General features: G+C 52.6%; 2 protein-coding genes across 2 annotated transcripts in view; one reads left to right on the top strand and one right to left on the bottom strand.

The window, feature by feature from the left end:
• The first annotated feature begins 5,496 nt into the window (after nucleotides 1–5,496).
• On the top strand, nucleotides 5,497–31,133 carry LOC133346736 (glycine amidinotransferase, mitochondrial-like). Its single transcript, XM_061558573.1, has 9 exons — nucleotides 5,497–5,733; nucleotides 22,164–22,379; nucleotides 23,546–23,741; nucleotides 25,718–25,908; nucleotides 26,363–26,500; nucleotides 27,111–27,275; nucleotides 27,588–27,651; nucleotides 28,801–28,917; nucleotides 30,074–31,133. Exons 1-9 carry the CDS (start codon nucleotides 5,665–5,667, stop codon nucleotides 30,184–30,186), a joined length of 1,269 nt encoding a protein of 422 aa, XP_061414557.1. The 5' UTR covers nucleotides 5,497–5,664; the 3' UTR covers nucleotides 30,187–31,133.
• Nucleotides 31,134–43,987: 12,854 nt separating this feature from the next.
• LOC133346725 (uncharacterized) overlaps nucleotides 43,988–57,612 on the bottom strand; it is a 23,654-nt gene continuing 10,029 nt past the window's right edge. Inside the window, exons 2-7 of the mRNA XM_061558540.1 lie at nucleotides 49,870–51,538; nucleotides 49,173–49,561; nucleotides 48,320–48,408; nucleotides 47,843–48,069; nucleotides 45,720–45,768; nucleotides 43,988–45,194 (exon numbers count right to left, since the gene is read on the bottom strand). Of these exons, the coding sequence (XP_061414524.1) occupies nucleotides 44,948–45,194; nucleotides 45,720–45,768; nucleotides 47,843–48,069; nucleotides 48,320–48,408; nucleotides 49,173–49,561; nucleotides 49,870–51,538 (2,670 nt within the window). The 3' untranslated portion in view covers nucleotides 43,988–44,947. The remainder of the gene's footprint in view (nucleotides 45,195–45,719; nucleotides 45,769–47,842; nucleotides 48,070–48,319; nucleotides 48,409–49,172; nucleotides 49,562–49,869; nucleotides 51,539–57,612) is intronic.

The following is a 57,612-nucleotide window of genomic DNA, read 5'->3' as shown; positions in this document are numbered from 1 at the left end:
CCGTGTAAACATGGCCACGAGGTCGGGAGACAAAAGCGTTCGGGTGTGCTGATACCCGCACCAACCCTTCATAGGTGCTAGCTAACATCACTCTGCTCCAACAGTCCGTGAAGATGGGGGGTAAGGAGGTCGGGAATCTTCTTCGTCTTTCTGTTTGTGTGTGGCCCACTGTGACCCTGCGTGTCAATATCGCGTAGCGCAGATCGGCACCCCTACGCCGTCTCGCAGCCCGTGTCACCGCGTGTCACTGTCCCGGGTTGACTCCTAGCACCCCAGCAGTGTCAACACGGCCTGGACACGTGCCTCGCTGCCTTGCCACGCTCTCTCTCTCGTGTCCCGGCACAGCGCGTGACGCAGCGAGCGCGATCCCACCCGCCGCTGCCACGAATCGTTGCTGGCTTTCATTCTATTGGGAGGGGGGAGGGGAGAGAGGAAAAAATAAGAGCGACCAATTTCGCCTTTTGGAAATTGGGATTTGAACCTAATTTCTTTCGAACTAATTTTTGTGTTTCGTTTGTTGTCCTTCCCCCGCAACTCCATTTATTGCGGTTGGCTACGTACGGTGCGAACGATGTTCAATATACAAACACGTGTAGTGACATGGAATGGGTCATTATGGAGCACAGCGCTGGTTGCTGGCAGGGAAAGGGATCTGCAGTTGCAGCAGCCCTGTCTGTCAGCAGGTCACGCGATAAGCAGGGAGAGGGATGTAGGGCAAAGGTGATGAGGGGTCACGTGAGGCAAGCCCGGAAACCCGCGAGTAGGTTCTAGAAGGGGGCGTGGCCGGGGGCGGATCCAGGCCACGCCGGGAGGATAAAAGGGGACCCCGGGCGAAGGCTCGGGGCTGTTGCTTGGGGTGGAATCGGGCTGCTGGAGTCTTCGTCACCGTCTTCACCTTCTCGGCGTTGTCAGTCAGCCAGTCTGTTGGCTGTCCTGACTGAAGTGTGGTTACCCCTTGTACCCTGTGAAGGCTGTAATAAATAGAGTGCCTCCTACTCCTAGTGTCTCTGAGTGGATCACCACACATGCATCAGTCCACTTGCTCTACTGCTTTCTGGCGAGCCAGGATATGACATCTCGACGCCAACGGGAAGGGAATTTCACGACACTTGTTCGATCCACCAACCCTCTCCTCCACAGTGCTGGTTTACAGACGCGGTATTGGCTATGCGCACCGATTCTATCACGTTGTGTTCTGTCCTGTTCTGTGTCGTCTGTGCATGCCGTCTGTCTCGTCTGTCTCGGCCTTCTCTAAATCAGCTCAAGCCTCCAGTCAATCACGTGACTTCTATATGGCCTCGCCTTTGTGTGGCCTCTTCCTCCCGATCCTCATCTCTCCTGGCCCCGTTTCTCCGTTCCACCCTGATCCTTTTATTTCGCATTCTTTCTCTTCTCTCTTCCCATTTCCGCTCCTTTTCCTTATGTAGTAACATCGCGGATGTCACTGTGTAATGCCGGCCCTAGAGGGGCTCGGTGAGCACTGACTGACAGCGCTGGATGGCACCACGCTCTGCGTGCAGTGCCGACCCCTACAGGATAAGGTGTGAGAGTGCCGGCCACGGGAATGGGGTTACTATAGGCCGTGGCACTCTGGTTGACCCCAGAGGACACGTGACCGGTTAAGTCTATACAGGGGCCCCAAGTGAGGGCTAGGGGTGGTCACGTGTCAGGGTCGAGATCCTGCTCGAGTATTCTAGAAGGTGGTCGTGGCCAAGGGTGGGGCCAGCCCCGCCACAGGAGATATCCGCCGAGTCCCTGAGAAAGGCCGGCTGCTGTTGTTCATCCTGAAAAATCTACGTTCTACATTCCAAGTCCTACAGAGTCTCCAACACGTGGACCTGGACCCAAGCTGGGGTCCGGTCCGTTGTAGCTAGTTTCGGTGGCATTAGTGCAGTTCGCCTGGTGGTCCACCACCACAGGTTGTTATCTTGTTAAGGGGCAGTTACCGCGTGTGCTGTTGGTATTAATAAATGTGTTGCTTCCAAGAAGTGCGTCTGTGACTCGCCTGTCAAAACAGACACCGCTCCTCCGTGCAGCAGCAGCAGCAGCGCCTTTGTGTGGCCTCTTCCTCCCGATCCTCATCTCTCCTGCCTCCGTTTCTCCGTTTCACCCTGATCCTTTTACTTCGCATTCTTTCTCTTCTCTCTTCCCATTTCCGCTCCTTTTCCTTAGAAATCCCTGTCCATAACTTCCCTTCGCGAGGTATGTGACGGGTTAAACAAAAACAACAAAGAGTTGCAAGTTCTGTCTCTCGCTCATTCGTTCCGTCTCCTTTGTTCCATTGTTCTGCCCCGTCATGTTTGTACAGACTCTCTCGGACCGGTCTATATGTCCTCCCCATCTCACCCGCGTGCTGTCATCTAGTTTGTACTGCCTCCTGTATTCCAAACGTCTCGTCCGTCCAGCCATCAGTAATGGAACATTCAGCTGATCTAAAATTACGACATGAGGCCTGAACAATCTACGCTCGCATCGTGAACGCAATGATCGATTTGCCAAAAATTCTTCTAAGCGGCCACCAGCAACCCCACCCCGATGATACCGCTTACGTAACGCTTACAGAATGAATGTAACACATTTCGCTTGCAATTATTTCCCACATTCAATCACACTAAGCAATTACTCACAGCAGAAACCTGTTCGGCGGCGCCTAATCCCGTACAGTATTTCAAAGTCTTCGGTGGAAATTCCACGTTCCCGTGACGGGGACCAGTATGCCCGTTATCAAGTAACACGACGGCATTGGCTTTGAGTCAAGAGGCCCTCGATGGCGAAAGGGGTAAAAGTGCAGTTGCCTCGCGAGGTGCGGCACACGGGACGGCGTGGGACACGTGGTCGTGGTGCGTACAGAAAGATAAACCTGAGGTCACTGACTCCCTCGGGAGAGGGCCCCTTTCTAATCTAGCAGCAGCAGCAACAACAGCAACAACAACAGTAGTAGCAGCAATAGTAGCAGCAGCAGTACCAGTAACAACAGCAGTAGTAACAGCAACAACAGCAGTAGCAACAGCAGTAGTAGCAACAGTTTCAAACAGTCGCTGGCAATTGGACACGTAGGCTTTCGCGACCAATATTATCTCGAATTGTAAAAATGTTGTGGATTTACTCTACAACACACCGGTGTGCTGAAGTAGTTGCTAATTGGATCTTTTTTTGACGTGGCAAACTTCACTAATTGGCTGTGTCGAGAAGTGGCGGGTTTCATATTTACGCGATCTAACCCCACATTGTTTTTTTATTATGGATTCGTTGACAGCAGTAGCAGCAATGGCAGGAGCATGAGGAGCAGCATAAGCAGAATCATTATCAGTAATAATCGTTGCAGTAGTAGGAGTGGCAATAGGAGCATTCGTAGCAGCATAAGCAGCAACATTAGCAGTGGTAGCAGTAGTAGTATCAGCAGCATTTGTGGCAATGGCAGGAGTATTAGTAGCAGCAGCAGAAGCAGGAGAAACGTTATTAGCAGTTGCAGCAGTAGCGAGGTGTGCATTACGGGTTCTGTCAAAATAGACGTGAGGGTGTAACGCTGGGTGGTTTTACTTACCGGGCTAAAGTAGGACATTTCTAATTAGGGTAGCGAAGCCGCCGATACATCGCAGCGGTTCAAAGTCTCGGATTCCTCGTGTTGTGCACTGCCATACAATATACCATCGCCATCACCTATCTCCGAAATCTGATAAGTCAACCCCCTCCCCCCCGTGAGGCTGCACAACTGAATGAATGGGCCACTGGCATAAGAACGCGGAATGTTCACTCCCTGGCAAATGTGCGTTGAAGAATTGGGAGAAAAATGTTTTGTGATACAAGAAAAACATCAGTGGTTCCCTGGGAGGAGCTCATCGACTCTTTGCATCCCTGTGCTATTGGTGGAAATTCCACATTCATATGGTGGGGTTCAGTTCATTCACGAGAGGCAACGAGAGGAAATTCCACATTCCCGCGACGAGGCATAGTTTGACCGAGAGAGTGGTGACCATGAGAAGTAAATAAATATACACGTTCACAGCGAGTCGCTAATTCCTTGCAAGTGGTATGACGGATGATTACCTTTCTGTGAAAGATAGTAGTAGGAGGATGATAATGACAGAAATATTTGTGGCGCTTAAGTCTCTTGTCCGCTTTGCCAGGCTCACCTTTATCGGCGCCACTGTTATATTTTCGGTCAGCCAGGTCACTGCCCTGTATATTGTGGGTCGAGTCCAGCGAGAGCAATCAAGACCACGTGCCCGAGGCGATTCAATAGGGTTGATATTCTTAGGTTTTTTCGGTAAAGTCACGTAGGTAAAACATCAAAATTAATAAAAATAAATAAAATAAAATAAATTTGTTTTATTTTATTTATTTTTTATTAATTTTGATGTTTTACCTACGTGACTTTACCGAAAAAACCCAAGAATATGAATCCTTGCAGTCACGAAAGCTTCAAATCTAGAATCAATAGGGTTGCTCTGTCTTTCACTTTTTGCCAAGCCACCCTGCCAGTTTTCACGCAGTAGCGTATCTCTTGGGGACCACGGTGTGCTCACAACTTGTTTTACAGGATGACCCCATTAACCCGACACTCACACCTAAGCCTGCGCGTTCCCGAACACTCACACACCCTTAAATAAGGCACTTTTAGCCTGAGAGATGGCGTCTGCATTCCCAAACAACCCCGACTCCAGGGTGAGGCTGGACTCCGCGAGTCGTGGGCCTCCACCACCAACACTGGGCAGGCCGGACACCGTCACCAGAGCAGAGTAAGCGAGCCGGCCTTTCTGACTGCTTCCCACCACAGGGCTGGCGTCAGAGGCAGACTCCTTCTGCTCCACTTCCCTCCCCTTCTGCCGAAACTCGTTTTCCCTCCCCTGCTCTCCACTGGCTGTCCACTGAAAAAGAAAATCACACGGGGACTGTTAGTTGCAGAGACCCATGGTGCATTACAGAAATATCCTTCTTCGAATACCCGCGCTCTAACCGCACAGTCCTGCCGAGCCGCTACGGAGAGCTACTTTAAGCCCGCAGCTTAGCCGGTTCTTTAGACCCCTCCCGTTCACTGCTGGCTGGAGCTCGAGAGCAGAGACGCTTGTGGCTGGGCTCTTTCTCCTTTCACTCTCCCCTATTGTGTGGTGGGGTGGTCCCTATTTATGGGAAGCTGGGCACACTCAATTGCGATTCACACTTTGTTTGCCGCATGCTGCTATAATGTTCAGTGACTTTACAGGTGGACGGACCACCACCACCCCCCCATTGGATGTTCCCTTCTTACTTGCTTGTACCATGTGACAAAGATGATGACGGTAAAAAATATTGATACGAAGTTACTGATAACCGAGTGAGCGTGAACGCTGCCTAAGCTTAGGTATCCGTGCCTATAAATCTATCTCTGCTTGGGGGAGTCGCTGACGGAAGGAATTCCCACCACCCCTTCTATGCAGGGTCCCCCCCACCCCGGCACCCTTCACCGCCCCCAACCTCCCCTCCACCCCCCACTCCTTATTAAGGTCGCCGTTCCCCACCCCGCACCCTCACTTCGGTTCACTCAGCGTCTCTCAACTCACCGTTTCTCTCTCTCTCTCCCACTCTCATCGCTCTCTCGCTCTCTCGCTCTCTCCACACGGCGCACCGCTCCCCAGAACCCTCGCTCCAGCATCGGCCCCGGGTCGATCTCCATCCTGCCTCGAGATGCTCAGAGTCAGATGCCTCCGTGGAGGTAGCAGAGGTGCCGAGGCAGCGCATTGCATAGGAACCATGGTAAGAGCAGACGGGGATTCTGGGATAGCGGGGACACAAGGGGGTAGGGGGCACGAGGGGATGTGGGGCACACAGGGATAGGGGGACGCGGTGCGATAGGGGACGCGTGGGGATGTGGAATGATGAGGGGGTAGGGGACACGAGGGGTTAGCGGGCCACACAAGGAGAGTGAACGCATGAGGATGAGAAACTTGGATTTTAATTCAGCAGCATCCCGTGTATGGCAGGCATGGTCAATATGTGATGCGTAGCATGAAAGTGACATTTGCATGACATATTCATATACGGGCTCGCTGTCAATCTACAGCCGGATGAAGGCCTCCCCGTGCCACGTCGGTCATAAGGGGCTTTTGTTTGACCATACTTCACCACGCTGGTGAGTGCCGGGGTGGTGAAAAGCGACCCCAGCACCGGGTTCAGATATCCGCCGCCAGTGATGTTAGCCGCGGCTGGGAGTCGAACTTGGTGCAGCTGAGTCGAGGGCGCAGTGCGCTCATCAAACACCGACGTTTCGGTTTGCCTGCGTGAGGTATGAACGTATGATGGATGTCTGTGCTTCGTTCCTGGCATGGTCTTCACGTGGGACCGGCGTGATCTGGATGTCGGTGGCATGTGCATCCAGTAAGCCGTATGTGTACGATGGTCGATGCCATCCAGCGTGGCAAATATTAGCAATGATTTTCATCATATTGTTTTTATCTCTACATCACACCGATGGGTGATAGCAAGCTCAGCGTGGTAGCTTTTTTTAAGAGATAATGTTTCGTTAAATAGGAATCGATAGAGAATATCGCTTTGGGGAAAAAGCCAGCGAGATGAAACATCTACAGGTATATGAGCATACATAAGAAGTGTGTGTGTGTCTCTGAAACATACGGTGCATGTCCTTGGCTGTCTGCCCATGGTGGACACTCTCCACGAGAAACACTGTTAGAAATGTCCACCCCGCGTGGTGCCGACCATTGGCTCATGGGCTGTGTGGCATCGTGGCCATTAGATACGACGGAAATGGCAGGAATATTGGTAGGATGTGCATGGTAGGGTAGTGGGGTCGTTGACTGGGGCGTGCGTGGTATGGTCATTATATGACCAGTGCATGGCAGAATCATCGAGTGGGACGTTTCTAAGCAGTCGGTACTGAGCAGCCGTGCATTGGGGAATATTACAGAAGCGCATGATTGTTGTGGCATTATTATTATTATTATTCAATGTTGCATTTCGCGCTCAGGAGTCACGTCGTGATGGCAAGTGTGCGTACTCTTGCCAGTCGCGTATGGAATCGCAAGTTGTGGCTGTTTAACGAGACCGGCACTGCCGGTGAGACGCGGAGAGTCGCAAGCCATCCTGCACACTCTGATCGCGTGAGGGAAATGCTGTTGGATAACATCGATGCGGTACTTCACTTGGATGCGTGGTTGTGAGTCCGCTGTCCTTGATCCGTACATGATTCAGTCACCGTGCGAGCCATGCACAGCAGACTCGCGTACATGGCTGGGTACATCGCTACAGATGGGGTTTGACTTTCAACTCATAGAAGGGGAGCGGTGCCACGTTGGTTCGCACACTCCACGGTGAACTCAGTGAGTCGAGTTCGACTCCCGGCCGCGGCTGACATCAACGGCGCGTAAAATGCGAACCGATCCTGTAGCCCGCCCCTTCAACGAACCCCCAATTTGACCAGCGTGGTGAAGTATGGTTGAAACGACTGGCAGAGTAGATTGACAAATAGGGCTGCGCGTGTCACACGAGGCGAAGCTTCTGCTGTGTATAATCCCAATTGAGTCATTTGCAGTGTACTTTTTTCATATTTGGCAAATCTGGACGGTGACGTCGGCATACACTGGCCTACTCTTGCGAATAACGTCAGGGGATCTTTAACGTCCACTCCGAAGCCCACGGCGCGGACTTATCGAGGTGGTTATGACACCACCGCAGTGTTATTCAGGGCGCCCGCCAGATTCGAACCGCGAGCCTCTGCAAGAAGCGGCGGCGAGCGCGCGACCGCTGAGGCCACGACGTCAAATTAGAAACACTCCGCCTGTCTCTTTCTTGAGCGTGCACCCTGCGCGTATGTAGAGCACGTCCGTGTGGGTACCTGCGTACAGCGTGCGTGGGAGCGGTGTGGAGGCTATACGGGAAAATCTGTGCGCGTGTGCGGAGAGCGGTGGGGCAGCTACTGGCGCATTGCGCTGCGAACCCGGCGACCCTGGCTCCTTTCCCAGCCACGGCGGACATCTGTGGCAAGTTGGATCAGAACCGGTCCAGGCCTTCTTCCCTAGGTTTGATCAGCCCCAAATGAGTACCTGACGCGGTGTGTAAAAGAACAGCACTGGGAAGACAAAGGTAGCCGAGCGTGGTGCTGGAACTTGCTGCCTCTTCGCGGTTCCCAACTTAATAGGTGCTCGCAATCAGTTCATGCCCCGACAGTCGATACAGTCGGAGTGGGTAGGGTGGATGGGGTATTTGAGAAGATTCCACTTTCGACACCGCACATTTATCACTTGGCCCAAGTGATAAATGTGTGGTGGTTGATAGTGGGCACAGAATAGCGGCCCAAGGAGGGGAACGCGCCAACAGTCTGTCCAATGATTGAGCGACGAAGCGAGCTCATGGGCGAGGAAGAAACCCGTGGATCTTTGGATCGCACGACCGTGAGAGATGGCGACGGCCTGGGGAGGCCATCATCCAGCAGTGGATTGATCCCGTCCGATCCGATGATGACCGTCGTCTTGTAGTCGCGTAGACACACGAACACGCACGCACGCACGCGTGTGTGTGTACACGCACACACGCGTGTGCACGTGTAACTGGAGCGCGCACGTGTGCAACGCATTGCGCTGAGAATTCCGTGAGCAGAGCGCGTCTTGAGTATCTGCATCGGCCGCATTCCATCCCCTACAGCGACCCCCCCCCCACACACAAACCGCGTGCTCCCGTTGTGAGAGTCGTTTATTTATCTACCCCCCCCCCCCCGCTACTTGTTTCTACTTTGATGTCGAACGGTGGTGGTGGTGGTGGCCGGGAGGAAGATGAGGAGGGGAGGCGGAGGGGGAGATCGGGAGGCTGCATATACGTGGGTGGGGGCCTCCTGCCCATTCATCAAACCTCTCACCCCCTATCTCTCCTGCTGCTGCTGCTGCCAGTACAACCCCGTTGGAGAGTTTTCTCGCGTGCGTGGATTTTTGTCCGGGCGCTTGGGGTTCCCCCGCCACAGGCGGTGACAGTGGGGTTAGTGGGTGGTGAGTGAATGGCCGAGTGTGTGCTTGAGAGGACGTGTGTGCTTCAGTGAGTGGGATAGTGAATGGGTGCATTGGTGAGTGGGGGGAGGTGTGTGAGTCCCAGTGAGTGGGTGGGTAGCTTTGTGAGTGGGTGGTTGGGTGGGTGGTTGAGAGGCCGAGTAAGTGATTGGTTGGGTCCGTGGGTGTGTGACTTGCTGAGCAGCGAGTGGCTTTGTGGTTGTATGAGTGGCTGAGTACATGCATTGGCTGGGTGATAGTTGGGTGATTGAAATGGGGAGTGCATAGGGACACGGACATGTTTGAGTAACCTGGGGTAAGCCACGGTCTACGAATTCACTGTTCAAACAGGCGCAACGCATGTTCGGGGTGAGAAGGGGGCCAGCGAGATAGGGTAGAGAGAGTGGCCAGAAAGGGGTGGGAGTTGGGGAGTGTGGGAGAGAAGAATTTGTGAAAGTTGTGGGAGAGAGGGAGAGAGGCAGGACAATGGCTTAACTTCTCATTGTCTCCCTGAACCCCAGTCTCCTTATCTCCCCGTGGTCCTGAACCCCGTCTCCCTGAACCCCGTCTCCCTGAACCCCAGTCTCCCTATCCCCCCGTCTCCATGTACGATCTGTCTCCCTGCACTCTCAAAAGTTCGATCTCCGTGTCCCAGTGTCTCCGTTCACTCTTCACTTCGCTGCCCCCACACCCTGCCAACCCTCCGCTACTTCACCGCCCCCCGCTGTGCCTCTGCCCGCGCTGCCTGTTCCCAGCCATCATCGCAGTCGAGGCACAGCTGTCGATCTTCTTCCAAATATGGGGAGAAACTTTCACGGGTTCCCTGCACTCGCCTCCTCCTCCTGCTGCAGCATCATCAATCACCCCCCATTCCTCACCACCTCACACCACCTCCTGCCCCTCTCTCCGTCCTCACCCCCTCCCCCTCACTATACTCCATCTCCTCCCCTCCGCTGCACCTCCCTCCACCTCCCTCTACCTCGTATACTCCCCTACACATCTCTCCTCTCCATCCCCAACCTCCCACCTCGATCTCCCCCTCCCGCATCCTCCTCCACCCCGTCTCCTCTGCACCTTCCACCGGCTCCCACCGTTCTTGCCATCCCCTCTGTCTACGCCTCCCATCTCCTCCATCCCCCCAGTCGCGCGCCTCCCTCTTGAGTCCGTGGTCCCAGCGCGGCGCTCAAATCTCGGTCAAATGTCCGTGGTCGCCCCCCCGGCATCCCCGGATTTTTAATTTGAACCCGCTGGGGTGAGGCCGAGTGGCGCAGTGGGCAGAGCAAGTGTGCATGGCTGTTGGGTGCGCAGGCGGTGCAACTGCACAGGGTCCCTCCGATCGGCGGGCCGGTCGGGTCCAGTCGCGGAAATTTGGTTAAAAGGAGGGGGGAGTGGGGAGGGGGGTAATTGTATTCCTCGCACGAGGGCCCCGTGCCAAGGTCGTGAGTTTAAATTGTGGCTTGGGGGAGGGAGGGGTCGATAACCCATCATTCTTCCAGGGTGAATAAAATCGTTACCACTTTGCGGCAAGTCAACAGTAGAGAGAGTCGCGGTGCAAGGATACAGGTTGTCCACGCGAAGATTGCTGACCCGCCCATGCTGGACATGTGTGAAAAAGGGCTTCATAGCTCATCGGATTCCTCCTGCAGTTGAAATAAAGATGCTGATTCTGATGCCAGACCAAGTTGGCTTGAGAGGTGCCACTGCGCGCTGTTGAGCTCTCCGCTGCGTGTTCGGGCCGCACCGCGCGTTGCTCGGCACGATGATGTCCGACGTTTCGCTTCGCGTGCTGGGAGCTTGAATATGCGTCCCTCTGCTGGTACAGCAGAGTATATCATGAACGGTTGGCTAAGCACGGTGCGAAAGAAGTTCAACGCACATACACGCGTGACGGTATCGGTGTTTAGCGTGCATTTGAAACCGTTTCAGATGATTGATTAATTGTGCGATAGATGGAATCTTCATCGAAATAGATTCACGACCGCCTACAATTGGGGTACCACGGTGGCTAGGAGATGTTAACTACTTCGCCTGGTATACAGGAGGTCGTGGGTTCGATCCCGACCCTGACGCCTGCTGTATATTTGGAGTTTGCATATTCTCTCCATGGTCGCGTGAATTTTTCTTTGGGTCCACATTTATAAACATGCGTTCAGAGTATTTGGCTGCTATACATTTCCAGATGACAAGCCACTTCATTGGGCTATCATTGGTGGCCAGGTCGCTTCTGAAAAAGGTATATATAGCTCAGTGGGTCCTTACCTGGTAAAATAAGAATACATTATAGTTAAAAAGGTAGTTAGTAGTTTTAGTTTTAAATAGCGTATTTACTGTAAACATCTGTTACAGTCCACGTGTGCATCATGTGAAGTAGATTTGAACATTAAATCTGATGTATGGATGCTCCGTAATAAATATTGATTTAAAAGATCAGAGTGATTTCCTGCCTATATGTGCATTGAGGCCGTGCCCAGCTCCTGCTGGCAGCCCTGGGACGGCGGTGGAAACTCCACATTAGTATGGCGGTGCGCTAATTGTTGTATCCTAACCCTTCTTCCATAATTGAGATTAATAATATTTGATGATTTTTATATATTATCTTTTTACTTGTTTTTTTTTAATGAGTGAAACACACCAAAGCGCACCAAACTGCAAAACACCAGGTGTTGTTAAGTAATGAACGAGAGGAGGGCTAGGATGACAGAATTGCAACCTTGCTTCAAGGCAAAGGCAGTGAAAGGAAGCAGAGGCGCCCTTGTCTAAGTCATAACCACAGAAAGCCAGGAATCATCACTGATTGTGTGTTAGGGATTCCGAGCTAATTAGAACACGTGCACACAGAAAGGGAGGTAGAAGCACGCCTTGTTCTCCTGCAGCTGAGGAAACATAGATAAACCCAAGAAGGCCTTGGACCTGAAATTAAGAATAACATTCCCAGAGCAGAAGGTTGGAGGGCCACAGGGAGCTGATTTAAAAGAGTGTTGTATATCTCTCAAGGCGAGCAAGACCCAGCTGTATAACAAGGCTGCGGGGGTCACCAGAAGTTCGCATTCGCCTAGTTAAGACAAAAAGCTCAATTATTCTGTATTGCTATTAAAGTAACGTTAAAGTCGGAATTTAACAACAGGGTAGGCTAAAGTTATTGATATTCACACCCACTCCAATTAAACCAGGCCACAAGTTACGCCTACTGAACCATCACCATCATTAAGTCAAATGAAATGTTATTTCCATACTTTAATGCTTTCTATACAACTCGACCCGAAGCATATGCATGAAAAGACAAAAGTAAAACTTATGAAAAGCCAGGATAACGGGATGAATCACCACCAGGTCGAATATAAATACATAATAAAAAACGATGTGAAACCCAGGGTCGGAGAGAAAGGGAGATCCCGGCCGTCTTTGTATCCCCGCAGCGCGGGATAGGAGTGTGTATACACTCGGGGAAACACCTACACTTGAGTCAAGCACCACGATGGGAAACGACAGACCTTAGGTTACATACAGAATCATAACTGTGAAATAGTAAGGGACAAATGTTAACTTAAAACTTTTTAACCATTTCTTTGTGCGCCGGGTCGGAGAGAGTGTTGCCCCTCCCTCCAGGTTGTGCAACACGAACAAAGACGCCTATGAGACATTTGTAACGTCTGTGTTTTGGGTTCATGAAGAAGGCCAGACAAGAGATAATATTGCACCCAGACAGAGAGACGACCTCGAGGCAATTTGTAACATCTGATTGTTTGCTCGTGGGTTTATGGAGGGAGTGTGACAACGAATATACCGTCAGTGATGCACACAAGGACACACGGACATACGGACAGACACATGGACACACCTGCCTACGGACAGATCCTGACACAGCAAAAATCGGAAGAAGCCCCGCCTTGTGGGCGGGATCCAGGGGGATTTTTCGGCATAAAGTAAAGGATCCTGAGCATTGGAAGTCAGTGCGACGGGAGGGTCCACTCAGGAGTGCGACGGGAGGGTCCACTCAGAAGCTCGACCGGGAGGGTCGACTCAGGAACGAGTGCGACGAGAGGGTCCACTCAGGAGCGCGACCGGGAGAGTCGGCTCAGGAGGAGTGCGACCAGTGGGTCCACTCAGGAGTGCGACGGGAGGGTCCACTCAGAAGCTCGACCGGGAGGGTCGACTCAGGAGTGCGACCAGCGGGTCCACTCAGGAGTGCGACCAGAGGGTCGACTCAGGAGCGAGGGCGACCAGCGGGTCGACCCAGGAGCGAGCTCGACCGGGAGGGTTCGACTCAGGAGCGAGCTGCGACCAGCGGGTCGGCTCGACTCATCTTCAGCTCGTCAACCTCTGCCGAGCCGGAGATCTCTGCTGCCGCCGGAGTGGTGAGCATCGCAGTTTGGCGACGACCCAGAGCTGCGAGCTGCGAGCGAGTTGTGGGCACCACCTACCGACCGGGTTCCGAACTGCGACAGCGTATCAACAGCCATCCGAACCAATTCGCCACGGGATCGACTGATACGTATGACGCGCACCGCCCCCTCACCACACGACCACCAGGCGTCTGTTTGACCTAAAGAATCGACTCCGAACACTGACTATTCAAGACAACTCTTACCACTCAAAAACACTCGAACCCATAAGCCATCCGTGGCTGGAAAGCATCACAACGAGACCGAGGGATGGCCCTCCGTCGTTTATAAGAGTATTCTTAATTTTTATCTTTAATATTTAGTGGGCTGTACTCTTAATCGCATAAATTCCCAACAGATCCATCAATACGAACTGATTCTTGGCACCTCCTTCCGCCGAGCCACGCTCACGTGGGGAGTGGTGGCCCACCGGATCCTTATCAGGTGATCTGGTCCCCAATTAGTAAACTTGGTATAAGATAACGATCTTCGGAAAAGGAGCACCGTCGCAGGCCCTTACTCCGAGCCGTTCTGAGATAACCTGCCGATGTATCTGTTGAGATTGGTGCCTTTAAGAATAATAACTGTTTTCGATTGTGTTTTTTTATCGCCGTATAATCTTTCAAGTATCTTTCAGTCATAATCGCCGCACGTACTCGCATCCTCTACAGAATATTCAACTGTTCCGTGACCCAAGGTGTTAACAACGTGATAAGGGTTGCGTATGATCAATAAGGAGTGCGGTACTGCGTGAACAATATTGAGTATAATCATTCATTAACGTTAAGGTTTTCTTAGCATAATATTTGCATGTTTTAACGACTCTCTCTCTCACTAAGAACCATCGCGTTATGCGGGATCCATGTGCCGTTGTCAAAGTGAAATCAGACAATCGTTGATGATACTGTATTGATGCCGTATTGACGTTCCGGGATTGAGAGTTCGCATACTATATCATAGTTAAGGTTGAATTAGTAATAAATTGATCAATACAGAAGTGGTTGTGTGATTCTTTCCTGAAATCTATGCATAAGATCTGCTTCTGCGTTGAGATTTGAACTTGGTGACCTTAATAAACACACTAATACATACTCAGTAAATGTTAAAGCGATAACGGGGTGAACCGGGGTCTGGTTATCATAACGACTTGCGTTATCATAATTACACCCACTCGCATAATTAATACGATTACCTCTCGAATTGGCATAATTAAAATGTGCGTAATTACATAAATTAACATATTTCCGGATAATTACACATTTGGCCAAATTTCATTTAATTATTATTATTTTCACTGAATATTCATAACCCACATATACAACATAATAATTTCACCCACGCACGCATACAACATAACAAATTTTCTTAACCCAACATATACAACATAATGGGGGCTCGTCTTCCGGGATCTCTCGCAGACAGTTTATGCATGAATTCAGGAACGAATCACTGATGTGTTAATCAAAGTGTTGTGAACTAACGTTGCCTTGTGATTGTAAACGGGGGTATACAAACAAAACGCGCTCTGAAGGGAAATACCAGAGTAGCAGAGTATAACAAAGACAGCTGGGCTGAGATTATTTGCTCGAGTTGAACTGACGCATCCTGTGATACAATTGTTTATATGCACTCTGAAAAGAAATATTAAGGTAACTCTTGCCATACTTAAGATGCTAGGATTAAGAATAATATTTGAATGGGTTACGGGATACGGGGAGGTCGTATTTAAACGTACCGACCAATCTGTTACAAAGCAGTACAGTCAGAGAGACATATGGGAAGGGAGCTGTATCGATAACACGAACACACCTCGGGGGAAACTAATTGACTGGATAAAAAGTAACGAAGGCAAACACGATGCAAAAACTGCAGAGAAGGCAGGACAGGACTCATACCTTCTCACACAGGCGTACAGACAGGGATTGTGGAATGAGGGAAAATTTGGAAAGGAAACGGGAGAGAAATCGTCTCTAATAAACGACGAGAAATGTCCTCACACCCTCGAGAGGGAGGAGAAATCAAAGCTCGCGACACCAGCGAAACTCACAGACGTTGAGCCACAGAATAAATATGGAAGTAACATCAAATCACTCTCTTGGGTACGTGGACAGAGTCCAGGGATTGATCGCACAAAAGTTAAAGTAAAATCGCCAGGACATGGTACACTAAGGGCAGAGGCAAAAACTGAAGGGAAATGGCAACACGAGCGACACGGCCCTGGGCGCGCACACAAAAAATGCACACCACTTAAACACAGGGGACACAGCACAGACCAAAGTGACAGATTGCCTGATGATAACTTGTTTGATGATGACGCTGTCAGCAATCAACTTTCGGAATACCTGTTCACCAGTAAAACCCTTAAGTTGATGGACAAGGCTCTAGTCAGAATTCCCGATTTTGACCCCCACAATAAGACTATGGATATCCACACACATATCGCGACAGTGGAAGAGGAGGCAATGATTAGAGGGCTGAGGAGACGGGATGAAAAAGCGAGTTTGTTGAAACGGACCTTACATAAAGAATCTATTCCATGGGTAAAGTCACTACCACACAAGGTTAGAAATGATTTTAAACAATTGAGCCTGGCAGTGATTCGGAAGTTTGGAGAATATTCGACACTCACTGAGGGGTTTTATGCTGTAAAATCGATGACCCAGGGCATGGACCAAGATCCACGTGACTACCTCGTCCAATTTAAAAGAGCGTATTACGCAGGCGATGTGAATCAATACCACGAAGGGGATAAAATGTTCAAAATTATGTTTTTTGAATCCTTGAGCCCAGAGATTACAGAAAGGGTGAGAATGGTTTTGAATCCAGAAACCGCATCCTTACGCCGCATAGAGAGCAAGGCGTACATGGCATGGTTATACAGAGCTAAGAATCATAATTCGGATCCAGAACACAGGGAGAGGGATGAGGAACCCAGCCTCTCAGAGAGGAATAAAAATCACCGAGCAGTCCCACCATGCAGAGAGCAGCAGAAACGCACGCACACATGGCAAAATAACCCAGAGAGAGGTTGGCACGAGAATGAGAGCGGCACAAAGCCGAACATTCAGGAGAATCGCAGGAGGGGGAGGTTCAGAATAGAACCATACCAACACCCCATGCCCCGACATGCGCAAGGTCAAGATTACCCACAGGGATGGCGAAGTAACAATCCAGGAAAAATTTGGCACCCAAATGGGAAAAACACTGGGCCAAGGGTGCAGGAGAATCGTAGGAGGGAGAGGTTCAGAGCAGAACCATATCAACACCCCATCCCACGACACACGCAAGGTTCAAATTACGCACAGAGATGGGAAGATAACCACCTAGCGGGAAGGTGTTACACATACCGCGGAGGTATGGATGCGAACATTCACGAGAATCGCAGGATGGGAGGTCAAACACAATCGATCCAATTCCGACCAATTCCTCCACCGGCTATACCAGGAGGGAATAGAGGAATAACACAGAATACGGTCCAAATACGTGATGAACCATCCACAGTGATTGAGAGCGGGCAGCCCATACGCGCCACACCCGCCGAGGTGTTAAACCCGGCGCTCAATGTGAAATACAGGCAGGCTGCAAGTGACAGGGCGGGCAAAAACGTGGACAGTGCTCCCGTAAATGACGCGCGGATCGAATACAAGGACAGGGTTGCATTGAAGCGTGATCGGACAGTACAAAAACAGACAGCAGGGACACGCCCTGAGGAGCGCAGGCATGAGCCTTTGAATGGAAAATATCCAAGGGAAACCAAAAATTATGTGGATCGGAGTGCTAAAATGGAGACGAATGTCCATGACGTACCGGGAATGGTGTTGAAATCCAACACACTAGTAAAAACAAAGAGGGCAACATTACGAGGGACAGAATTAAATCGACACACTGACTCGGCAAATGTGCATGTAATCGCAGAGAGAGCGAATGCCTCGAACCAAGTGTCAAAGTGGGTCGTGTGCGCGAATTCTGGTTATGTGCAGCACAATTTTTCACCACACACTCCCACGACACAGAGAGTCAGAGAGAAAACTACAAAAACGAACCCGAAAACCGTGATCGAATTATCGAAGTGATAAGTGGTGAACGAGGCAACATGAGGAAGGTAACGCATAAATGCGTTCGAAACCGCTACCTAGCGTTTCCCAGGATTTAACAAAAACAAAAATGAATATTCGTCGGAGTCATGATGTATCAGAACCGATGTAACGCAATATCGATGTTTAACGCTTGTTTAATTTTCTTTGCTCAATTCAAATTTAACCATGTTAAGTTGTGACACGTACGCACGCGTTGTAAGGAATAGCAGCAAAACTTGAGGACAATCGATGGTTCATGATGGAAGAAGGGTATACATATTTTTTTTAAAAATAACCCGTGGCCATTTGACCACTGGTCATTTTTAAAAGGGCGGTATGTTGTATCCTAACCCTTCTTCCATAATTGAGATTAATAATATTTGATGATTTTTATATATTATCTTTTTACTTGTTTTTTTTAATGAGTGAAACACACCAAAGCGCACCAAACTGCAAAACACCAGGTGTTGTTAAGTAATGAACGAGAGGAGGGCTAGGATGACAGAATTGCAACCTTGCTTCAAGGCAAAGGCAGTGAAAGGAAGCAGAGGCGCCCTTGTCTAAGTCATAACCACAGAAAGCCAGGAATCATCACTGATTGTGTGTTAGGGATTCCGAGCTAATTAGAACACGTGCACACAGAAAGGGAGGTAGAAGCACGCCTTGTTCTCCTGCAGCTGAGGAAACATAGATAAACCCAAGAAGGCCTTGGACCTGAAATTAAGAATAACATTCCCAGAGCAGAAGGTTGGAGGGCCACAGGGAGCTGATTTAAAAGAGTGTTGTATATCTCTCAAGGCGAGCAAGACCCAGCTGTATAACAAGGCTGCGGGGGTCACCAGAAGTTCGCATTCGCCTAGTTAAGACAAAAAGCTCAATTATTCTGTATTGCTATTAAAGTAACGTTAAAGTCGGAATTTAACAACAGGGTAGGCTAAAGTTATTGATATTCACACCCACTCCAATTAAACCAGGCCACAAGTTACGCCTACTGAACCATCACCATCATTAAGTCAAATGAAATGTTATTTCCATACTTTAATGCTTTCTATACAACTCGACCCGAAGCATATGCATGAAAAGACAAAAGTAAAACTTATGAAAAGCCAGGATAACGGGATGAATCACCACCAGGTCGAATATAAATACATAATAAAAAACGATGTGAAACCCAGGGTCGGAGAGAAAGGGAGATCCCGGCCGTCTTTGTATCCCCGCAGCGCGGGATAGGAGTGTGTATACACTCGGGGAAACACCTACACTTGAGTCAAGCACCACGATGGGAAACGACAGACCTTAGGTTACATACAGAATCATAACTGTGAAATAGTAAGGGACAAATGTTAACTTAAAACTTTTTAACCATTTCTTTGTGCGCCGGGTCGGAGAGAGTGTTGCCCCTCCCTCCAGGTTGTGCAACACGAACAAAGACGCCTATGAGACATTTGTAACGTCTGTGTTTTGGGTTCATGAAGAAGGCCAGACAAGAGATAATATTGCACCCAGACAGAGAGACGACCTCGAGGCAATTTGTAACATCTGATTGTTTGCTCGTGGGTTTATGGAGGGAGTGTGACAACGAATATACCGTCAGTGATGCACACAAGGACACACGGACATACGGACAGACACATGGACACACCTGCCTACGGACAGATCCTGACACAGCAAAAATCGGAAGAAGCCCCGCCTTGTGGGCGGGATCCAGGGGGATTTTTCGGCATAAAGTAAAGGATCCTGAGCATTGGAAGTCAGTGCGACGGGAGGGTCCACTCAGGAGTGCGACGGGAGGGTCCACTCAGAAGCTCGACCGGGAGGGTCGACTCAGGAACGAGTGCGACGAGAGGGTCCACTCAGGAGCGCGACCGGGAGAGTCGGCTCAGGAGGAGTGCGACCAGTGGGTCCACTCAGGAGTGCGACGGGAGGGTCCACTCAGAAGCTCGACCGGGAGGGTCGACTCAGGAGTGCGACCAGCGGGTCCACTCAGGAGTGCGACCAGAGGGTCGACTCAGGAGCGAGGGCGACCAGCGGGTCGACCCAGGAGCGAGCTCGACCGGGAGGGTTCGACTCAGGAGCGAGCTGCGACCAGCGGGTCGGCTCGACTCATCTTCAGCTCGTCAACCTCTGCCGAGCCGGAGATCTCTGCTGCCGCCGGAGTGGTGAGCATCGCAGTTTGGCGACGACCCAGAGCTGCGAGCTGCGAGCGAGTTGTGGGCACCACCTACCGACCGGGTTCCGAACTGCGACAGCGTATCAACAGCCATCCGAACCAATTCGCCACGGGATCGACTGATACGTATGACGCGCACCGCCCCCTCACCACACGACCACCAGGCGTCTGTTTGACCTAAAGAATCGACTCCGAACACTGACTATTCAAGACAACTCTTACCACTCAAAAACACTCGAACCCATAAGCCATCCGTGGCTGGAAAGCATCACAACGAGACCGAGGGATGGCCCTCCGTCGTTTATAAGAGTATTCTTAATTTTTATCTTTAATATTTAGTGGGCTGTACTCTTAATCGCATAAATTCCCAACAGATCCATCAATACGAACTGATTCTTGGCACCTCCTTCCGCCGAGCCACGCTCACGTGGGGAGTGGTGGCCCACCGGATCCTTATCAGGTGATCTGGTCCCCAATTAGTAAACTTGGTATAAGATAACGATCTTCGGAAAAGGAGCACCGTCGCAGGCCCTTACTCCGAGCCGTTCTGAGATAACCTGCCGATGTATCTGTTGAGATTGGTGCCTTTAAGAATAATAACTGTTTTCGATTGTGTTTTTTTATCGCCGTATAATCTTTCAAGTATCTTTCAGTCATAATCGCCGCACGTACTCGCATCCTCTACAGAATATTCAACTGTTCCGTGACCCAAGGTGTTAACAACGTGATAAGGGTTGCGTATGATCAATAAGGAGTGCGGTACTGCGTGAACAATATTGAGTATAATCATTCATTAACGTTAAGGTTTTCTTAGCATAATATTTGCATGTTTTAACGACTCTCTCTCTCACTAAGAACCATCGCGTTATGCGGGATCCATGTGCCGTTGTCAAAGTGAAATCAGACAATCGTTGATGATACTGTATTGATGCCGTATTGACGTTCCGGGATTGAGAGTTCGCATACTATATCATAGTTAAGGTTGAATTAGTAATAAATTGATCAATACAGAAGTGGTTGTGTGATTCTTTCCTGAAATCTATGCATAAGATCTGCTTCTGCGTTGAGATTTGAACTTGGTGACCTTAATAAACACACTAATACATACTCAGTAAATGTTAAAGCGATAACGGGGTGAACCGGGGTCTGGTTATCATAACGACTTGCGTTATCATAATTACACCCACTCGCATAATTAATACGATTACCTCTCGAATTGGCATAATTAAAATGTGCGTAATTACATAAATTAACATATTTCCGGATAATTACACATTTGGCCAAATTTCATTTAATTATTATTATTTTCACTGAATATTCATAACCCACATATACAACATAATAATTTCACCCACGCACGCATACAACATAACAAATTTTCTTAACCCAACATATACAACATAATGTTCTCATTGGACTTCCTCACAACCCCAGACAGGCTGAGTCAACCCCCAACCAGGGGTTGAACCTGCAACTTTCTGATTGCGAGCCGTTCGCTTTACCATTGAACCACCCGGCCAAAATATTGATTACCCATGAGAAAGCCACCATATCCGATGGGATAACATTAAACCATCCGGAGAGACCTACTTGCTGTACTGCCATCATCTGGCCACTTTGCAGTCCAGCGGGTTTGGAGTTTGACAGCACACGATGGTTGCCGCTTGATCCATCAAGCCTCCCCCCTCACCCACCCTCCACATATGCAGTCCAGCAACCTGGATATGGGGTTGGTAGTTCACGCAAGGATGAAGCTATTTTAATGTGAGAGATGCGCCCCCCCCACGGCAAAAGGGAAGCAATACGATGACATGGAGACTGACGACCCTTCTGTGAGGGTGATTTCCACATCATAATTAAAATCAATTGGTCAAACATAGTCTTAGGTTTTATTCGGTAAAGTCACGTAGTTTAAAAAATTAAAATTAAAAAAGTTAAATAAAAATAAAATAAAATCAAACATCCCAATGCAGGACCCTCAGAAAAGAGAGTCTTACGATTCCGTGAGATTCTGCTGGATAAATAAAGGTCGTTCACTTTCAGGGATTGACTTCTCACCGAGTGCGTTTCTCCGTGTCACTGGCGGCACGTGTCTCGTAGCCACTGGCGGCACGTGTCTCGTAGCCACTGGCGGCACGTGTCTCGTAGTCACTGGCGGCACGTGTCTCGTAGTCACTGGCGGCACGTGTCTCGTAGCCACGGCCAGAGTCGAGGGGCATCCCTCGACGTGGTGTGCTCGGGGTCGGAAATATTCTGTGTCACTGATCTAGACAGATCCGGCTGAAATTAATATCTAATTATTATTTGCATTATTCGTAATTGACCATTCATCACCGCGTTCGTCTCGCCGGTCTGACTTCAAGGATTCCCACCGTTCTGCGACCCACAACCCCCACACAACGGAAGCCGCTCGATTTACGCTCACGAGGTTGGTGTCACCATGGCCCCGTCGCCACGTCTGGCCAGGAGGGAAATTGAACTTGGTTCGTTTTTAGCGCAAAGTTTGTGCGGCCAACTCGTGCGCTCGTGTCCCCCCCCCCCCACCAACACCACCCCTCCCTGCCAGGCGCGCAGGGCGCTGGCCGGCTGGGTGCCGCGAGCCCTGCAGAGCACCCAGGTGGCGCCGTCTCCCACGCTGGCGACGCAGGGGCCCCCCGACGCGCCCAGCTCCGTGCCCGCCGACTGCCCCGTCTCCTCGTTCAACGAGTGGGACCCCCTGGAGGAGGTGATCGTGGGGCGCGCCGAGAACGCCTGCGTGCCGCCCTTCACCGTCGAAGTGAAGGTGCGTGACGTGCCCAGCCATGCACTGTCTTCCCCCACCTCCCCCTCTCTTGCCATGCCCCTCACCCCTCTCGCGTTCCGCTGCTGAAATAACTCTGCGTGCCCCTGCGGTGCGTGGAGATGGAGCGCGGCAGATGCAGGGCGGGATGGACTCGTGAAGGGGTAAGGTTAGGAGTAGCGTTACAGCGAGCATTAGGGTCTGAATTACCACTGTGGTTGGGGTCTCGGGCTGGTCTGCGATTAGCTCCTTTTTCGAGTGTTAGGAGCAGTGCTACTGTAGCAAGGGCTGTGGTGCAGTGAGGTGATAGGGTTAGGTCTATAGGGCGAGTGTGGTTGGGGTTGGTGGTGTGGTTAGGATTAGTGGTAGGATTAGTGTGGTTAGGATTAGTGGTTAGTGTGGTTAGGATTAGTGGTAGGATTAGTGGTAGGATTAGTGTGGTTAGGATTAGTGGTTAGTGTGGTTAGGATTAGTGGTAGGATTAGTGTGGTTAGGATTAGTGGTTAGTGTGGTTAGGATTAGTGGTAGGATTAGTGTGGTTAGGATTAGTGGTTAGTGTGGTTAGGATTAGTGGTAGGATTAGTGTGGTTAGGATATAGTAGTTAGTGTGGTTAGGATTAGTGGTAGGATTAGTGTGGTTAGGATTAGTGGTTAGTGTGGTTAGGATTAGTGGTAGGATTAGTGTGGTTAGGATTAGTGGTTAGTGTGGTTAGGATTAGTGGTTAGTGTGGTTAGGATTAGTGGTTAGTGTGGTTAGGATTAGTGGTTAGTGTGGTTAGGATTAGTGGTTAGTGTGGTTAGGATTAGTGGTAGGATTAGTGTGGTTAGGATTAGTGGTTAATGTGGTTAGGATTAGTGGTAGGATTAGTGTGGTTAGGATTAGTGATTAGTGTGGTTAGGATTAGTGGTAGGATTAGTGTGGTTAGGATATAGTGGTTAGGGTGTTCGAGGGGATCCATGTTTGTCAGAGGCAGCAGCAGCAGCAACCACTCTTCATCATCTTCATTATCATTATACTTTATGTTAATCTTTGTAATCGTTTTCGTAACGTTGGTGACCCGAGTCCCTCTCGTGGACGAGACTCATCCTGGAACTCGACCCCGTGTCGCCCATCTCTCGCTCCCCCTCCTTCCTGCCCCCCACACCTGCCTCCCCCTCTCCCCCCCAAGGCGAACACCTATGAGAAGTACTGGCAGTTTTACCAGAAGCAGGGGGGGCTGCCGTTCCCCGAGGCCCACGTGAAGAAGGCGGTGGCCGAGGTGGAGGAGCTGTGCACCGTGCTGCGTGGGGAGGGGGTCACCGTGCAGAGGCCGGAGCCCCTCGACTGGGCCCTCAATTACACCACCCCCGACTTCAACTCCACGGGTACCGCGTCCACCGTCGTAGCTTCTTCTTGTTGTTGTTGTTGTCGTTTAGCTTTTGGCTGAGCCATCGAACAAACACGGTCACCGGACTGGCGCGCTTTCAGGTGCGCTTCAGTGGCCGCCTTGAAAGCTCTTCATTTCGATATTACGCCAATGGGAGCTTTGCACTTTTAAATCGTCGAGATTGAAACAACTCATTTCTTTAGGACTGCTTGTGTATTGAGCTTGTTGTCCTTCCTTTCCCACGCCTCCAATTAACATGGGTGGCTACGTACGGTGGGAAAGAAGTGCAACATACATACGTACATACATCTGTCCCAATTTAGCCGGAGGTCGTGGGTTCGATCCCGAACCTCACGTCTGTAGTTTGCGCGTTTCTCTCTCCATGGTCGCGTAGATTTTTCTCCGGGTCCTCCAGTATTTCCCTCCACATTTAGTAACAACATGCGTTTAGAGTTGTTGGCTACCCTACATTTCTACATGTCATAAGACGCTTAATTTGGCTCTCATTTGTGACAGCCAAGTCGCTTCTGAAAGAGAGCTGTACAGTAGCTCAGTGGGCCTTACCTGGTAAGATAAAAGTGGTTTAAAAGTTTAGTTTTAGTTTCACTGCACCACGAACCGGGCCGCCAGAATTAGATTCCCAACCACGGCCTCTTCTTTACCAACACACACACTGACCAGCATGGTGAAGTATGGTCAAACCGGCATCTTTGGAGAGCCCTTCATCCGGGAGTGGATTATTTATTTTAACGAATATTTTTGTATTTGCCCAGGAAATGCCTCGCTTGAGTCTCAAGACTCCAGAAGGATCCTGCATTGGGATGCTTGACCAATCCCATTAAAGGGGCCTTTGGCTTCGTGTGGCTCTGGCAGTATTGGGTTTTGTTTTGGTAAGAAGCGCCAAAAACCTCTGCACACAGCGGGGCCCAAGAGAGCGTCACATTTGCCGCAGTGGACCTCAAAAATAGAGAACACACATTGAAATTCAAAAATATATACAATTATATATTTTCACCAATCAATTTCGCACGCGCGCAGCCGTGGGCAAAACCACCCAGCACCTCTGAAGTCACGCCAACAGCGAGTCACCCACACGCGATGCCACGGACAGACCGTCCTCGGCCATAATATCGTGGAATGTACCTCTACCACCGGCTCAGCCGGCCGATGACTGACAACGAACAACATGGCCACATCGCTCCCCGCCCACTCTTCTCGCCCCCCCGCCCTGCCCCAGTGTGGCGTGAAACAACGGGGGGGGGGGGTGCCGGGGTGAGTGCGCGCGTCAGCCACAGGGGGGCGCTGTGAGTCCCGCGGTGGGCGGGCGGGGGGTGAGGGGGCGGGGGTGAGGGGGCGGGGGGTGAGGGGGCGGGGGGCGGGGGGCGGGGGCGCTGAGCTCGAGGGGGCGGGGCGAAGGCGACAGCGGCGGTGCCAGCCAATGGACTTGGGCTGAACGATTTATCGATTTAAAATCGAAATCGGAATGCGATTAGCAAATCGCAAAGGCTGCGGTTTTTTTGCGATTTGAAAAGTCCGATTAATTTCTTATTGGAATTGTTTTATTTTTTATTATTATAACTTTTTTTATTTAACTTAATAATTGTTCTTCTTGGTTCTTTCGGTAAAGTCACGTAGAAGGGAAGTAATAAAATAATAAAAATAAAACAGAATAAAATAATTCTCACGACGTTTCGGCCACAACGCAAGCAACCGTCCTCAGGTGAAGACCAGGTCTGTCGGGGAGACAGCGACAGACCTGGTCTTCACCGTAGCCCGGTGCCTTGCCCCCCCCCCAACTCACCCCCCCCCCCTCTCCGGGCCCCTCTGTCCCGTGAGCCCGAGGTGCGGTCGCACCGCCTGCACACGCCATGGCCAAGCCGCCGTCTACACCCTCGCCGCTCCCGTGTGACCCCGGGCTGTCCGACAGTGACCTTGACCCCCACCCCCCACCCCTCCCTTGCCCAATGCCCCCAGGGATGTACGCTGCCATGCCCCGGGACATCCTGCTGGTGGTCGGGAACGAGATCATCGAGGCCCCCATGGCGTGGAGGGCGCGATTCTTCGAGTACCGCGCGTACCGCCCGCTCATCAAGGAGTACTTCAAGCGTGGAGCCAAGTGGACCACGGCGCCCAAGCCACAGATGGCCAACGAGCTCTACGACCAGGTGAGCCGAGAGGTGACCAGGTGAGCGAGCAGGTGGGCAGGTGTGGGGCCAGGTGAGCGAGCAGGTGAGCGAGCAGGTGAGCAGCTGTGTGACCAGGTGAGCAGTTATATGACCAGGTGAGCAGGTGTGTGACCAGGTAAGCGAGCAGGGTGGGTAGGTGTGTGACGAGATGCAGGTGATGAGGTGGCGAACAGTTGAGGTCAGCAGATCAACATATAAACGACCACGTGTGCGAGCAGGTGAAGTGTGCAACCAGGCGAGGTATAGGATCAGGTGAGCGGCTGTACCACGAGGCGAGATGGTGTGTGCCCAGGTGAACAGGACATCCGCGCGGCCATGCAACCAGCTGACCAATCATTATATTTTTTATTATATGTACAGTATAGGACATAGTTGTCCTGGCCTGCACCCCATCCCTCCTCACTCACTCACCTCCGCCCCCCCCCCCATGCAGGACTACCCGATCCGCACGGTGGAGGACCGCCACAAGTTGGCGGCGCAGGGGAAGTTCGTCACCACGGAGTTCGAGCCTTGCTTCGATGCCGCCGACTTCATCCGCGCCGGCCGCGACATCTTCGTGCAGCGCAGCCAGGTGACCCCCCCCCCCGATCCCCCCTGACCCCTCCAGATCCTCCTGACCCTCCCCCCCCCCAGATACCCCAGACCCCCCCAGATCCCCCAGATCGTCATGCTCTCCCCGTTCCCCCCCCTACCCCCCGATCACCCTCTTTATCTCTTGCTCTCTTGCTCTAATGCTCTCCCTGTTCTGCTTGCAATCTCTGACCCCCCCTCCCCCCAGATCCTCCGGTTTCTCCCTGCTCCCCCGACCACCCTCTGCTTCCTTTTCTCAATCCATTCCTAAAATCTCATCGTGCAATCGCGAGCGAGGTGGCGGTTGGGGTCTGGTGGTGGGTGGTTCGTTCCGTGCAGAGTCGTGGCTGAAATATTCCTCCCTATTTACTACTAAACTTGTTTATTTTGACCAGGTAAGGCGCACAGAAGCGACCTGGATATCACAAATAGCTTAATGAAGGTGGTTTATCACGTGGAAATTCATTCACGGCAGTCAAATACTCTGAACGTGTGACGTTGATTATAAATGTGGAGGGAAAAACTGGCGTCAGAGTCGGGATCGAACCCACGACCTCCTGCATACTAGGCGAGGGAGTTAACACCTCGCCCCCCCTCTGCTCGTCACTCAGGTCACCAACTACTTTGGGATTGAGTGGATGCGCCGGCACCTGGCGCCCACGTACCGCGTGCACACCATCTCCTTCAAGGACCCCAACCCCATGCACATCGACGCCACCTTCAACATCATCGGCCCGGGCCTCGTGCTCTCCAACCCGGACCGGCCCTGCCTGCAGGTGGGGAGCGGGGGGGGGCACATAGGTGGATGGACACAAAGATGAGTGAACAGACCGATGGGTGGAAGGATGAGCAGATAGATGGGTGGGTGAGCGAATGAATGGGTGGATAAGTGAGCAGATAGACGGATGAGTGGGTGGATGGCAGAGTGGATAAACGGGCGAGCGTGAGGATGAGAGAGTGGATGAGAATGTGGATAAGTGGAATAGCGGGCAGACGAGAATGGGTGGATGAATGGGCAGGTGGATCGATGCGTGGGTGGACGAGTTGGGTGGACGACAAAGGTGAGGTGGATGTGCCTGTCCCCGCAGATCGACACGTTCAAGAGAGCCGGGTGGACGGTGGTGACTCCACCAACTCCGCTCATCCCTGACGGTACGGATCCCCGGCGCTCGCTCAGACTCTGAATGTCTTTTTTTTGTGCCGGGAATACGCGGGGTGCGTGAACGCGTGGAGAGGCGGCGCTGCGATCCCAGCGATCCCAAGTTCAATTCCTGGCCACGGCCAACGTCAGTGGCACGTGTTATCCGAACCTGACCTGGGCCTCCTCTAGGTCGACTCAGACTAACAGACCGGCAGGGAGGCGGCAGCCACGTGGCGAGTCGGCGCCAACAATTGGCTGAGCTCCTTGTTTCTCCATATCAAGGCCGTAGCCATGGAGCCAACATTGGGGGGGACCAAATTTTCCAGGCTGTATGGGGGTCCCAACTCAGAAATATATCTAAATTTGAAAACTAATTTCCTGCCTAAAATATAAAAAAAACTCACTAACACATGGGATGGACTTAAATTTTTTACAATAATGTCGAATAGTGTATTGTATTACATTGCTCTGTTTTTACTTTGTTACCATTTCTTGTTTCATTGTATGCAATGGCAGAGATTAGGGATTAATAAAGTACAAACCATAACCACAATCATATAAACATAAATCTATGCATTGATTTATATGAAGACAAGTCCAGATATTGTGGCCAAGGTTTAGCAAATTGTTGTTTTTATTTACATAGCATAGCAATACAAAATTTATAGCAATATATTGGGGGGGACATTTTTAGCATATTTGAATATTGGGGGGGGGGGGTGTCCCCCCCCCCCAATATATATTATAATTTCGGCCTTGCTCCATATACGAAGGTGTTGTCGGCCAACTGATGAGTGTTTCCATGTGCGAGGAAACCGGACTGCCCGGAGAAAACCTACACACGTGAGGGGGCAACACTCGATCCCATACAAACGGAACAGATGAGAGTCCACATTTTTTGCCGTACCGACTTCTCCCAGCGAGCCAGAGTACAGCTGACTCCTCGTGGCCCACGGGAAGGGAGTTTCCCAACATTTCTGGGATCCACCAAAAACCCCTCGCCTCCACACTTCTGGATTCGAGGCCTCGTGTGGAGTCACCCACCGGTGGCGCTAACGTCGCTCTCGAGAGCACGGAAACAAGGGCCCCGTGCCCTCGCGCTCTCCCCTGGTGTTCACCTCCCCTCCCTCGGTTGTTCCTGTGCGTGGCGCGCGCCGTAGACCACCCGCTGTGGATGTCCTCCAAGTGGCTGTCCATGAACGTGCTGATGCTGGACGAGAAACGCGTCCTGGTGGAGGCGGCTGAGACCTCCATCCAGAAGATGTTCTTGAACCTCGGTGAGCGCAAGAGCGATGACGTGTTTTGTTGCCTTTATTTCGTCGCTGGAAATTATTTCGCCGGGAATTTAAGCATCCTATCGCGTTGGCTCCTGGAGCACAGGCGGTCGTTGTTATGCACACACGACGACTACGATGACGATGATGATGACCGAGATGATGAAGATGGTGATTAGGGAGGATAATGTCGAAGATAATGACCAAGATGTTGAAGAGCCTATTTTTGCCAATATGTTCAGATGTTGAAGCTATTAATGACTGATGATTATGGGGAAAGGGAGAGTTGAGTGGGGGCATCGACACAAAGCTTCGTTTGTTGGAGTGGAGAACGCGTGAGAGGGGAGAGGTAGGAGAGTGTGGAGAGGAGTAGAGTGAGATGACAGGGGAGAGGTGGGAGAGTGTGTGGAGGGGAGTATAGTGAGATGAGAGGTAGGAGAGTGCGTGGAGGGGAGTAGAGTGAGATGAGAGGGGGGAGAGTTATGAGAGTGTGGAGGGGAGTAGAGTGAGATGACAGGGGAGAGGTGGGAGAGTGTGGATGGGAGTAGAGTGAGATGAGAGGGGGGAGAGTTAGGAGAGTGCGTGGAGGGGAGTAGAGTGAGATGACAGGGGAGAGGTGGGAGAGTGCGTGGAGGGGGGTAGAGTGAGACGAGAGGGGAGAGGCAGGAGGGTTCTTGGAAGGGAGTAGAGTGAGATGAGAGGGGAGAGGTAGGAGAGTGCGTGGAGGGGAGTAGAGTGAGATGAGAGGGAGGAGAGTGCGTGGAGAGGATTAGAGTGAGATGAGAGAGGAGAGGTGGGAGAGTGCGTGGAGAGGAGTAGAGTGAGACGAGAGGGGAGAGGCAGGAGAGTTCTTGGAAGGGAGTAGAGTGAGATGAGAGGGGAGAGGTAGGAGAGTGCGTGGAGGGGAGTAGAGTGAGATGAGAGGGAGGAGAGTGCGTGGAGAGGATTAGAGTGAGATGAGAGAGGAGAGGTAGGAGAGTGCGTGGAGGGGAGTAGAGTGAGATGATAGGGGGGATGCAGGTAGGGACGAGGCCATCAATGATCCTGGATGTGATCTTGAATTAATTCAGGATTGATTTTGGAGCCAATTGCGAGATTGACAATGTTCGTCACTCTCCTCCTCATTCTTTATTACCTCCTCCTCCTCCACCCTGTGCAGGCATCACTCCAGTGAAGGTGAACATTCGTCATGCCAACTCGCTGGGCGGTGGCTTCCACTGCTGGACGAGCGACGTTCGCCGCCGTGGAACCCTGCAGTCCTACCTGGACTAGCACCCCGCACACTCCCCGCACACACACACACACACACCTGTGTCACGAACCCGTCAATCACATTTCCATTTAACTCACCTGCATAACACACCTGACAAACACACTCACCTGTGTCAGGCCCATAACCATATAACTCCCGCATAGCATCTGTCACTCACCTGTGTCAGGCCCATGACCGTATAACTCCCGCATAACACACCTGTCACGTGTATGACGAACACCTGTGTAAAGTATAAACACTGCCACACACGTGTGAGTCGCACACACACACACACACCTGTATCGTTCTGAACAGTAGACTCTGCTTCAGCTGAGCAGGGGATTGTTGGGCATTGTGCGTCACGCTGACCGGGGCGAGACAGAGACAATGCCCCTTCAATATTTTACCTCGAATGTATTTTCTACGCACGCACTATATATATAGATATAAAGACAAAGATTCCCCGTGTAGCCTCAACAGACTGTCGGGGGCAAGTGCTGTTAGCGAGCACCGATGAAGGCCGGCACGGCACACGCGGGGTGGTTGGCAAACATCACGCCCGGCCGCCTTTGTCTCCCCAGTGGTGATGTTTACACAAAAACACCAGGTACTCATTTGAGGCTGAGTCAACCTAAGGGAGGACCGGGACCGGTTTAGATAATCCGTCACTGGTGCTGGCCGTGAGCGGTAATCGATCTCGGGTCGCCGGGTTCGTAGCGCAGCGTAGCGCTACCCGCTACACTACCGCACCGCACTATGCATCGGTGCGCACAGCATCTACACACACACACCCCACGCCACCACCACCACCACGAGGCTACACACCGGAACCACCACACACTGTGTCACTGGTGAACCTGCTGCTGCTGCAGCTGCTGTGGTCGTCAGGCACAGAGTGGAATTTTGTAGAAATGACCCTGACGGCAGCGTCTCGCTGGCCAAATTACATTCTTACCGCAAGAACAAAGGCGACGTGTCCGTGTGTGTTTTTTGTTGTTTGTGTTGCCGGTTAATAATGACGTTTAACAAGCGTAGTCGTCGTTTGTGCAAACTGTGTCGCTCACAATCGCCGGGAAAGCCACGGGCGTGAGTGGGAAGACAACAGCAGCAGCAGCCAGACAGTGGTTAGCCAGGGCTACCAACAGTTTCCCAAGCTCTGCGTTCCTTCACCATATTAAGATGCTTTGAGAAAATCAGTAATGAGTTTGCATCCATGCAGAAAAGGGGGCAGCGCGTACACACGCCACACACAAAGACGCACGAGTCGGGAATCGAACCCATGAATCCTTGCTGTCAGGCACGAGTGGTCACCACGTGTGACGCGAGGCCGGGACGGTGCCTTGATTAATGCCATCCACACATCTCTTGCCTTCATCTGAAGGGGCAAAGTGTGGGTAGTCGCTCCCCGTCCAGGATGTGTGGCCAGCGTGGAAGAGGAGGCCAAAAGCCCCCCGCTCTAGAGCAGCCCCTCGAGGCGGAGTCCCCTTCCGCCAGCAGTGGCGTGAGTGAGCGATTGCAGTGGCTGCGCCTTTGCCACACTAACCCCGATTCGCTCGTGACAACAGCGCCTCCTGCAGCCTGGGCTCGTGGTGGAGACGGGAGGTCAAGGAAAGATCCCCCGTGCAGCCTTAACAGACTGCCGGGGCAAGTGCTGTTAGCGAGTAGCACCTATGAAGGCCGGCACGGCACGCGAGGGGGTGGGTGGCCAGCACCACGCCTTTGTCTCCCGAGTGGCGACGTTTCCGCACCGCACCAAGTACTAACTTGAGGCCGAGTCGACCTAGGAGAGGCCCAGGACCGGTTCAGATGACCCGTCACTGGTGTTGACCGTGAGCGGGAATCGAACCCGGGTTGCGCTGCCACTCGCCCACCCCGTAGGCCTTGACACACGCTCGCTGCACCGACGACGTTTCGCGGCACGTGGCTAAGGGTGTCGCTCTTTTCCCGGCGCGCGGCTCACGTTGGCGGAGCAACAGCTGCGACATTCCCGCCGTCGTCGTTGCGAGGATTGCGCGCATCGCCTTCCTGCACCCTCGTCCATAATAAAGGGGCTTTTCGTTTGTTAGATCGCGTAAATATATAAATGTGTCGGTAAAACCCGCCACCACCCGACACAGCCAACTAGTAGGGGTTGTCACGTAAACAGAACGTGGCCAATTCGTCACTAGTACAGCACTAACCGGTGCGTTGGAGAGCCAAGCCGCAACATTTACAATCTGAGTACGACGTTTCGCCAGTAATCACAACCGGCTTCATCAGGCGACAGCCAGTCGCGAAAACCCACGTGTTCAACTGCACCCTCGTGTCTGTGGCTCGGGCCACTGATCGGGGCCGTTGCACACGCCGTGGTTCCGCTTTTGGGTGGCCCACCACAGTCTCCGCACACCGCCAGAGATGTTGTTGTTGTTGTTTGTTGTTGTTGTTTAAACTTTCAAACACAGTCGGCGGCGACGCGGGAGATCTCTCCCTGCCTGCGATCTCCCGCAAAGCTCCTGGGGACACAACCTCCTGAACCGCAGCCGTTGCACAACCCATGGCAGCAGCAAGCAGCGTATGATGAGGATACTTTGACGATGATGATGGTGGTGGTGATGATGATGCACGGCATGCAAGGGGATATCCAGTGACAGGTGGCACATCCAGGGGAGCGTCTCCGGATTGCCGATCGACTTCATGGGGACGCGGAGGCAGCGCGCGCTGATGAGGGGGCACAGAGGTCTCGGCTGTCACGGGGGAAGAGTCTGCAGTCGTGTGCCCCCCCCCCCCCCCCCCCCCACTGGGTTGGCCACGCAGATTTTAGTGGGGAGCCTGAAATGCTAGAGTCTCGTGTTCACCCGCCCCCCCCCCCCCCGCCGCCCCTCCCCCAACTCAGTGACTACTCGACTTCGGTGAAGAAGAGCTTTATAGCTCATCGGATTCCTCCGGCACAAATCGAGATTCTTATTCCGTCCCTTGCCACCAGAGCCGGGTTAAGGCACGGGGCATCCGACAGCAGGAGGCCCTCCAGAGATGAAGAGATGAAGTTAAATGTTATTTAATTTGTGTATGCTGATTTTTATTTGTTGGTAGCCTTGTAAAAATACAATTTAATTTTTCTTTAACTTTGTTTTCCTTTCAAAAATAGCACGGGGGGGGGGGGGGGGCTCACAGTAGCTGTAGCCCAGGGGGGCAGCACAATCTAAATCCGCTTGCCACTCGTGCGGTACCACCATCGCCCCCACCGCCACCCTCTCCATCACCCCCCTCCCACCCTCCCCTTGTCCTCCGCCCCTCGTTAATGAGTAACGAGGTGGAGGGATGGACAGGGCACGGGTCCGCGCTATCACGGAACGGGGGGGGGGGGGTCTCGGGGTCTCGGCCTCGTGGATTTTGCCCCCGGCGAATCAACAGCGGCGCGAGGGCGCGGGGCGACCTCGGCAACGTCGCGCATCTCGGGGTCAGAGAGGTCAGCGAGGTCAGCGAGGATGACGGTCGCTTGACAATGGCCATGTCAGAGACGCAGCCCGGCGCGGCCGAGATCCTGCGCCGAGTGAGAATCCACGCGAGCCGGCGATCAGCGGGCCTGAGGTGGGTGGGGGGTGGGGGGTGGGGTTGGTGGGTGGGGGTGGTGGGTGGGGGGTAGAGTTGGTGGGTGGGGGTGGGGTTGGTGGGTGGGGGGTAGGGTTGGTGGTTGGGGGCAATAGCGGAGCCAGGATTTTCAGGTAGGGGGGGCAACCCCTCCAGCAATGAAAATGATAGAGGAGTTGTTAGTAAGTAAGGAGTTGTTAGTGAGTAAGGACTTGTCCCTTGCTTCTTATTCGACGCGTGTGTGGCGATGGCGCAGCCATCGATCGAGGGTCGAATTCGAACCGCGTCGTGTGATTGGCATCGCGCTCGCTGAAGCTGTTGATGCCTTCAGGGAAGTCGTGGACTGTATACGCAACTGCGCACAATTCTGAGTCACTTATAACTGCTTTGCCGTTACTTATTGCCAATTATGGACTCAGACTATTGTCCTATCACCTCATGGAGTCCCTGGCACGCAATAACATGCTACACAGTGACAGTAGGGGTCGCAAAATTCCGATCGGATCATTGGGGGGGGGGCAGAGGCGGCTATAGGACAGCGTGGGGCTCAGAAGAAGTCAGCGCAGCCATATATACAATTGTTGCACTGCACTTCTACGCTCCGGCGTCTATGGCTCCCCGCTCTCACCAACCCGCTATGAACCAAGTCAAACCATCGCCACCCCCGGAGTCGAACCAGCTGCGTCTCAGTGCTCGGCGACACCAAAGCGCCTCTCTCAGCGATCCCGGTTCCAGCGCGGGGCGGGGGTGGGGAGAGGGGGAGGGAGCCACTCCCAGGTGACCCGAGTCATCCTGATAGCCCACACACACAAAGGCAAATAACCCCCTGATAGCCTAACAGACTGTTGGGGCAAGTGTTGTTAGCGAGGAGTACATATGAAGGCCATTGTGCCGACGCGATGGTGACACTCTTTGATTTTTTCGGTAAAGTCGCGTCGAAAATAAAATAAAACAATAATATAATACGACGTTTCGATGGCGACACAAGTGACCGCCATCAGGTAAGAATGAATGAGAAGAAAAAACGACATGGTAAACGTAGAAACACAATGGCACACAACACAGAGAGCCGGACAACACAACAGCCAACACCCCACCAGGCTGACCACGCTCCTCTGTTTGTCATTCTTTGTTGCATTGTGTTTCTAAGTTTACCATGTTGTTTTTTTCTCATTCATTTCCTATCTGATGACGGTTGCTTGTGTTGCAATCGAAACGTCATATTCTATTATTATTTTATTTTCGACGCGACTTTACCGAAAGAACCAAAGAGTAATTCCTGCAGTCACGAAAGCTTCGAATCTACAATGGTGACATTTACACACCGCACCAGGTACTCATTTGAGCCTGAGTCGACCTAGGGGAGGCCCAAGACCCGTTTCAGATAATCGTTACCGATGTTGGCCGGTGAACTCGGGGCGCCGGGTTCGTAGCGCAGCGTGGCGCTAACCGCGGCACCACCGCTCCCCCACATGCACACAGTGACACGCGCGTGGGCACGGTGGCCTCTGACAAACAACTCGGAATGCGCCGACCTCGACAGATTTTTACCGAACGGACCAAAGAGTATGGATTCCTGCAGTCACGAAAGCTTCAAATCACGATGGATCTCGGTAGCTGAGCACGATTTTGAGCGTGGATCATTCTCGGCAGGGTGACCCCCTCGTGCGTTGCCCCAGGTGGTGTCAGACAACTTTGAGGCTACACGTTGCGGGCAGTGCAGCCGCATCCATTGCCCGTACCTGTGCTCCAGTAGCTTGAACTCCACCAACCCCCATCACCAACACGCGCTGGCCGGCGTGGTGAAGTATGGTCAAATATTGCCCACGAACGAGCACGGGCCGAGGAGGTCCTCGTCCGGCAATGGAATTCCCAAATGACGACTGCGGAGCAAGTTGCTGTGAGCGAGCACTTGTTACTAACCCGAACCCGTCCATGTACTCACAAGTACTGACACGGCATGCAGTACAATGATAAAGATCCCCCGTATAGCCTCAACATACTGTTGGGTCAAGTGCTGTGAGCGAGCACCTGTTACTAACCCGAACCCGTCCATGTACTCACAAGTACTGACACGGCATGCAGTACAATGACAAAGATCCCCCGTATAGCCTCAACATACTGTTGGGTCAAGTGCTGTTAGCGAGGGACACCTATGAAGGCCGGCACGGCACACGAAGGGGTGGGTGGCCAGCATCACGCCCGGCCGCCTTTGTCTCCCCAATGCTGATGTTCACGCACTCCAGCAGGTACTCGCTTAAGGCTGAGTCGACCTAGGGGAGGCCCAGGGCCGCGTTCTGAAAATTGTCACTAGTGTTGGCCGTGAACGGGAATCGAACTCGCCGGATTTGTAGTGCAACGCGCTAACCACTGCGCCACCGCTCACCGCATGCAGGGCATACACACGTACACACACACACGTACTTACACACACACACGTACTTACACACACACACGTACTTACACACACGTACTTACACACACGTACACACACACACGTACTTACACACACACGTACTTACACACACACACGTACTTACACACACACATACTTACACACACACACACGGACTTACACACACACACGTACACATACACACACGTACACACACGTACTTACACACACACGTACTTACACACACGTACTTACACACACACACGTACTTACACACACACATACTTACACACACACACAGACTTACACACACACGTACACATACACACACGTACACACACGTACTTACACACACACGTACACACACGTACACACACGTACTTACACACACGTACACACACGTACTTACACACACACACGTACTTACACACACACACGTACACACACGTACTTACACACACGTACACACACGCGTACTTACACAACACACGTACTTACACAACCTCTGTCCCGTGCAGGCATCGCAGCTATCAGTCTGTACCCCCCCCCCCACGGACCCCCCCCCCGCCCATGGGACCCCCCACCTCGTTGCCCACCGCCACCCCTCCGGGCTGGCCACCACGGCTCGATCGATCCCGCGCGGCCAGCGACAGTGGGGCAAAGCAAATATTGGCCTTGATAAGCCTCCCCAACGCCCCCTCGACGCCCACCCACCCACCCACGCACCCCCCTCAACGCCTACCCCTCCCCCCACACCACGCCATGTAGTCGGGGGGCACGGGGCCGAACCGTCGCCCTTCGCTCCCACGCGCCGCGAGGGCTCCCGACTCGAGGTCCCGGCGCCGCTGGAGCCAACTCGGGGTGACATCTGCGGCGAGTTAGCGACGTGAGTGGTTCACGCGAAACAGATTCTCTCCCCGCGGAATTGTTGCATTGTTAGAGATGATTGGGGGGGGGGGTTGGTGGGGGGGGGATGTGTAGGCGGAGTGTGAGGGGTAGGGAGAAGAGAGGGGTTGGTGGTGGAGGAGGAGGAGAGCGGGTGAGAGACGGCGGTGGAGCGGGGATGAACTCCAGGTACGCGTGTGCGCGCGAGTGATGCTCGTGTTGTCTCTGTGTGTCTGCGCGATGTGGAAACATCGCCAATAGGGAGACAAAGACGGCCGGGCGTGGTGCTGACCACCCCAACCCTTCGCGTGCTGTGCCACAGGTGCTCGTTTACAGCACTTGCCCCAAACGGTCTGTTGAAGGCTATACGGGGCATCTTTGTTCTTGTGTGTGAGAGAGTGACGGAGTCGCGTGCGCGTGAGTCGGAGACGGAGCGTGTCTCTGAGAATGCGTGTGTCTGGAGGAAGACAAAGGCGGCCGGGTATGGGGCTGGCCACCCACCCCCTCGTGCGCCGTGCCGGCCTTCATAGGTGCTCGCGAACAGCACTTCAAGTTTTTAGGCGGATCTTTGTATTTTGTGTGTGCGCGAGTGCGTGTGATTCTCTGTCTCGGTGAACGTGTCTGTGTGCGTGCGTGTATGTGTGGGGAGCGGTGGCGCAACGGTTAGCGCTTAGTGACGCTGCGCTACGAACCCAGCGACACGAGTTCGATTCCCGCTCCCGGCCAACACCGGCGACTCGCCCTCCCATGAGCTCAGCACCTGATGCGTTGTGTAAAAGTCGCCACTCGGGCGTGATGTTTGCCGCCCTCGTGCGCCGTACTTGCCCGGACAGCCTCTTCAAGGCTATACGGGGGATCTTTGCCTTGTTTTATGTCTTGTGTATCTGTATATAATAATTAACGTCTGATAATCTACGCGCATGTCCATATAATTGTCCACTTGTGCATGAAGTAGGCGTATGCCTAAGCATGTATTCATCTGTAAATGTCTGCGTCTTTGTGTGTGTCTTTGTGTGTGTCCACGTGTCTGTACGTGGCTGTTGCTGCGCATATTTCCCTTCAGTTGATACCGTGCGCTAGTGCAGCTTGTCAATCCACTGCTAGATGACGGTCATCCCCCGTCGCGTCGGATCATTGGGGTTATTGCACCATGAAGGTTCGTGAAGTTACGTGTGTGTGGTATGTGTGTGGTGTGTGTGTGGTGTGTGGGGTGTGTGTGGGGTGTGTGGTGTGTGTGTGGTGTGTGTGGTTTGTGTGTGTGGTGTGTGTGTGGTGTGTGTGGGTAGTGTGTGTAGTGTGTGTGTGGGGGTGTGTGTGGTGTGGTGTGGGGTGGTGTGCGTGGTGTGCGTGGTGTGTGTTGTGGTGTGGGGTGGTGTGTGAGGGGTGTGGTGTGTGGTGTGTGTGGGGTGTGTGTGGTGTGCGTGGTGTGCGTGGTGTGGTGTGTGGTGTAGTGTGGGGTGGTGTGTGTGGTGTGTGAGGTGTGTGTGGTGTGTGTGTGGGGTGTGTGGGTGTGTGTAGTGTGTGTGTGTGGTGTGTGTGTGGTGTGTGTGTGGTGTGTGTGGTGTCTGTGGTGTGTGTGGTGTGTGTGTGTGTGGTGTGAGGTGTGTGAGGTGTGTGTGTGGTGTGTGTGGTTTGTGTGGTGTGGTGTGTGGTGTGTGTGTGTGTGGTGTGTGTGTGGTGTGTGTGTGGTGTGTGGTGTGTGTGGTGTGTGTGGTGTGTGTGGTGTGGTGTGTGTGGTGTGTGTGTGTGGTGTGTGTGTGGTGTGTGTGGCGTGTGTCGTTTGTGTGTGCGTGGTAGTGTAGCGGTTAGCGCGCTGCGCTATGAACCCGGCGACCCGGGTTCGATTCCCGCTCACGGCCAACACCCAGTGACGATTATCTGAACCAGTCCTGGGCCTCCCCTAGGTCCACTCAGCCTCAAATGAGTATCTGGTGCGGTGTGTAAAACATTGCCACTAGGGAGACAAAGGCGGCCGGGCGTGTTCTGGCCACCCACCCCCTCGTGTGCCGTGCCGGCCTTCATAGGCGCTCGCTAACAGCTCTTGCCCCCTACAGTATCTAAGTGGCCACACGAGGGCTGTCCGTCTTGCGTTGTACACGTTGGTGTCTACGTGCATCTGTGTTTGCAGGTCTCTGTGTTTGTACATCTGCCTTGTGTAATGACAATTTATAAATGCTCATCTTTGTCATTGAATAATTTGCAGATGTCGATCTGACCCTATGACCTTTGGCAGTGGGTTACGGATTACCCCGGGTTGAGTAAAAAAACGGTTTGGGCTGTGGAGGAACGGGCTCACAAAGTCCACTCGATAATGACTTCGCGCTATCACCAAACTATGTTTCGCATTGACGCCCGACAGTGCCTGTTTGCACGTGGTATTCATTTAAGGCCGAGTAGACCTCGGAGAGGCCCACGACCGCTTCGTGGAGATATTCGCCACCCATGTTTAACTGTGGACGGGAATCGAACTCTGAGTGCGTAAACATCGCCATTGGGGAGGCCAAACAGGCTGGGCGTGGTGCTGGCCACACCACCCCTCTGAGTGCGCCGTTCCGACTTTCATAGGATGCTCGCGAACAGCACTTGCCCCAACTGTCTGTCAATGCTATACGGGGGCATCTTTGTCTTTGTTCTTAGCCGATAGGGGTTTAGAGCACCGCACCACGATGCCGGCTACCCGAGTTCGATTCCCAGCCACGATTAACATCAGTGGCGTATATCAGACCCGGTCGGAGGCTTCCCCTCGGTGGACTAAGCCCTAAGCATGAGTCGGCCTCACCGGATGTGGGGTGGACAAGTCCCGTCTCCTGGGGAGACAGAGGCGACCCGACCTGATACAGCCCAAACCACACTCGTTCCGCCCTAAATAGGCGCTCGCTAACATCGCTTGCCGCGTTCAACTTGCCAGTGACCCTGCTTACGTGCGCACCTTTGTGTTGTTAGCAATGCGTGTGTTTGTGCTCCTCTGCATGTTGACTTTGTGTGTGTGTGTGTGTGTCTTTGTCTGTGTGTGTGTGTCTATGATCAGGTCGTGCCGTAGCTGATGTGACATCGAGTCCTCGACAACATCATCAGCAACATCGTCGTGTAAACATGAAGCAACGCAACCCCACGCTCTGATAAAAAAAATCCTGACCCTGCCCCATCCCTGACCCACCACTCCTCCCCCACGCCGCCCCTATCCCCTACCCCGAACAATTCATGTCGCTCAGCTCCCCCTTCCAAAGGCCACCCTCACCTCCCTCCACCCCTCATCCCCTGCCTCCATCCTCCACCTTCGCCCTCCTTTGATCATCCATTGTGACAAGAGCTGCAATGATGCATCGTATCATCGATGAATATTGATCGGTAGGTTCACGATACAGCCGTGCGTGATAATCGACTTTTCTTCAATTCATAAACGCTGTAGGTAATTGGTTCACGTGAATAACGCGACCGTCCACCGCAGAGTTAAAACATTGATCGATTCCCGAGTAGAATTGTGCCCATTGATGGAATCGTCCGGTCCAGAATCGGCCAACCACGACCAGAGATCCTCAGCACTATCACCGCCACCACCACCACCATCACCACCACCACCACCACCACCATCACCGCACCGACCAGCTCCACCACCAGCAACACCGCTACCTCCTCTATAACGATCATCATTGCCATCAGCACCACCACCATCAGTGCACCTTGCACTGAGAAAACAGAGCACCCAGCACAGAGCACCCTGCACAAGAACGCCGTCCACGGGAACGCCGTCCACGGGAACGCCCTGCAAAGAGCACCCTGCACACAGGGCACCTTGCACAACGGCACCCTGCGTACGAGCTTGGCGCACAGAGCTCCCTGTCGTGGCTGTGGAGTGTGACTATGGTGTTTGCGTTCTCGTCTGCGTCCAAACGCCATCCTCACACCACGCAGCCCCGGCACGGATTCCCCTCCACGTTGTTCATCCGTCGTCATCGATGGTGTCGTTGTTCATCCGTCGTCATCGATGGTGTCGTTGTTCATCCGTCGTCATCGATGGTGTCGTTGTTCATCCGTCGTCATCGATGGTGTCGTTGTTCATCCGTCGTCATCGATGGTGTCGTTGTTCATCCGTCGTCATCGATGGTGTCGTTGTTCATCCGTCGGGAGTTTGAGCAGCGATCGATATTCGCCGCTGAGCCGGTTTGGAACGAGTTCACGGTTCGATTCGTGCTACAGGCGTCGTGTTGATTTCTGCAGGAGCCAGAGTTGATGAATTGTATCGTTTGTTAATTATTGATGGGAATATTTCACGTGCAAACTCGGAGCGTTGATACGGAACATTTCGCTTGCACGGGAGTCCAGGGTGGCGAGTGGCACCTGCATGGGCCGACACGTAAAGACACGTGGACAAGCATTTTACATTCAGATACCTCTCTGTGTGCTGTGAAGAAGGCTCATTGCCTGGAACGTCGCCCGTCATATACGTGTTCCTTTTCAAGCCATTATAAAGCAGCTCTGTCAATGCCTCCTTCACGTATTCGTCTCTCCGTGTAAAACGAAAATAAATAAATAAATACAATTCTTGCAAAGCCCATCAGCCGCAGACGCGCGGTCTTCTGGGAGTGAGTAACTTCAGCAGCACCGTTTCAACACGAGCGCATCTCCGAGGCGGCTTCGACACGCAGCGTCTCATCAGCTGTACGTCGTGGTCGAGTCGTGACATTGCAGAGTTGACTCCAAATACAATCGGTTCTGTCCATCGCGTGCATCCCACGTGGCGCGTTGGGCAGAGCTGGACACGCGATCCGGAGGTCGCGAGTTCAAATTCCGCTCGACCATTCACCCAGCCCTTGAGTGGGGTACAGAGTGGTGCGGAGGCGATAGCAGTGTGGAGTGTAGAGTGGTGCGGAGTGTAGAGTGGTGTGGAGTGTGGAGTGGTGTGGAGTGTGGAGTGGAGTGTAGAGTGGTGTGGAGTGTAGAGTGGAGTGTAGAGTAGTGTGGAGTGTAGAGTGGAGTGTAGAGTGGTGTAGAGTGTAGAGTAGTGTGGAGTGTAGAGTAGAGTGTAGAGTAGTGTGGAGTGTAGAGTGGAGTGTAGAGTAGTGTGGAGTGTAGAGTGGAGTGTAGAGTGGTGTAGAGTAGAGTGTAGAGTGGAGTGTAGAGTGGAGTGTAGAGTGGTGTAGAGTAGAGTGTAGAGTGGAGTGTAGAGTGGAGTGTAGAGTAGAGTGTAGAGTGGAGTGTAGAGTAGTGTGGAGTGTAGAGTGGTGTGTAGAGTGGAGTGTAGAGTGGTGTGGAGGCGAGAGGACCATCCTCGTGTGACTCGAGTCGCGTCTACGAGGATGCAATCTCGAGTAGTGGGGGATAGAGGAGGATCCCGTGCAGGGTCGATCAGTATTTGGGGGACTAGAGCAGAGAGATAAGTGGCGTTATTGGAAGCTGATAAGAGGAGAGGGTTCAGTACAGCAGAGTGGAGCAGGATAGAGGAGTGTGTGACTGTACGTATGTACGTTGAACTTCTTTCGCACCGTACGAAGCCAACCGCGATCATCAGAGTTGCGGGCGAAGGACAACAAACTACACAACAACAACAACGAGCAGTTCTATGAAGAGGTGAGGTCGTCAATCTAGACTGGAGGATGAGGAGGCATCTGTGGAGTTGGCTGCGAGAGGAGCGGCGTGCGGGCCGCGTGTCCCCCCACCTGGGGCGGACTTTGCCCGCTGCGTAGACGGCGCTCCGCCCCGGGGCCTCTCCGTGTTCGGCACGGAGGGGCTCTGAGCGATCGCACGGAGATTCCACATCTTTGTTATCTGTGCAATAGGCGATCACCCCCCACCCCCCATCGTCTCCCCACCCTCACCCCCCGGACCCCCCGCCCCCAGCCCAGCCCTGTCAGCAGAGGGGCCGGCGATCCGAGCGAGGTGGCCGTCGCGAACGGGGCCGTCGCGAATGGGGCTGTAGGTGGAGCGCCAGACGACCCCAGATCGTGCCGGGAAGCGAAGAGGCCACGAGGTGGTGGCAGGGCTGCCACGTTAGAGGTTGGAGACCCATTTATGGGGGGCTGGGGGTTGAGGGGGTGGAGGTTGATGGGGGTGGGGGGGTGTCCCCTAGGAAGCGAGTCGGGTTGTCTCCGGGTTCGCGATTCCCTCCTGTTACGGGCACAGCGCTTCGCACGGGATTGGCCAAACACCTCCAGACAGCAGGAATACTCTTGGCGATGAGTCTCGAGACTCGGTCGAAGCCTTCCCGAGTTAATAAGAGGACCTCCTTCTTGTTAATTGCGATGGATTTGTCTCAACACAAACATTCGCTTCATTTTTTTGTTATCAACTCGACAGTCGCTGCAGCCCGAATTCGCAGCCCCTTTGTCAATCCACTGCTGGATGAAGGTATCCAAACGTCACTTCGAGCATTGGTGGACGTTAAGCCATACTTCACCGCGCTGGTCATTGAGTGGTTGGTGAAGGCGGGGCCCCAGGACCCGGTTTGGGTATCACTCGCCACTCATGGGAGCCGTGGTCGGGAATCGAACTCGAGTTACCGAGTTTATGGAGCAAGTGGCCTTCAACAGCACCGACCTATTGCAAGGTAGCAATCTCACTGCGAGGTCGGCTTCAGAGCAAAGAGTAACTTTTACTGGTAGGAACCTCCTGGTTACACCAGCCTACAGGGGATTATTGTGTCCGTCCGTCCGTCGTGCATCCAAAAATGGAAGGGGTGGGGCTGGGTGGAGAGGGGAGGGTGGAGAAGGGCTGGGTGGGGAGGAGCTGGGTGGGGAGGGGCTGGGTGGAGAGGGGAGGGTGGGGAGGGGATGGGTGGGGAGGGGAGGGTGGGGAGGGTGGGGAGAGGCTGGGTGGGGAGGGTGGGGAGGAGCTGGGTGGGGAGGGGCTGGGTGGGGGCTGGGTGGGGAGGGGCTGGTCACCCAGTGGTGCCCTTATAAAACTCAACGTTTAACCTACTCACGCCGAATTGTGCTCGCCCTCACAGTCGGGCATATTTGCGGAATACACCACGCCGCCGTTGACCCTGACCATTGACCGAGCAACCCAACGTTCCTACCAGCTCCCTTCGCAGGAATGTGTTCTACTTGAATTTAACGTGTTACGTATTAATTTATTGTCATGTACAAATAACACGCTTGTATTTCATCAGTTCACGTGATGGCAAAGACAAATGTCCTCGGGTGTAGCCTTCATCCCGCCAACACAGATTACCACAATCTTTGCCAGGCACAGCACATACACGAAACACAATGGAATGACGTCACTGGGATAAACAATGAAATCATATAAAAAATAAATGCACACGAGACATTTTGCATGCGAGTCTTTTCTGTGACCGTTAAACACAAGCCCTCGTGTCGATGCCACCGTCTGTCATTGTCAATTCGGCGTCACGACACCGACACGGGCTGCGAGCAGCTGGACGTGCACGAGATGGTCGCTCTCCACGCCGCGCCTGCGGTCATTCATTCGATGTTAATCGGAGACAACGCAAGGACCCCCATTCATTCGATCGGTCGTTACAGGGGGGCGGGGGGGGGGGTAGCGAGGGATCTGGGATTCTAGATTTGAAGCTTTCGTGACTGCAAGGATTAATACTCTTAGTTTTTTTCGGTAAAGTCACGTAGGTAAAAAATAAAATTAAAATTAATAAAAGTAATAATAGAAATAAAATAAAATAATAAATCACGACGTTTCGGAGGCAACACAAGTCTCCGTCATCAGGTGGGACCGTCACAGCTAGATTTACTGTATCAAGTGAGGCAAAGATTCCAAGATACAAGTTCTTAAATACAAGTTAAGGGGGGGGGAGGAGGGGGGAGGAGCTAAAAGAGAACAACAGGTGCACATGCTAAAGGTGCACATGCTAAAGGTGCACATGCTAAAGGTGCACATGCTAGAAGAGAACGACACTGCGCATGTTGTTTAACCCAGTGTTGGGATCTGGGAACCAGCGGAGCGGGAGAAGCCGCGGGTCACGGCTCGCTCATCCGTCGGAGGGTGGTGACCTTGAGGGGCAGGGGCCAGAACCTGGCCCCGCGTCCCTTGGCGCGGGTCCCGGCCGCGGCGAGCCTGGCCGCCGGCGGCGTGCGGAGGGGGGGCGCCCTGGAGGCGCGGCGCAGGGGCCCCAGGCCCAGCAGGGCGCAGTGGGGGCTGCACTCGTGCAGCGCGACGAACTGGGCGAGCGCCGACGAAGGGAAGTTCCCACGGACGCCCTGGAACCTAAAAAACGGCGTGGCGGGCACATGTGGCACGGGTTATACAGCTGGCACGGGTGGCACAGGTGGCACAGGTGGCACAGGTGGCACGGGTTATACAGCTGGCACGGGTGGCACGGGTGGCACGGGTTATAAGGTGGCACGGGTGGCACGGATTATTTGTGTGGTAAAGGTGGAACAGGCAGTAGAGGTGGCACGGGTGATATGCGTGTGCACGTATGTGTTGGAGCGTGAGGGTGGAGCGGTGGCGTAGCGGTTCGCGCACTGGGCTACGAAGCCGGCGACCTGAGTTCAATATCCGAACCGGTCCTGGGTTTCCCCGAGGTCGATTCGTCCTTATAAAATAGCACCTGGCACCGTGAGAAAACGTTAACACTGGGGATACAAAAACGGCTGGGCGTGGTTACTGGCCACATCACCCTTGAGTGCCCCATACCCCGTGTGGGCTACACTTTGTGTGTTTTTTCTCAATAGTCTTTGCGTGAATGCGTGTGCGCGTGTGAGCGCGTGCAGAAGAAAGCGGTCTCACTCCTTATCTCTGGTGGCGATCCCGACGTCTGTGAGATGCAGACCCACTCCTAAAAAGTCCAGCGGACACAGAGGCGGGCAGAGCGACGAGGTGAGAACCGGCGAGGCGACGTCACGGAGGGGGTTTTGACAGCGCGAGAGGGGAACACCAAACAATTAGCACGGTTGGCTACGTACGGTGCGAACGAAGTTCAACATACTGCCCATAGGCTAACACTACCTATCCACTCAACACTGCCCATAGACTCAGCACTGCCCATAGACTCAGCACTGCCCATAAACTCAACACTGCACCTTCGACGATTAGCACGGTGGGTTACGTACGGTGCGAACGAAGTTGAACATACGTACTGCCCATAGACTAACACTACCCACAGACGCAACAGAGCATCAACAACGAGGCGCTCGGTGGGCGAACCAGCGCCCCCTGCTGCCCGTGGCCGCGGCTCGACTCCAGCGGCCACAACGGGCAGGACAAGCGAACAGCGTGCCACGGGTACCCACCGTGCCACGGGTACCCACCGTGCCACGGGTACCCACCGGGCCACGGGTACCCAGCGTGCCACGGGTACCCACCGGGCAAGGCTCAGCCACGTACTAAGTGGGCATGGATCAGCTAGGTACTATGTAGGCACGCAGATCCCCCCCCCCTCTCTCTCTTCGCCTTGTCCAAACGTGCCCAGCTGGGCCCCCTTCTCTGGCATCCACTCCACAGCCGTCGCGCCACCGCCACGCTGCCACCTGCGACTCGCGGCAGGTGGCAGCGTGGTCGTCCCACTCGACGAGGTTGCCCGCTACCCCAGACCAACTCGCTCCATCTCCCTACTACACGCTGCTGCTGCTGTTCCTCTTCTCCTTATTTATGATTATTGTTATTCATCATTATATTGCTCGCCCCTGCGTTGCTTTTTGGTTCGCGTTATTTGTCGACAACTAGTGCGCTGTTTTTGAGTTGCACGCCTTTTGGCGTCATCTGGACCAACACCAATGGAGACTATGCTCTAAGAAAAGCTGTCTCGGGTGTGGACCAATCAACTTCAAGGACAGTGCATATCATTATCATTATCAGAGTTGTTTCTTTTTGTTTGCATTTTGACTGCTTGTGTTGTGGTTATTGCAAACATGATGCCTTGTATAAAGGTGTCAGTTTGTGTACCAGTTGAAAGGGTAAACACCTATTACTACTACTTGTCGACAACTGTTTTGGCAGCGGCGGTGCATTAAGCACAAGCAACACAACAGCGTGACGCTGTCGTCAATAACCAACAACCACCGTGGGGCATTCAAAGGGAAACAATCTGGAACAGTGGCGACTTATCGGGTCATCCCTTTCTCTCCAGTCGCGACGAAGAAAGGGGCCATCGCCCGAGACTTCGCCCCATTATACAGGGTGTTTCACAAAGATGGACCCAATTTCAAAGCGGTATATTTCACGAAGGCAACATGTTACAATTACACAAAAAGTTACGAACGGTTTAATGAGTTATCAAGTTTTACTGACCATTTTATAAATGCTCTATGTGCCCTCCACCTGCTGTACGGACAACATCGAGACGATAGTTGAATTCGTCCCAAACGCCTCTCAAAGTGGCTTCTTCCACTGAAGTCACCGCTGCCGTGATTCTGTTTTTGAGTTCATCCAGATTAGTCGCTAATGGTGGCACAAAAACACGGTCTTTTGTGCCACCATGCTCTTTGACATTGGCGGATCAATGCCTAAACGCCATTGAAACGCACGCTGCACCGCAATAACGGATTCAGTCTTGCTGAACTGCAGAACGCAAAACGCCCCTTGTGTGTTGCGGGGTCGCCGTCTTGCGAATGATTGAGGCTAGGGGCTGTTTGTGCGCTGGGAGAGGCATCTCGCGGTCATCATTTGAAACTCTATGCCCCGCCCTCTCTATGCCCCGCCCTTTCAAGTGGTAAGAGTTTCATTCATGGGCGGTTCGAGCTTGCAGAGATATAGCGATTTCAAACCGGGTCCATCTTTTTCCAACACCCTGTAGCACAATTTCCCTTCTCAAGGCCACGCGGTGCTATCGACGATCGTGCCGAGCCGCTGCCGCTGCTATCGGCGCCGCCGGCGTCACGTGCATCGTTCGCTCTTCCTCGCTCCGCAATCACCCTGCAGGTCGGTGACGAGGAGGCGGCCACCGGAGCGCACGAACACCCAGTGCTGGAAGGCGACGCACTTCATGCCGGCCTCGCTCGGGGTCCCGCCCGCAGCGCCGGCGCTGAGCTCCCTCCCGTCGCGCGGGGAGTACTTCGCGAAGCGGCCCGGCAGCTGCACCTCCACAGTGGCGTGCGCGGCGGGGCGGCCGGGACGCGTCAGCAGGTACAGCGGGATGACCCTGCGGCAAGGGGGGGGCAGGGGGAGAGAGACAGGGGGGTGCTGGAGTAAGGGGAGAGGGAGACGGGGGGGTGGTGGTGGTGCTGGGGTACGGGGAGATTGAGGATGAACCTCGTGAAAGGAGAGAGACAGGAGGCGATAAGTGGAGAAGAAGATTTATTGTAGAGCAGTGGTGGTCGGTTGGTTTCCTCGTGGATGAGGGATGGATGAGGAGGCAGATGAGGAGGCAGATGAGAGGTGGCGACGCTCACTCGGGAGTGGAGCCGAACCCGGGCAGCGCCGAAGCCTCTGAGGCGAAGCGTCGGCACAGCTGACGCGCGGCTCCCTGCACCCAGCACTCCTGCCCGCACACACACACACACAAGACAAAGGCCCCCCGTGTAGCCTTTAGCAGGCTGTTGGGGCAAGTGTTGTTAGCCAGCACCTGTTCAGGCCGGGACGACACAGGGGGGTGATGTGGCCAACACCAGGCCCGGCCACCTTTGTCTCCCCATTTCTGATGTTTACACACCGCATCAAGGGTACCTATTTAAGGTTGAGTCGACCCAGGGGAGGCCCACACACAGCTCACATACACATGTAATACACACACGTAGAGACACCGCATATCCTACAAGCACAGATAATGATGCGTATGGGTGAAGCGGCGATTCCTGGCCACGGCTAATATCAGAGGTGAGTGATCAACGGGAACTTAGCCCAGGGATTGGAGCTCGTCCTGGGCCACCCAGCTTCAACAACCTGCACTAAAGGGAGGCCTTCAACCAGCAGTGGATTGAACATGGCTGCTGCTGCTTGCTGATGATAATTACAATGAAGATGCGGGCTGAATTGCTCACTAAATATTTTCGGGGTTGCCAGTCGACTGAATTTGGGTGCAAGGGACATTTTTGGCGCCTCTGCATCACACAGAACAGGCCGATATTAATCCGACGACGATGCTGCTGCTGCGACCGCCCGTGCCCTTCTCCCGCACCTCCGATTCAGCACGGCTGGTTACGCACGCTGCGAAAGAAGTTCAACAAACACACGACGACGATGCTGCTGCTGATGCTGCTGCTGCTGCTGATGATACGGCGCAAGCCTGAACCCTGCCGCTCTCACCTGCACCGCCAACCTGCGGTTGCTCTCCACCAGCTGCGGGCCAGGCTGGCCGCCCTCCCCCAGGGCGCTGTGCACCTTGACGACGCACGCGGCGCCCACCCCGAACGGCGGGCACATCCCCTCGACGACGACGGCGCGGTGGGCCCTGCGTCTCATCCCCTCGCCCATCGCCGCCGCGTCGCACTCGACCCGGCCGGGCACCGCCGGCCCCCAGCGCGCGACGGGCACGGCCGGAGGGCGCCGCGCGGGGAGGGCCCCGGTGGTGGTGGTGGTGCCGCCACGGGAGATCGGGAGTGGGCTCGGATTGCGGTTCGCATCTGGGCTCGGCTCCTGGTTCAGGTACTGCGGCCCGAACACGAGCTCCCTGAGCTCCGCGATTTCCCACGAGCCTGGAGTTGAGTTTGAGAAGCCGATTCGTCATCGTCGTCATCATCATCATCGTGGTCATCGTACGATCATCGTCGTCGTCGTCGTTATTATCATTCTCACCGTTCCCGTTACTGAAATCAATCCATCATCACCCATCATTCGCAAAATAGATTGCTCCGCTATGAAGAAGAGCCATTAAGTTATCGCTATGTTTTACTTCTACCAGCTTCAATTATCACATCCTAAATTATCACCACCACCACCACAGCCACAACATCCATCATCATCATGATCCATCCGCACCCTGCGTGCATCGCTCCACTCTCACCGGTGACCGCTGGGATTAGCGCCGCGGGGTGGAGGTTGTTAGAGTTTGGCTCCAGCCCAGGGTTTCCTCGCTCCAGCTCAAGGTCCAGTCCTCCTCGACCCAGCTCCATCTCGGGTCTTTGGTCCAGCTCCATTCCAGGTTCCTTCTCCAACCTTCTCCCAGATTTTTTCTCCAACTCTGCTTGAGGTATTTGCTCCACCTCCATCTCATGTTTTTGCTTCAGATCCAATACCGGTTTTTGCAGCAACTCCATCCCAGGTATTTGCCCAACTTTCATCCGAGATTTTGTCTCTAACTCCACCTCAGATTTTTTCTCAAGGTCCATCCTCGTTCTTTGCTCCACCTCCAGCTCAGGTTTTTGCTCCACCTCTAATCCAGGCTTTCCCTCCAGCTCCATCCCAGGTCCTCCTCGCTCCCGCTCCAGGCCAAGCCCTGATCCTGACTGTAGCTCCACGTTGCTCTCCTGCCCCGGCACCTCCTCGATATGTGGGACCTTTGATTTGACGGCCTCCAGGGAGTCTCGGCGATTGCCGACGGAATCATCGGAGACCATCGCACACCCATTGCAGACCTCTCCAGAATCGTCATGCACCTTTGCGTGATCGTTCACAACCATCAGGGAATCGCTACAATCAACGGCGGACTCATCGCAGACCATCGCCGACCCATCGCAGCTTGGTGGTTGCAACACTCTGCACGAGGCTGATGATGATGATGACGACATGGAAGAGGAAGTGGGATACCTCTTCGCTGAGAGAGGCTGCCTCTTTAGGTTTCGCTTCACTCCTTCCCGGGAAGATCCGTCTTGGTCTCCTCTTCCTCCTCCTCCTTCTCCCCGTCGTGATGAGGCCACCTCGTCCTGCCTCGTGTCAGCTCGCCGCGCTTGACCGTCGTCATGCCGTGTGACGAGTGACGCCACGTGCACCTCAACCGCCTCGTCATCGTTCTGCTGCGTGTCGCCACTGCCTGTGTGTTCGGGGTGTGCGGCTGCGTGGTGTGCTGGTGTGCGTATGGGGCGTGGGGGTGTGTGTTTGATCTGCGGCGGTGTGTGTTGTGGGTGACAGTGTTCAGGGTGTGCGGGAGTGTGTTTAGTGTGCAGGGGTGCGTGTTCAGGTTGTGGGGGTGTGTGTGGGGGTGTGTGTGGGGGCGTGTGTTCCATGTGTGGTGGTGTGTGTGGGGGTGTGTGTGGGGGTGTGTGTTCAGGGTATGGGGGTGTGTGTTCAGGGTGTGTGTGTGGGAGTGTGTGTTCAGGGTGTGGAGGTATGTGTGGGGGTGTGTGTTCAAGGTGTGGGGGTGTGTGTGGGGATGTGTGTTCAGGGTGTGGGGGTGTGTGTGGGAGTGTGTGTTCAGGGTCTGGGGGTGTGTGTGGTGGTGTGTGTTCAGGGTGTGGGGGTGTGTGTGGGGGTGTGTGTTCAGGGTGTGCAGGTGTGTTTGGTGGTGTGTGTTCAGGGTGTTGGGGGTGTTCAGGGCGCTGTGGTCCTGGTCGCACCCTCGACCCAGCCGCCTGCTCCGCTCCCATTCCCGCTCCTGGTTTCGATCTACCGGCATCTATCGCTCGGCCCCCCTCTTCTCGAGGGCCCCCCATCTCGCGCATCGAGCCCCCCAATACCCGCGTGCGCATCCTTTGCACGGAGTTGGCGAAGTCCGTGACAATCGCCACCTCCAGCCTCTGTGACGTCAAAGGGGGGGGGGGGGCACGTGGCCCACAACGTCATTAACATCATCATTCCTTGTGAATGTAATCGACAGCATTTGAGCGATACATTGGCACGTGCAAACAATACTTTTTGTAAGATTACAAACATTTCGACGGTGGTCATTGTGTGTGCTATGAAGAAGGGCTGGTGCCCAACACGTGTTAATGACACGTGACGTGTTGGGGATTGCTTTTCTTCCAAAAATAAATATGGATCAATTACTTCACCGCCACCGCCACCACCACCGCCACCACCACCGTAGCAGCAGTGGGTGGCCGCTGCCTGGCAGCCGTGAGCTGGACAAGAGCCAGGGGCGACGCTTCCGTGATGCCTCGTGGAAGCTGCTGGACCCAACAACAAGCAGGAGGAGGAGGCCAGAAATCTCATTCCTTGGCTACCACTTCATTTTTATTCCTGACCATCTATGCTCGTGACACACCGCGGTGGCGAGGAGATGTTATCTCTCTCGCGTGGGTTCGATCCCGGACCCTGGCGATGTCTGTTGTTGTATATTTGGAGTTCGCGTGTTCTCTCTCTCTCGCCGTGGTGGTCCTGTGGATTTTCCTCCGGATTCCTCGGGTTTTGCCCTCCACAGTTAGACACGCCTGCTTAGATTATTTGGCTGCAACTATACATTCCCATCTATCTATCTATATAAATCTACTTATATAAGCTATCACGTGTGACCAGTTTTCCTCTAAAAAACAGCCAAGGACTCGGTGGGCTTGAGCTGGTAAAATGAAATAGTTTAGTGACGTGTCGGCCCAAGCCCCACGAACTCTTCTTACGGCGCCTTGAGACTTTTTGTGAAAGTTGGATTTTACGTGTCAATGATTACAGTGTAACAATTTTTTTTCCTGGGAAGTGTTATGGGGCCGTCCATTTCGGACGATTTTTTACCCCCCCTCTTCGTCACACGGCGTCACATATTACGTTACAAAGCTCTGCCCCCCCCCCCCAAAATAAAACATGCTTCAAATCGCTTTAAACTATTGTCATTGTAGTGCGTATTTAATGTGGCGCTGCACTCTGATGTTATAGGAGAACACATTTATTAAAAAGTATATTTACTTAAGTAGAACGTGTTGTCTACATTTATTTAAAGTTGCGCATTTTGATGTGATGTCACATTTCTCAAACCCCCCTCCCCCCCCCCATCGTCACACATCGTCACAAATGTCTGACCTCCCCCCCTAGGTGCGTGACGTCATTTATGGACGGCCCCTATTTCCAAATTGCTTATGCCTCAAAAGGACAGAAAATGGCTATGACTTGAAGGCTGCAGACTCCTTATCTACAGCTCTGACAAATTGTTTCATAAGGCCCAATTTGATGTGCAGTGGTGGCATCAGCACCTTCCGGGGGTCCACCAGTGGCTCCCACTTGACGTGGTTCCTCCCCACAGAGAACTCGGTCCGCTGTGGCCAGTCCCGCCTGTGGTAGTGCGCCTTGGTGTCTAAATCTTTTGTTGTCATGTTTGTATGACTTTAGTATAAATACATGTTATTTTTGATTAATATGTTGTTTTTTCCTGACTTTGTGAACGAAAAGACACTAATTCGCCCGTTTTCTCATTGAAAATAGGTAAGTTTCAAAATACCACTGTCCTGGTCACAAAAGCAAAGTTTGTGGGTAATAATAGCAAATTTTCTATACTTTTGAGGCATAAGCAATAACGGAACAACACTTACTACCCAGGAACAAAAATCGTGTTACATTGTGTTGTTATTATTGTAAACAGTTCGCATGATGCCATGATCCTGCGTGTGTCCTCTAACCCGCCTGGGTCTCCCGAGGTAATCCCGAGCGTGCATCTCCCCGTGATTCTCTGCGCACTCTGTCGGTTTTGTTCCGTAACTTCTCCGTCATGGCCCCACGTTACCAATGATCAACGCGTGGTCGCAAGAAAGCAAGCGCCACGCACTGACGACACCACTGGCTTCTTCTAGGCCACATCGCTGACCCTCACCATCAAGTTCAGTGGGTTCAGATAAGCGCTGTTCCCACCCCGCTTTTGTCCATCCTCTTTATCTCGTCGCTTTGACCCCGGTTCGCATTCAATTGCCGTCCCAGGCAGCACACACACAGTCCGCACCGTGTGTTCCCAGCGGTGTCACGCCAACCCGATGTCGCCATGTGATTCGCATATCCCCGTCTGTGTACACATTAGTACAGTCGTCACACGATATCTGTTGAACGTTTCCTTAACTTCAGTTTGTAGTTGCGCCACGGTCAGTCTAAACATAATCTGCCCGAGCTGACTTACGTTGCAGGGAATGTATGATTTATGTTCGCGGAATATTCTCCATTTCTCATGTGGTGCCACAGCTGCTATCGCTATGATTTTAACACGTTTAATTGCTGTAACTTCATTTAAATAAATAAAAATACTTTTGTAATGTTGATAAACCAGGTCACATAAACTCATCCTGGGTCTCTTGAGTTCTGATCTGGCCAGACGAAATCAACTCGAGACTTATGTCCGGTTGGTTAGCCGACTTCTTAAACATTACCTTTGTATTTTTTTTATATATTATTTATCCTGAACCTAACCCTGGCAGCCTTCTCTCGAACTGAGTTGTCCCAACTTATCCTGCAGTTCATTCCCATCGATCGTGATGGCGACCGTGTCACACATCTAATCTGAGCCAAGGGTATCATCATCATCATCATCGTCATTGCACAAACCGTAAACTAAACAAACCCACGAGGCTCCACGCGTGCGGGTGCATGATGACCGTGAACATGGACATGCACAGCCCTCCACTGCTGCAGCACTGCGTGTTGTTGATGATGATGATGAGTCTTTATTTGTGGAGGACGATCGTTCCGTCAATGTTGTTATTATAGCGACCCTTTGCCCCGAGGAGAGACAACACGGCCCGTCCACCTTCGTTAACATATGTCTTCCACGTAAAAAAGAGCGTCTTCTTAAATAACCCATCTTGCAGCGTCGCGGCCTTCTAGAAGAAATAGGTCAGGTGATGTTGTTCTTGTTGGTGGTGATGAAGTTATTGATGATGCAACAGCCGTTGTGCTGCTGCTACTGATGGTGCTATTTCTGTGGAAATTGATCACGACGCATCTATTGATGGTGTGGGTGATTGTTGTATATGTTGGTTATGAAAATTTGTTATGCTGTATGCGTGCGTGGGTGAAATTATTATGTTGTATATGTGGGTTATGAATATTCAGTGGAAATAATAATAATTAAATGAAATTTGGCCAAATGTGTAATTATCCGGAAATATGTTAATTTATGTAATTACGCACATTTTAATTATGCCAATTCGAGAGGTAATCGTATTAATTATGCGAGTGGGTGTAATTATGATAGCGCAAGTCGTTATGATAACCAGACCCCGGTTCACCCCGTTATCGCTTTAACATTTACTGAGTATGTATTAGTGTGTTTATTAAGGTCACCAAGTTCAAATCTCAACGCAGAAGCAGATCTTATGCATAGATTTCAGGAAAGAATCACACAACCACTTCTGTATTGATCAATTTATTACTAATTCAACCTTAACTATGATATAGTATGCGAACTCTCAATCCCTGAACGTCAATACGGCATCAATACAGTATCATCAACGATTGTCTGATTTCACTTTGACAACGGCACATGGATCCCGCATAACGCGATGGTTGTTAGTGAGAGAGAGAGTCGTTAAAACATGCAAATACTATGCTAAGAAAACCTTAACGTTAATGAATGATTATACTCAATATTGTTCACGCAGTACCGCACTCCTTATTGATCATACGCAACCCTTATCACGTTGTTAGCACCTTGGGTCACGGAACAGTTGAATATTCTGTAGAGGATGCGAGTACGTGCGGCGATTATGACTGAAAGATACTTGAAAGATTATACGGCGATAAAAAAAAACACAATCAAAACAGTTACTATTCTTAAAGGCACCAATCTCAACAGATACATCGGCAGGTTATCTCAGAACGGCTCGGAGTAAGGGCCTGCGACGGTGCTCCTTTTCCGAAGATCGTTATCTTATACCAAGTTTACTAATTGGGGACCAGATCACCTGATAAGGATCCGGTGGGCCACCACTCCCCACGTGAGCGTGGCTCGGCGGAAGGAGGTGCCAAGAATCAGTTCGTATTGATGGATCTGTTGGGAATTTATGCGATTAAGAGTACAGCCCACTAAATATTAAAGATAAAAATTAAGAATACTCTTATAAACGACGGATGGCCACCACTCGGTCTCGTTGTGATGCCTTCCCAGCCACGGATGACTTATGGGTTCGAGTGTGTTTGAGTGGTAAGAGTTGTCTTGAATAGTCAGTGTTCGGAGTCGATTCTTTATGTCAAACAGACGCCTGGTGGTCGTGTGGTGAGGGGGCGGTGCGCGTCATACGTATCAGGCGCTCCCCTGTCACCGTGGTGAATTGGCTCGGATGGCTGTTGATACGCTGTCGCAGTTCGGAACCCGGTCGGTAGGTGGCGCCCACAACTCGCTCGTAGCGTGCAGCGCTGGATCGTCGCCAAGTCGCGACGCTCACCACCGGCGGCAGCGGAGACCCCCGTCGGCAGCAGAGATTGACGAGCTGAAGATGAGTCGAGCCGACCCGCTGGTCGCAGCTCGCTCCTGAGTCGACCCTCCCGGTCGAGCTCGCTCCTGGGTCGACCCGCTGGTCGCCCTCGCTCCTGAGTCGACTCTCTGGTCGCACTCCTGAGTGGACCCGCTCTGGTCGCACTCGTTCCTGAGTCGACCCTCCCGGTCGAGCTTCTGAGTGGACCCTCCCGTCGCACTCCTGCTGAGTCGACCCTCTCGGTCGAGCTTCTGAGTGGACCCTCCCGTCGCACTGGTTTCCAATGTTCAGGATCCGTTCCTTTATGCTGAAAAATCCCCCTGGATCCCGCCCACAAGGCGGGGCTTCCGATTTTTGCTGTGTCAGGATCTGTCCGTAGGCAGGTGTGTCCATGTGTGTGTCCGTATGTCCTTGTGTGCATCACTGACGGTATATTCCGTTGTCAACTCCCTCCATAAAACCCACGAGCAAACAACCAGATGTTACAAATTGTCTCGAAGTCGTCTCTCTGTCTGGGTGCAATTTATCTCTTGTCTGGCCTTCTTCATGAACCCAAAACACAGACGTTACAAATCGTCTCATAGGCGTCTTTGTTCGTGTTGCACAACCTGGGGGGAGGGGCAACACTCTCTCCGACCCGGCGCACAAAGAAATGGTTAAAAGTTTTAAGTTAACATTTGTCCCTTACTATTTCACAGTTATGATTCTGTATGTAACCTAAGGTCTGTCGTTTCCCATCGTGGTTCCCGACCCAAGTGTAGGTGTTTCCCCGAGCGTACACACACTCCTATCCCGCGCTGCGGGGATACAAAGACGGCCGGGATCTCCCTTTCTCTCCGACCCTGGGTTTAACATTGTTTTTTTTTTTATTATGTATTTATATTCGACCTGGTGGTGATTCATCCCGTTATCCTGGCTTTTCCATAAGTTTTACTTTTGTCTTTCATGCATATACTTATTACTATTAATTTATTTCCGATATCTTAGGTTAAGGGGTAAGTTTCTTGATCCTAGGAATTCGTATTCCTTGGTGCCTGGATGGTTATATAAGCGGAATATAGTTTACGGTGAATAGCGTTAACATTGATGTTATGTGCGATATTATGTATTGTGATGTCTTTAACTTAACTTGTTTGTCAGGGCTTTACTGACACGAAGTTGCATTCCATAGCCCGCAGTCTTTGCCCCACCCTATCTCTGCTCGCCGTTGTTGTTGCCTGCCGTTAATTCAAGGCCTCATTAATTTCCGTCACCCCTGAGTAGGTGAGGGCGGTTGAACCTTGGAGTCAGTTCTGGTTTTTGTCTGCCTGCTTCTTCTTGTGTCCCCTGACCCCGGGAGTTATTATTCTACTTTATGGCCTGTCGAAGCCCCACTCGCTGTTGCTGGGCTGGTGTTGTTCCCGGCTTTTTGCTTACGTTTGCAGTTCGCCGTGCTCTTGATTTCCTTCCCTCTTCAACCTTATATTGACTATTCGCTCCTGTCTGGGTGC

The sequence above is a fragment of the Lethenteron reissneri genome, chromosome 24 (genome assembly GCF_015708825.2).
Source record: "Lethenteron reissneri isolate LAM-NWPU_2019-01 chromosome 24, ASM1570882v1, whole genome shotgun sequence".
Taxonomy (NCBI): Eukaryota; Metazoa; Chordata; class Hyperoartia; order Petromyzontiformes; family Petromyzontidae; genus Lethenteron; species Lethenteron reissneri.
This window is presented reverse-complemented; position numbering and strand designations above follow the sequence as displayed.

Bases quoted from the DNA above. Each gene is read 5' to 3' on its own strand.
- LOC133346736 (XM_061558573.1), top strand. From the start codon at position 5,665: ATGCTCAGAGTCAGATGCCTCCGTGGAGGTAGCAGAGGTGCCGAGGCA. The intron at 23,742-25,717 runs GTACCGCGTCCA...CAATGCCCCCAG, and splicing joins CCCCGACTTCAACTCCACGG to GGATGTACGCTGCCATGCCC. The intron at 28,918-30,073 runs GTGAGCGCAAGA...CACCCTGTGCAG, and splicing joins GAAGATGTTCTTGAACCTCG to GCATCACTCCAGTGAAGGTG.